This window comes from Trichoderma reesei (genome assembly GCF_000167675.1).
Source record: "Trichoderma reesei QM6a unplaced genomic scaffold TRIREscaffold_22, whole genome shotgun sequence".
NCBI lineage: Eukaryota > Fungi > Ascomycota > Sordariomycetes > Hypocreales > Hypocreaceae > Trichoderma > Trichoderma reesei.
The window spans coordinates 399716-454163 of NW_006711169.1; the positions used below are offsets into that span (position 1 = coordinate 399716).

The window sequence follows — 54448 nt, forward strand, 5'->3', positions numbered from 1 at the left end:
TGTGCCTTATCATGGCATTGGTTGATGCCTGGCTGTAAGCGGATGCCGAGTTCAGCCGCATTGGTGCCCTACGAGGCTCCCATCTCTTCTTCATCTATACCTTCTCTTTGTCGCAAACAACGCGTGGTCTTCACCGTGATTCTGCAATAAGACTATAGGAGAAGAAGATATTTTTCCATCTTTCTGTCGGTACGAGGAGTGGGCACCTTTTCTGCTCTCGTCCATAGGTCTGCTCCTCGAATCGCATTCCATCCTTGACAAACAATGGCATCAAAGAAGTCCTATGAAGACTACAGCGTGGGTTGGATTTGTGCTCTCCCAAAGGAGCAGACGGCTGCGACGGCCATGCTAGATGAGAGACATGCAGACCTGCCAAAGCTCACACGCGATGCCAACACTTACACTCTCGGCTCGATCGGTCCTCACAATGTCGTTATCGCCTGCCTGCCCAAGGGCCAGTACGGCACCAACTCGGCAGCCAACGTGGCAGCCTTTATGATCAGGACATTCCCTTCCATCAAGATCGGCCTCATGGTCGGTATTGGAGGTGGCGTCCCGCCGAAAGTGAGGCTTGGTGATGTTGTCATCAGCACTCCGACCGGCCAGTATCCTGGAGTCGTCCAATGGGATTTTGGTAAAGAGACCCAAGAAGAAGGCTTTGTAAGAACTGGGGCCCTGAGCAATCCACCCGGTGCTCTATTGACAGCTTTGGCCAAGTTGGAGACGAAACATGAGCTTACGGGGTCCAAGATCCCTGAGTTTCTTGAGGAGCTCAAGGCTAAGTTCCCGAGGTTGGCGAAGAAGTACTTGAAGTCTGACAAGCTTCAAGACTTTCTTTTCCAAACAGACTACGTTCACATTAAAGAACCATTCTCGAATATGAACTCTGAGGGCCCCACAGGTGGAATGGTGGAGGTATTTGTGGACGAGGAACTCGAAGAGGGATCGGATGAAGATGGTGATCCATGCCAGTTCTGTGATAAGTCCAAGATCATCAAAAGGAGGCGTCGATCATTCCGAGTTCACCACGGCCTCATCGCATCCGGCAACAAAGTCATCAAAGACGGTTTACTGCGAGAGAAGCTGAACAGCGCACTTGGAGGCGAAGTTCTCTGTTTTGAGACGGAAGCGGCCGGGCTGATGAACAACTTCCCCTGCCTGGTTATCCGGGGCATCTGCGACTACTGTGACTCGCATAAGAACGACGCTTGGCAGGAACATGCTGCTGCGGTGGCAGCGGCCTTTGCGAAAGAGCTTCTGGGTTGTGTTCAACCCAGCGATTTTGAGGGCGAACGGCTTCTTAGGGAAGTCATGAGCGAGGGTCAGTAATTTCCTCCAATGAGCAATCTAGGTATCTTCTCATTATAGCCGAGTGTCTAAAATATGCCCCGAGTACCTAGTGAAGCAAGGTGTACAGCGCCTTTACGACGTATCAGCGGAAACAAAGGAGCACCTGGACACCTTTCGCGATGGTATGGCTACGGTGTTTCCATACCCTTCAGAACAAACCATGCTGACGACGAACGTGTAAAGACAACGAGGCGAAGAAGCGAATCGAAGCTCTCAATTGGCTGAGTCCTTTGGATTTCCCGCTCATACAGCACGACTACTTTGCGAGATGCGAGCCTGATACGGGCCAGGAGTTTCTGCTGTCGGAGCAAGTGCAGAGCTGGATCTCGACAAGCAAAGAGACGATGTTCTGTGAAGGCGTTCCGGGAGCGGGCAAAACTTTCCAAATGGCCATCTTGGTCAACTATCTTACCGAAAAGTTCCGGTATGATGGAACAGTTGGCATGGCTTATATCTACTACAACTACAAAAGGCACCACGATCAAAAAGCTGAACATATGCTTGCGAGTCTCATCAAGCAACTGGCACAGAACTCGAGGACTTTTCCGGAAGCAGTGCACAAGCTGCATGATAGACATAGGCTTGGGAACACTCATCCCTTTTTCGTTGAGTTGTCGGACACTCTTGCCGTTCTTGTCCGGTCCTTCTCTAGAGTTTTCATCCTCATTGATGCTCTCGATGAAGCCGAGGACAATGAGCGTACAAAGCTTTTGGATCGTATAATCATGATGCAGGAGGAGAGTAGACTCAATCTTTTTGCGACATCAAGGGCAATCAACACCATTGCAGCCAAGTTCGAAGGATCTAGTTCCAGGGAAATCTCTCCCAGCCGCCACGACGTTTTCCAGGTTCTCAATGCTCGCATGTCTGAGCTTCCATCGTTTGTTAGAGAAGATGAGGACCTGCAGAACGAAATCAAAGCCTCTATCGAAGCAGCTATGGGTGGAATGTGAGTACTTCTAGACAAAGGGATGTTGAGTAGTTCCAATTCTAACCTCAAATCTTAGGTTCCTCCTTGCCCAACTCTATCTAAACTCCTTCGTGGGCTCAAGATCCCCGTCATCCCTCAAGAAATCACTCAAGTCTCTGCAAGAGGCCTCATTCTCATCTTCGTCTTCGTCTTCATCAGACAGGTCCAGAGTCTTGGACGAAGCATATGACAAGTCGATGGAACGAATACAGCAACTGAAAGGAGATTTGCCTCGCGACGCGGTACTGATAATCTCCTGGATTGTCAAGGCAAGGAGGCAAATGAAAGTAGCCGAGCTTCAAGAAGCTCTTGCTGTTGAAATCGGTGCATCTGAGCTTGACAGAGACAATATTCCAACTGTCGACCATATCATCCAAGCCTGTGCTTCGTTGGTCGTGGTTGAGGGAGACGGCATCGAACTGGTCCATTACACCGCGCAGGAATACTTTGAACGTCCCGACAACCAATGGATGCAGAAGGCGCACAGCTACATAACAAACGTTTGCCTGACATATTTGTCATTCTCCGATTTTCGAAATGAAGGTTGCATGTCATGGGAGGTTCGTGCGAAGAGGATCAAGAACCGTCCCTTCTACGGCTACTCGGACGAGAACTGGGCGTATCATACCAATGAGGCTTTGGAACAGGGCTTCGAAGTTTCGAAAGTGGTTGAGTTTCTTGACTTCGGTGTTCTGCGAGCGTCATGGTACCAAAACCTACTGTGCGGCCACACAGCTAAACCCTTCGATCTGAAACCGTTTCCCAATCAGGTGGCACCCCTGCATATCGCCGCATTCTTCGGTCTTCACGGAGTGGTGGCGAGCCTGCTTTTGCAGGGGGTAAGCCCAAACGGTGAAGATTCTGCCGCACCACTTCCCATAGTTTGGGCTGCATTGGGTGGGAATGCTCGAGTCGCAAAGCTACTTGTGGAGGTTACCAATGTGGACACGCCGGACAAGGATCAATACATGGGGTACAGCCCATTGTTGATAGCTGCTCATCTGGGACACGCGGCAGCTGTTGAAGCGTTGCTCGATAAATATCCCATAGAGTCGGTCGATGTGGAGGCAGCCTATTGGCCACGTTTTGTGGCTTGGCTCTTTAAGTATACACAGCTCAGCGAGTATTGCAAGACTGGTATGACGGCATTAAGTTTGGCAGCGAGGTTTGAGAGGAAAGCCGTTTTTGATCTGCTCGTCGAGAAAGGCGCCAACATCGAGGCCAGAGATAAAAAGTCAGGCCAAACACCGCTAGCTATGTGCGCAGAGACCGGACGCGCGACCGCTGTTCAGTGGCTTGTTGAGAAGGGAGCCGATATCGAAGCGAAGGACAACAGGAGTAGGACACCATTGATGCTGGCCACCTTGGGAAGCCACAAGGATATTATTCAATACCTCCTCGGAAAGGGAGCTGATATCGAAGCAAAGGACAACATGAGTAGGACGCCATTGATGCTGGCCACCTTAGGAAGCCACGAGGACATTGTTCAATATCTCCTCGGAAAAGGAGCCGACAACGAAGCAAAGGATATCAGCAATCTAACACCTTTGTTAGTAACCATGATAAGGAAGGACGACAACCTGGACCAGAACTTCATCAAGACGAGAGGGAATATCAGCGTTGCTGACAACGTCAACCAAGCCCTATTCAAGATGGTGCTTGAAGAGAAACTCAATAGTGCCACCGATTTCTTTCTCAGAAATGGCTTCGACCTGAATATGGCTATGGAGGACAAATATACACCATTGACTCGGGCCATTGTCAATGGCGCTGATGATGTTATCGAATGGCTTATCAAGAAAGGAGCCGACTTGAACAAGGAAGATGGACATGGCAAGACTCCGCTGCTAAAGGCCATAGAAAAGGGGAACAAGGACGTTGTTTATCTCTTGATCAGAAAGGGCGCTCGGTTGGAGTATAGAGTGCCAGGAAAATACTCCTCTGGCCCTACACCATTGGTCTTTGCCGCTAGAGAGGGGAAGAAAGATATCGTGGAATTGCTACTCGATAGTGGAGCTGATTTGGAGGCTCGAGCAGATTTTGGTGATGGCACCGCGGTAATATGCGCCTCTTGGACAGGGCATACACATGTTATCCAACTACTTTTACAGAAGGGTGCCAACATTGAAGCCAGAGACAGCGGTGGCGCCACGGCTCTGATCGCGGCCAGCGCATTCGGGCGAAACTATGCTATCAAATTACTTCTCATCAACAATGCCAATATAGAAGCCAAAGATTGGTTTGGCCGTACGGCGCTCGGCAGAGCTGTTTGGATGAACAAGCCAGACGCCGTTCGAATACTCCTCGACAACGGCGCAAATATGGACTCAACGTACAATGTTGGATATCCTCCAATTGTTCTTGCCGTCCGAGAGGGCAATGCTTCGATAGTAAAGATGCTCCTCGACAGCGGCGCCAAAACAGACTATCGAGGTACTTCTGGACAGACATTGATGCATATCGCAGCTGGGCAGGACAAACTCGAGTGTGTCCGTGTGTTACTTGAACACGGGACAGTCGAAGTTGACGTGAAGGATAACAAGGGGCGTACACCATTATCACATGTGGCGCAACGCGGAGATGTATCTGTTTTGAAGGCATTACTCGAGTCTGAGCAGGTGGATGCCAATACGAATGATGTTCAAGGCCACACACCTCTGCGATATGCAATGGAGCGCCCGGATGAAGATCAGATTCTCAACATTTTGCTGAACTCTGAGAAGGTGGACGTCAACGCAAAGGACGACCAGGGACGCACACCCCTGCACTATGCGATAGAATGCGCAGAAGAGTCACTTCTCAGAATGCTGCTCGACTGCGAGAAAGTGAACGCCAACGAAAAGAATGATCAAGGTCTCACGCCGCTTCGGTTTGCCATAGACCACAAAGGTCAAGATGCTTCGATCCTAAAGGCAATCCTGAGCTCCCGAAGAGTCGACGTCAATGCAACGGATGATCTGGGATGTACGCCGCTATTCTATGCCATAGACAGACGAGACGAATTAGCGATCGACACATTGCTCGAGTCTAATCAGATTGACTTCAACGCAATGGACAATCAGAGGCGCAGACCGCTGTTCTTCGCGATATTACAAGAAAGTCTAATTCAAGTGATGTGGTCTGTGGTCTTTGGAGAGACCAACGTCAACACCAGATCTGAGTCTAGCGTCAAGCTTTGCGCGGAAGCTTTTATTGAGAGACAAGCACCTATACTCAGGAAGTTACTCAAGAGCGGAAAAGTCGACCTCAACGCGAAAGATGACGAAAACCGCACGCCGCTACACTATGCGACTTCCTCCAGGTGTAATCATGTGGTTGAAGTACTGCTCGAGCATGCAAATGCGGAGGAAGCGAACGCAAAAGACGGTCATGGACGTTCGCCTTTGCAACATGCGATCGAACTGGGTGAAATGCCTATTATCAAAACGTTCCTCCATTGTGGCAAAGTAGACGCCAATGCGAAAGACGACCAGGGACGCACGCCGCTACGATACGCCGTTGAACACAGACAAGAATCTATCATTAGGGATTTACTTGACTTTACAGATTTCGGAACAAGCATCTGCGATGATGATAGACTTGATCATGACGTTCTTCAACATTTCCACGAGCGTACGTGTCAGATTGCCAAAGTGGACGCCAACGCACGAGATGAACAAGGACGTACGCCGCTGTTATATGCAATACAATCAGTGGACAGACCCACCGTACAGCTACTGCTTGAGTCTGGAAAAGTTGACGTGAACATGGGCGACAACCAAGCCCGCACGCCGCTGTCCTATGCGGTAGAACTCATGGACAAATATACCGTTAGGTCCATACTCGAGTACGACATCGAAGTTGACACCAAGGATGGCGAAGGTCGGACTCCGCTATCCTATGCTGCCTCGCACGAGGTCGCCAGGGCGCTACTCAAGACTAGCAAAGTTGACGTGAACTCGAAAGATAACCAGGGGAGAACGCCGTTGTGGTATGCCATGAGAGCTGGGAATCAGGAGCTCGAAAGATTGCTACGGAGACGTGGCGCACAGGATGCATCCGAGACAAAAAGCAAACGCACATCATCGCGAAGATTGCAGGGAAAAGGGTCAACGTCTAGGAGAATGGAAAGGTGATTTTGTAGAGGTGAGATATTCGGCGCTGTGAGAGTACTTTCTGTTCTACTAGGACAAGGCTATGTTGTTATCGGTGGATCAGGAACGCAACGACATGTTCACTTTGAGCTTGATATTCTGTTCTATTTCTCTAATCGGCCCTCAGTTGGCTATTTCGTTGAATCATCCTCCGGCGGCACCCTCGTCCGTATCTGCACGCCATGCCACTGCTTGACGAGATCTCCCAGCGCAGCATTCACAAGACGCTGCTGCTTCAACATATTGAGCCCCTTAAAAGCCGGCGAGGTGATGTCAATCGCATACATGCTCCCACAGCCACCCGATATATCCTGCACAAGAAGAGACGTAGGCTGGAGCTTCGAAGCCAGGATCGCCGCGATTGATGCTTCCGCCTCGGTCATGTCTGACGCTGCGTATGCATCCTGCTCGTTTCGTTGTTCATTGGAGGAAGACGGCGTTGAAAAGAGCTTGGCAGATGACGAGGAGAATTGGCGAGGAGTAGTCGAAGAGAGGAAGCTGATGCGCTGAGGAGCGGCTTGGGTTGTGTTGCTCTTGAGGGAGTTTGCGATGGGCGCAATTGCCGTGCTGGAGGGACGCGGAAGGGCTGTGAAGAGGCGCAGACGGAGCGCAGAGCGGCAGGAGGAGCAGATCATTGTTGCTCGTATCGCGATAATCTTTCGGTAGAGAGCTGGCAAGCAAGCAATATTGAGGGTGGATGATGGAGAGAAGTTGAAGCAATTAGAAACTGAGAATTATTCAGCGGCATGGAAGATGCCGATGGCGATGGGCCGAGCCGGAGCTTTGCCGGAGGCCGGCTTTTGCCGTGTTTCCAAGTTGCCGAATTTGGCAACTTTCGGGCTTCACACATTGGTGGAGATGAATTTGTATGAGCGACTGCGCATATGAGAATAGTAACTATATCTGTTGAAATGTTCATGAGTATTAGTTATTTTGGAGTATTTGGTGCTATGCCGCTCAACGCTCAAAAAATGACGAACCGCTAGATAACCAACATTCACAGCACTAATACGCGATACAAGCCATTCAACCATCACCTTACAATCCACATCCCCCCATTCCCATATGCCTTGTCCTGCAAAACCCCAACCTCGCTCCTCATGCCCGCCCAATGCAGCGGAATCTTATCCACCTGCGCCACCACCTTGCCCGTCGTGTCATCAAGCCTCTCCCCGAGACTGCGACTACTCTTGACGCTCTTCATCATGGCCACTGTGTCGTGTGGGCCCCATGCTGCGCGGCCGAGACTGGCGAGCGTGTTCATCACGTCTTGGGAGTGTTCGGCTGCGAGATGGTCTGGCGGAGTGTGGGGAGGGGAGGCCGGGTGCAGGAAGCCCATGAGGAGGACCTTGAGTTTGGCATCGATGAAGTGCGTTTCTTCAAAGTCGTGGATGATGTGAACCGAGACGCTGTTCTTCATGGCGACAGAGGGTGGAGCATGTCGAGAGGGAGCGATGGTGACGACGGCTTCGAGCCAGTCTGTCGGCAGCATGTCGTCCATTACTGCGATTGACTCGCCGTTGCTGTTCCTGGGCATCTGTATGCATGCCCAAGCCGCAAATACGCCTCCCATCCGCAACTTGACCTGATCCGACACACCACTCAGGTTCGCCGTCGGAATTCCCAGCTCTGCAGTTGACCTCCCTGTCCCTTGGACGACTTTACCATCGAACTTGACTGGAAATGGTGCCTCAGGGCCGCTTTCCGAACCAAGCATGTAAATCACCGGCGCATTCACCATCAGCGGGTCGTATCTCTCCTGCTGGCCCCTTTGCCGCTGCCAGCTCTCCTGGACGGCATCTCCCACGCCGGACACCTGGTAGCTCCGGACTGCCACGGTGCTGACCTTTTTGACGGTGGAGTTCGCCACGATGTTGCCGACCTGACTGTTGACCACTGCGCTCGCCACGCCAATGTACTTGTTCGCCATGGCCTGGCCTATGGTGCTGGCGACTTTGACGCCCATCTCCAGGGGCATGGTACTCAGGCTTGCGCCCCTGACGACACTGACGTCCGCAGACGTACTTGCGACCCTGAAGACAGGACTTCCGCAGAGCACTTTTTTGCCCGCCTCGCTCCCTCCACATAACACGAGGCGAAAGTACCCATCTGATGCAGTAGCCGGGATGCGAACAATGTGCGTCTCGCGGGGAACATGATTCCTTTGCCGTCCCGAAGCCTTCTTCGCGAAACGCTTGAGATCGCGCTGGACGCTGCGCTCGTCTGCTTCAGAGGTGTCGTTGACGGTGGCGAGGCGCGCGGGCGTGACGTTGATCCAGGACGAGGTCGTGCCGGCGAGGGCCTTGAGCGCCATACCCATGTTGCCCGAGTAGCCCTTTTGCTGCATCCAGAGGGTCCGCTGGGAGGGCAGCGGCTCGTCGGAGAGGATGGTGATGGAGACGGAGGTGGAGGGGCCCGAGTACCAGATGAGGGCGCGGGTGTGTCTGATGATGGAGTAGTGGCGGGTGGATTCGGAGGGGTGGGAGATGAGGCCCGAGGCGAAGTATTGGGCTTCGCCAAGGGCGGACTTCCAGATGGAGTCTTGGGGTTTTGGCGGTTCTGCGGGGAGGGTTGCGGCTTGTTGGGGGTGTGGTGAGAAGAGCGGTGATGGGGGGCTTGATGAGGAGGTTGGGGGCCTTCCAGTGGAGAGTGCGGATGAGCTTTGAGCGCGGCGGAGGGGGTCCGGAGACGGAGGGACGGAGAGGCCCGGATATGGCGGCGGAGGAGGGAGGTTCTCAGGGTCCATCATGCCGATGGGAGGAGGAAAGGCCTGGGTGGTGATCTCCGGGGAGCGAGCCATGGGGGGATCTACGGGATGAGGAGCCGTGAGATTCTGTTTGAGATTGGCGGCTGATCTACTGCCGGGTCTCAGCTGTTGGGTATGCGTGTTTGTCGCTGCTGCTTGAGAAGAAAGTGATGAATTTCCTGGCGAGGGCGGCTCGTCGCTGTACAAGTCGTAGATGTCTTGTTGGTGGTCGTATCCTGGCGCTAGGACGGGCCGCCGCCGTACAGGAACGGGCTTACGCGTGTGTCCAAAGCCAGGAGATGCCATGATTAATGACCAAGTAGACAAGACTTGTAGCACCTCATGTGCAGGGGGGGAAAGGGGCAAAATCGATCAATCGTCCTTGGCTGTCATAAGAAGTCGTGCATTGCGTCTGATGAGTCGCGATTGGATTCAATGAATCGGGATAGGAATGTATAGGAATGTGTATAATGGCTCTCCCGGAAAATAGACCGTCAAAGGGGCGCTTCTTTGTCCGGCACCAATTGGGCTCTGCCGATGGACAGGGGCAACAAAAAGTTTGCACAGTGTGTTTTCAAGGCTGTGATGGATGGCGGACTCGTATTGGTACGCGTCAGCGAAATTCGCACACCTCCTTCAGCTTGGGGCAATCTCGTATACGCGAGTTAGTGTGCACAGAGCGAGATTGAAAACATCATTGGGTCATTTCTTTCAATTTTTTTTTTTGGTTCAAATTCTTTTTCTTAGATTGGGCGCTTGGGCTTGGTTTGCTTGCGTCGTCTAGCTAGCCGCCATGAGAGCCTCCAGCTCGCCCGGCTCCTTGATTGCCGTGGTGAGGTTTTCGTAGCCCGTCTCGGTGACGAGAACGTTGTCCTCGATGCTGTGTTCAAATCAGAAGCTGTCATCTCAGCGCATTGGGAGGAGGAGATTAGCTTACCGGACACCGCCAACGTCCCAGTACTTGGCGAGCACATCGGCATCAATGTACTTGCTGTGTTCAGGGTTTTCCAGGTAGGGGTCGATGATGAACTTGCAAAAGTAGACCTGCAGAAATGTGAGATATAAATGCAACCATCAATATTCATCATAGACTTACACCAGGCTCGACAGTTACAACACCGCCAGCGGGGACCTGGCCGCGCAGACGCAGGTTCTGGAAGATGACGTCGGGATCCTGGCGGTTGGGGTTGCCGCCCGTGTCGTGGGTGTCCATGCCCAGGTAGTGGCCCAGGCCATGGGGGAAGAAGGCCTGGCTGGTCCTGGCCTTGAAGATCTCGTCCTTGTCGCCCTTGAGGATGCCCAGGGCCAACAGACCGTCGATGGCAATCTTGTGGGCCAGGATGTGGGCATCTTCCCAGTACATGCCGGCCTTGATGACGGCAATGCACTCCTGCTGCATCTTGTAGACGATGTCGTAGATCTCGCGACCCTCCTTGGTGAACTTGCCATTGAGGGGGAATGTCCGCGTCTAGGGATCGAGCGAAGTGGTTAGTTACTCTTCTACTTGCACCGACAATCAACTCAAGGAGCGTAAAGGGCATCACTCACGATGTCGGCTGCATAGTTGTTCCACTCGGCGCCGGCATCAATCAGCAGGTTCTGCTTTCCCGCCAAGGGAGCATCGTTTGCGACGTAGTGAAGGGTCGCCGCAGCGGTGCCGCTGGCAACAATGGGGTGGTATGCCATGTTCTTTGCGCCCTTGGCAACGCAGCGCTCCAGAAAGACGGCCTCGAGCTCCATCTCGTTGGACGCCTGCTTCGCCTTCTCGACGACGGCCTTGTGCGCCAGGCTGGAGACGTGGTTGGCCTTGCGGATCATGGCCACCTCGAACTCATCCTTGACGACGCGAGAGACTTCAATGGCCTCCTTGAGCAGGGCAAAGTCCTTGTTCTCGAAGCCGATGAAGGTGATGTGGTCCGACACCTGGCCGTTGATGGCGTAGATGGTCGAGCTGGAGGTGGCATTGGCCAGGTGGGCGAGCGTCGCGTTGACCTCGGTCGTCAGCTTGACCTCGTCGACGTCGTACAGCCTGAGGGCGTCGTCGATGGTGGTCGGCAGGCCGGACCAGATGACGTCGTGGGGGTCGATCGGGGGGATGAAGAGCGTCGACTTGGCGGCCTGGATGTCGTAGGTGAAGTAGCAGTCGGCGAGGTTGCAGCCGGTCAGGTAGTAGAAGTAGCGGCGCTGGCTGCGAGAGGGAGCATGGCTCAGTTAGCGGACTCCAGCTTCCAGGTCATTGCAGCCATCTTGCACTGTAGAGCATCTCACGTACCGGAAGGGCTCGGGCGAGTCATTGTCCTCGAGCAGCTTGGTCATGCGGCCCTCGAGATAGAGCACGCCGTTGGCGTTGGGGTCCTTCTTGCGGATCAGGTCGACGACGCGGCTGGCGTGCGACTTGCCCGGGTACTTGCCCTTGAGCACGGCTTCGAAGTCCTGGGCGACCATGGCGGCAGAGTATCGATGCGACAAGTGGGAGAAGCAGCGATACGAGAGGCGAGAAGCAGACGATGAAGCTGAAGAGCTGGAGCTGGAGCTTCGGTGATGGCGGTTATTATTATGGTGGGGGACTCTTTCGAGCGCTGGGCTGACGCGGGGCTCTCGGGGTACGTGCCGAGCTGTGCGGAGCGATAGCAGAGCTGGCCGATGCAGGGCTCGCAGAGGCGCAGCAGCGGACATGGAGAGGCACACGCAGTGGACTGTGTGGTTCTACAGGTAACCCGAACCTACCTAGTAAATACCTATTGCACAGGCTATGTATCGACAATCCGCAGATTTCAGTGTCCGCCAGATGGGGACTGCAACATGGAAGAGTCCCATCCCGAGGCTGCGTCCAGTGATAGGTCCCTACCTCTTATCGGAGTGGAGGGCAGGTACTTTTTGGTGCGCTAGAGACGGGGTGCAGCGGCAGTGGCGCCACAGCGATTGCCTCTACATGTACCTTACCGGACGACTAGTATACCTCGGTATGATGAAGCAAGCCCATGAGCGTTGTCAGCAAGAGCACCATCAGCTTTGACAAGAGTAGTCTGATATCCGCATATCCCAAGGGAATGACTGAACAGAGGTAGAGCTCGGCGCTCCATCAAGCTCTGTTCCGGCAACCACAACATGTGGAAGCCCTGGAAAAGCCCCCACGAACCACTGACGGCTATCCACAGCGGCTGTCAGCGGCTCAAGGTTGGGTGGTCCTCGACAACCAGGATCCATGACACTTGCGGTCACGAATCTGTCGGTGCAACTGAGACACGGAGCACCTCAACAAGACGACTGCCTAGGACCTGACAAACATGCATCTGCGGGACTCTGTGTCAGATAGTCACTCCTCCTGCGCCAGCTACCGGGTACAACTCGAGGTTGAAGTTGCCAAAGGGAACTTGTCGACATCCGGAACGTCAGACATACATGCCTTCCATTCCAGCGAACATAGGTATGCCCAGTCCTACACACATTGATGTCTCGCCGAGTGCCGGATGCTTTCCTATCTACCTTAGGTAGGTACCCAGAGCATCACCTCACTCAAGGGCACTTTGACGCGGGGCCGCTCTTGACCGACTGCAACCCGTCGACTTGTTCATCCGGGCGCTCAAGCTGCAGTCCAAAGGACGCGATTGCTGCATCCCGTGTAGGTACCCTAAAAGCCTGGAATTCGACGTTCTTGCGCTCATCCCTTGCTTCAAGCATTACTTTGCGTGCATGGCGTGTGCTTTTACGTTATACAGGTACAGGTAGGCAAGGCCCAGCCTCTTCCAGCTGCTCGGAGCGGATGAACATGAACGGCAACGATAAGGTACGTACCAAACCGTAATACTGCAGCAACGTGGGAAGGCACTCGTTGAGCAACTTGACAAGGACGTGTCTTCAGCTCTTTTCGCTCACCATAACCATTGAAACACCTCATATTGAAGTCTTGACACACAGACGCCATCCCCAGCAGTGAGGGATTCATTTCCCAAGGATATTTTCAGCAGCATCAGCTGACACCTCTCCCACTCCGCCAGGTACCTGCTCTCGCGAGAAGCGGTGCTGAAAATGCTGCCAGACCTCACCAAGTCCTCAACCCGCCAGGACTGAGACATATTCGACGCACACTCTGGTGCTGGCCAAAACGCCAGCCACTTGACCTCTCGCTATGACTTGCTCGCAGGGCAGTAGCCCAGGGCTGCCACCTCTCAATGATCACCTTCATCCAAGCCATCTCCTCCGCCATGGCGCGTGTCTGCTTCACCCTCCTACCCCTGCCACGGCTCTTAGTGAGCTGTCCGGCCTCAAATCACTTCAATAGGCCAAAGCAAGTCCTCCTTTACCGTGCCAAGCTATCGTCTTTTTGTCCGGATCTCATTGCTCATGGTGGGGATGAGTCGAGAGCACCCCATCACTTTGACCCCCGTGGCTCTAGTTCTTCTCCGAGGCTGCTTCAAGGAGGGTGTGTGCCAACATCGCACTTCAACAAGATGAAAGACACTGATCAATAGCGCCAAATCTGAGATACCCTATCATATCCGAAACAGCGATTACCACCATCCTCACCGTGGCTGCTCCGGACGCCGTCGTCTGCCGTAACGCCAGCGAGGTCCGCGCCATCTTGATGCCAGAAAATCGCTCAAGACAGAGGGAGCCACACGCGTCATGACACCTTTGACATGCCTCGGTGTGCCCATATCGCATGCACAGGACACGCACTCACATGTCGTGTTTCAGAGCACTGTGCAGGGAGACACTCCCTTACTTGGGACGACAGGACGCGTGCCTTAGCCCATGGCCCAGATTCTACGTCTCATTAAACACACATGGGCAGCAAAGGCGCATGTGACAAGGCACTTTCGAGACCAGGACGACATCTGCCACACCTGACGACCCGCGGGCACCATGCTCAATGTATCGACTAAGCCACCTCCCCCTGGGCCGATCCGCACTGGCATTCCGGGTACGTGGGACTTAGCGCAGGGGAACCCGGCGATGTGCGTCCTAGACAGATCAGCTAGGGCTCTGCCGAGATCGAAGAAGTGGGCATCCGGATGTGCGATCCAACAGACGCGCCAAAATGCCGGGCCCTCGTTCTGTGTAAACGACAAGGTTGAGATCATCGTCTGTTGCTTTCCATCTCGCTGTTCAACCATCGTTTTGACACCTCAACAGCCCGTGAATCCATTGGATACCGAAAAATGCTGCAAACCGATCTGGTACACCGCACCCCAGTATCTCACGGGACACCTGATCTGTTCAGGTTGCACCACTTGTTACACAACTCCCTTGCTGCCTCGTCATGCCAATAACATTAGCCCTGTGTGAAAATGGTTATGGATTATATACGAGGAGGCAAGAGAGAGGTAGGCAATAGGGGGAACCCAAGGACTGTGCGAGAGCAAGCTCTTGACCTCCGGGTTCATTTCGAAAGTCTTACGTGTATGTGCCAGACCCCGGGGAACGATCCGTCCACTGGTTCTGGGAGGTTCTCATCTGCCTGGGGTGACTCCCCAAGCCCTCCTCCCCAGTCATCAGCGGATCTTACTGTACCTACTCACAGCATGTCAGCACCTGAGGGATAGAATTCTATATCCGGATTGCCTAGGTACCCGTCATGGAGAGCCAATCAACAGGCCAGAAGCCATCATGGCTGCCACACAAGACAGTGTCTCGCAGCTGCCATGCCACGTTGTTCCAGGATTTCTTGCATATTCCTATATAGGCCATTTTCAACGTCGATCTCGCCAATAGCCAATCATCACGATCATAGACACGGCTGGATGGCCTCTACTATCCACTCAGCGAGACATGGCTGAGCGCCGCGCCTGGACAGGCTGAGACATAGCTTATTCACCACTCACTATTCAAAGCGCCATGCCCTCTGGAGAGAATCCTCCAGTCGATCGAGCGAGCCGACTTACTCTGAAGACATTGGTCTAGTGTCCCCTTTTGATCGTCAAGCGCGAGTGAGAGGTAGTCGTACGCTGCCTCAGCATCGGAATTACTCGTCCACTCAAGGCTGCGGCTTCTCTAGGCATCGTGCCAAGCAAAACAAATGAACGAGAACGAAGAGCATCAAAACTCGAGAACTCCCTTGCCTTTTCTAACCACGAACCGCAACTATCATCTCAGGTGCATTCACAATGCTGATACACCATGCACTTGTGTACCAGCGGCGAGGGGAAGACACGAGACTTCAAACGGAGCACGCCCTAGCACTCGACAAGGGTAATGGTCTCCCGTTTACTCTCACTTGTTATCACCGACTTCCACCAAGTACCGTCCGCATAGTGTCGCCGTCTTCTTTCTGATTGGGTGTGTGCGGGTGCGGTCTGTGGCTTGTGGTAGCGGTGCTGGTCCATAAACAAAGCGTGTGCGCACAGATCAACATTGGGCGCAGTTCGACGGCTGCCAGCGGGAACCGCAAGTCTTCTTTTCCCATTACTTCTCCCGCTTAGCCCCCAATTTGGCCGCTTCGCCCTTAGGATCTAGGTACCATAGGGCCGAGCGAGGGGGTGCGCAAGAGGGGTCGTTCAGATTAAGATGCCGCACGGAGGGCTCATTGTCCACACACCCCGGATCGAGAGCTGAACATGGTCAAGTCACTGAGCCGCCACAATCGAGACGGGACACACGACGCTATGAATTTTATGCAAAGTTGCCCAGCCCAAGGCACACACACCCATGGATTGATCATCTCCGTGCTTAGACTCGCCATGCTGCGTTATGCTATGTTGTGCCTTGCACGCCCCCTCCCTTGTACCAAGAACCGGGAACTAAGTTGGCTCCTCAGCCTCAATTCTCCAGGCACGGCTCAGCTCTTTAGCAGGGAAGCAATCTTCATTATCTTGACTTGTTAGGGCCGGACCGGCCCATTAGCCGTTGCAGGGACGGGCGGAGAAGATGGCTCGCTATAAACCATCACTATCCACCTTCGAGACTTGGACAGCAGACCAGAGGCCACACATAAAACAGGCACACAGGCGGGCAGGTGGATAACCTGTCGAACTGAAATCGCGCCCCGGAGTAAGGGGGTCTGGTAGTCGCCAGGGGAGTTGGAGGATGTGGAGAAGCACCGCCCACCACCATTCTTGATGCCTGTCAACTCTGTCATATGGACCGCAGTTGCTTGCTACGCCTGCTGCCTCCTGTCGAGAGGCAGCCGTCCGAGTCTTCCCAAGCTCCATCTGATTCGTTTATCTGTGTCTCTAGCGTCCGCCGCGGTCTGCAAGCCGACATCCAGATTGACCCCCGGTCGTTCGTCCTGTGGTCTGCAAACGCTGTGAGTTGATGGTCAGCCACGACCGCAAGACACCTCAGTACCCTGGCCTCAACAAATGGCTGATGTCACTTGTGCTCGGAATAGAAGTTGTGTATTACCTGGGAGATGCTCGCGGCCTGCCTTTGCCATGGCGAGGAGGTCAACTTCTTGTTTGTCGGCACAAACCTGGCTCAAATTAGGACGACCTTTTGTCTCTCATTCATTTGCAAACTTTTGAAGCTGTCAAGCCACAGCGGAAGCCATGATGGGAGAGTGGCCCAGAGGGAGAGCTCGTACTGCTTTCTCTGGAATATATAATGAGGTCCTTTCTCGCTCATCTGGTCGAGTAGCCATCACTCAGCACCTCAGACATCTTGCCATTACCACTCCTCTCAAAGACTCTTTGCTCATTTGATCCCCTCATCAAGTACCCGCCTTGCAGCACTCCCTCTCTCAACACTCCATCAAAGCAACAATGGCCAACATTCAGATCTTGACCCAGCCTGCTCAGGCCAACGCCAACCGAACCTTGTCCCCAGCCATCGAGCTTCATCAGCAGGTTGCCACAGAGCCAAACCTGTACTTTGCACACGCGGCGCTATATGACGCTGCAGGAACGGCCGTCTCGGGCGTTCTCCAGGGCGACGTGAGTGCCACCGGCACGCCGACGGACGGGGGCCTCAACTACTCCTTTGCCAATCTGAAGATCACGGCTCCTGGACAATACTATGTCCTGGTGAATATCTTTGAGCAAAGCAATGGCGCAAACTACCTGGGCGAGGCCAGGTCGAATCTCATCACCGTCGTTTAACTCCAGCAACAAGTAGGTTAAAGCTCTCTCCCACCTTCGACCCTTTTCTTCTCCCAAGTGAGGGGGGTACCGACGAGAATGCTGACATCTTTGCTCCAACAGTCACCGTCTCTGTCGGCGTTGCAGAGCTAGAGTGGGAGTCCGGTTAAAACTTCTTGTGTCGAGTACTATTCGGTACCCAAGGAAATAGATGGATTTGCATTTGCACCGCACGTCAGCTTTCAGAAAGTACCCGAGAGGGCCCGTTTCCTCTACCAGCGGAGTGTGGGCTCTAGGGGAAACAACACTGGTAAAATCTGGATTGAGTTATGCAAATAGGGACATGGGCTAGATTGAACACATGGCAACGGTAGCTTAATATTCTAGAAAGCATTGGCAACAGACTTGTTCTACGCTGATAAAACAAAACGTGTGCAATTGACATGTGATTTGCATCCCACGAACCTGGTAACTGGGCGGCATTTGACACATGCGTACTACCTCAGTAGTAGCAGATCAGATGCTGACTTCGATCGGGAAATGTGAGTGCCATTTCGTCGATCGGGAATCGCTTCTCCAGGCAGCCACTGACGCTCGCCACTTTGCCTCTTCTGATGATGAGAAGCGAGTCCAAGCAGGGTCTGTGGACAAGAAAAAGGTGCATGCCCTCTCGTCCATCAGGAATCAAGGCTCGGATCGCCGACTTCCCGTGCGCCTCCAGATGGATGCAACCTTGGAAGACAGGGGCAGGAGATGCAGGCAGACAGAAGTGTGGCTTGTATGGGAAGATGTTGAGACCGGGGTGGGTTCTGGGATGAAGGTGGTACAAACTTCTTTTTCTGTCTCTTTACGAGCGTCTGCCTTACGTATAGGTGGATAGGCTGTTTGAACCTTGCAAAGATGGCAGAAGCTGAGGGCTGAGATGGACATGGGATGATCAAGGCAGAATTGTTTAATAATGAATAAGGTATGTATGGTGGTCGCAAGAATAAACAGATTAGGTTACTCGTACGCGCCTGGTAGAGAGAGCTAGGCCGTTTAGATGCAGTAATTGGATGAATAGGGTATAACTGGATATTTATTTGTTTGCCTGTCTACCTTGGATATGTGATGCTGGCGGAGGCTTGGAAAGAGAGATGAGAAGGCAATCAAGTCGTCTAAGATGGCTGAATGTTTCTTGGGGAGATTCGTGAGATTTCGGGCAAGGGTCTTTGGTGGAGGCTGTGAGCGATCGTAGGAAGATACGAAGGGGGTTGCGCGAGTTGGCATTGGCAGATCGGAGAGATATGCGCGTGGGTACTGTAAGCGGATGTGGAGGACGTTCACGGGGAGGCTTCCGGAAGTGGATGAAGAGTGGCTAGATCGGACGAGATGGCCCGGAAGGAAAGATGGGGGGGGGGACCGGGTGATGCACGAGCTCGAGTTAGGTATGGAGGAGTGGTGATGTAAGTGGGAGGGAGGGGTGCGGATGTCAGCCAGGATACTCACTCATAGAAACACAGGTAGAGATGGACACGGAGAGACGGAATCAGACACGCAGAAAGTAGGGCATGATACGAAGATGTACATGGTGTAAGTGTAAGTAGGAAGAGGGGTGAGCATGATAGACAGGGTAGATAAAGAGTTGGAGCCCAAGGGATGGAACAACACTTGGCAGAACGAGCCAAAAATGGCACCTGGTACCCGACTCGTCGAGAAAGTACAGATTATCGCAAGGATCCAAGGAAGTGCAAGCAGAAAAAGCAAAAGAGGGTGGCAGGTTTGTCTTAGATGAGGTTCCAAGTCGACGGTGGTGATGCGGATCCAAGGCGTAGAGGAGGTCCGAAATATTTCGGCTTTGGCTGTGGTTGGCTGGATAGGGGATGATTCAGCACATGTTGACCTTGAACCAATATTCTGGTATCTTTTTTTGGGGGGGTTGTTGGACGTGCGACGAGAACGAGACGGGACGAGGCGGCATGAGATGAGATGAAAGAGGAGGGGTCTATTTCGAGTTGACTTAAGATGAAGGATTGCTTTCTATCTATTTTCAACGGTGTCATTGACGGTCTATAGCTTTGTTTGCTCGGCTTTTTGCTACATGAGGTGTACGATAGCGCTGAGATGCTATGGCCAGTGGTTTGGGCGGGCAGCGGGTAGCCGTCCGATTTGAGGGACCTATTCTGGGCTTCCCCGCCAGTGCTGAGAGTTTGCCGTTACACAAAGGGAAGAACAAGAGATCAATGATGAGATGAGATGGAAAGGGAGCAGAGAAAGAGGGGTAGTGAGTGTATGCAGCAGCAGAATATACGCACAAAAAAGGGGGACAAAACACTGTATGAGGGACGATGGCAGACAGAGAGAGAGGCCAGAAACGAGGCCATCGTGATCCGGCGGACTGTGTCTGTTCGCACTGTCCATCCTCTCAAACCGCAGGTCAGAAGAGGAAATGTGGGGTCACGTGTCTCAGTGTTCGCAGGGCCCGCTTTCTGCTCTGTCTCTCTTTTTCTGTGGCGGTTCATGTGCTTGATTTACTGGGCGAGAACAGCAAAAGACAGGGAGCTTCGGATGACGACGAGCTGCTTCTGTGGCGCTGAGCAGTGCTGAGCGAGAGCCGCAAGTCTGAGATTACCGAGAGACAGGAAAGTACTGCGATAGCAGGAAGCAAGGGAGAGAAGAAGAAGAGAGGGGTGAGAGACAGAGAAGATGGTGTACTACTTCACCTCGAACGTCGTGGAGCCGGCGGGCTTCATCTACGTCGGCAAGGACAAGTACGAGAGTGAGTGTCTCTGTTTCTTTGTCCGCGGAGATGCTCTTTTTGTCTTTTGTTACCTGGATCAACAACGTGACGATGTGAATCATTGGGCTATATGAGTTTCTGTTTCTAATTTCTCACGATGGATGTTGTTTAGATGAGGATCTGATCAAGTATGGCTGGGAGGAAGATGTTTGGTATGAGGCCCTCCTCCCTCCGTCTCTTTACTGTTCTCTTCTCGTCTCTCTTTCTATTCATTCCACCTACTAACCTTGTCCTTCTTTTGCCTTTTCTTTTCTAGGGTATGATGACTCCCCCCTCAGCAATCTCTCACAGCCGCCTCTTCCTCAGATGAGATTCCCCAGACGAAGACATGACCTGACATGAGACCAACTTCCGACCAGTTCCACGTCGACAAACTCTCCAGCGCACACATCTACCTGCGCATGCAGCCCGGCCAGACATGGGACAACCTGCCTGAGCAGCTCGTCATGGACCTGGCGCAGCTCACAAAGGCAAACTCTATAGAGGGTTCGTTCTCCTACTCAGCATCGTCCCTTCAGCCCTCACTATTAGTGGCTGCTTGCTGATGGCGCTGTTGACTAATGTTGCTAATGTTGTTCTTCTTACTTTGTGTCCAGGGAATAAAAAGGACAACGTCACCATCATCTACACGCCCTGGTCGAACCTCAAAAAGGACGGCAGCATGGATGTCGGACAAGTCAGCTTTCACGATCCGCGCAAGGCAAGCCCCCCCCCTACACACTTCTTATCCTCACCCTGGCTTTGCGAGACATCTTCCCCCTCGTGAGATTGCGCTGTAATGGCTGACCCAAGAATGTGCCGCGAACCAGGTCAAGCGCGTGCTCGTCCCTCATCGCGAAAACCCCATCGTCAACCGCCTCAACAAGACAAAAGTCGAAAGGAAGCCCGACCTCAAGGCCGAGAGGGACGATATGCTCAAGGAGCTCCGCAAGAAGGAGCAGGCTGCGCAGCTGATCAAGGTACGCCATGCAATCCATCAAATTGTCCGTTGGCCGTCCGGATGGGGCGGCTTTCTGTCTGGCTACGTTCGACGTCATACTACCCTTTTCCCCCTTCTCATCTAGGATCGGACTCGGTCAAACATGCCTTTTTCCTCATGCTAAATCAGATTTGATCAAGCAATCCCCTTTGCCTCGTATCACTTTCGATCGTGCACACACTCTTATGGCTGACTATTTGCGTCTCAGAAAAAAGAAGAACAGCGACAGGCCCAAGAGTGGAAGGAGAAGAAGTGGCAGAAGGACCATGCTTACGATGACCTTTTCACCGACGAGAACATGGCTGCCGCGAGCAACCAGGATCGAGCCGAGGACTGGGAAGACGACTTCATGTAGATGCGTCAAGAATGACAACTGTTGCATTGATATAACAAGCATATTCCACATCATAGCTTACTGCGTGATCTTCTGCCAAAAAGTAGGGTATACAAGAAGTGAAAAGAGAAAACATAACACTGCCGAATCGTCATGAACCCAAGACGCAAATCATCCCAATCTTTTACCCATTCACATCAATCCTACGCGTCCCGACCTTCATGCTCTCCATCTTCCTCGTCAGCCCCGGCATCTCCGCGACGTCCAGTATAATCGGACTGGAAGACGTGGCCGGCGTTGGAATCCTCTTCGGGCTCGACGGCTCGCCCACAAGCACCGGCGGCATGTCGTATTCCTCCTCCTCCTCCTCGCCCTCCTCTTCTTCCCCTTCCTCTTCTAAGGCGTCATCTTCTTCCACCCGTCTTGTGCTGTCAAGCTCTTCGGTATTGAGCATCACGACAGGCTCACCGCCGGGCAGCCGCACCTCAGTTGCTTCCAAAGTCTGCGCAATGTCGAGCAGCAAAACATCCATCGGGCACATGTACGCCACGTGCTTGCGCTGACTCCAGGCCAGTACATGTCCGCAGAGCTGCCCCTGGTATCGATCGACAATCCAGGCGCCGCTGTCTCCGGGGATACCGAGCGGGATGGAGGCCTTCGCCGCAGGTCCCGTTGCTGAAGGCGGGGTGCTGGCGATCTGATACGTATGACTTGGTGACTGGCGCCCGTAAATCTTGACACTTGTCAGGGCTGGTAGGATCTGCCCTGTCTGCGTGCCACTTGTCCGCGCGACACACTGCACCTCGAGGCCTGGAAGTGCCGCCCATGGTGCCACCGTGGTTGGGCGGAGTGGCGGCTGACTGTTCTTGCTCCTCTTGCGAGACTGCTGGTCCCCATCATCGAAAATCCTGGGGATGCAGTTGTCGTCTGGCAGGCGTCCATCGGCAAATTCGAACAGAGCCCAGTCGACTTCGTGGAGCAGGCCATTGGCTTGCTTGCGGCGGATACCACTCGAAGCATACACTTCGCCCAGGCTGAACGTGTCAAGATGGTCTTCGTCTTCCGTCTCGGCACATGGATAAAATCCCTCTTCGACGTCGTCGAGCGCAGGCTGGGTGACGATATAGCCGTCACCACACCCCGGCTCGATGCCTGGGATATCGCCCGGCTCATTGTACTCCTCGTCTTCCTCCTCATCTTCATCCTCAAAATCGCTGGTCAGGTCCGTCTCTGAGTAAGGCTCCGATTCGGTGTCAGAGAGTTCATAGGAAAAATCCTCGCTGTCGAAGCTGCCAAAGGCCGACTCGGGGAGCCACTCGCGGCCAGGAATGGCGCTGCTGCGCATTGTGTCCGGGAACCCGAAGTCTCGATCCGGGTCATCGAGCATGTGGTGCACAGTCATACCATAGGTCTTGTCGTCCACAATGACCAGGCCGCCAAAGCTGACGGGCGGCAGATGGCGATCACCTATCCACGCTCCAATGCTTGCGCCATTGTGTGGCCTCTCCTGATACTCTGGGTTCACGGCTTCGACATGGTCATCGTCGCTGTCATTGCCTGCATTGCCACCCGACCTGCTCCCCCGCGCCATGGATCTCTTGATGGCCCCTGCCTGTCTGCGTGACCGAATGACGCTTCCACGGCAGACCTTGAGGCCGAAGCCTGTAGAGTCGTCGAAGAGCTCACTGAGCTTCTTCTTCAGAATGGCCCGGACTTTGCCAACGGATGTGCAGACAACCAGGACGGTAGGTCTAGTCTGGTGAGGGCTTGGGCCCACAGACTCGAGCGATATCTCGACGGACTCTGGGTGCTTCCGATAGAATGACTTGAGAGCAATGTTGATCTGGGGCATGAGGATGGCATTCCACTTCTCCACCACATCGGGGGGTAGGGGTACGTGAGGGTATAGCCGGACCTTGGCTTCGGACTTGCTCTCCTTCGTTTCGGGCTCTGTGTCGCCTGGTTAGCCACTTCTTGTGTTTTTAGTTCGTTTTTGGGAGAACAAACCATTTGTCTCAGTGGTAGGTGCTGGAATATGAGTCGGGGCGGGTGGTGGAAGCGGCTTTTTGGCGGGTGCAGCAGGGGCAGCAGGCCCTGGCAATGTCTTTTTTGCTTTGCCGTCCTTCGAAGGCCCCGCTGTAGACAACGGGGCGGGTTCGATAGGTGACGACTCTTGGCCCAGTCTCTCCTCGAATCCGCTGACGCCATCCAGAATGCAGCAGGCTTCCAGGAAGCGAGTGACGCGCATCTGCACGGCGGAAAGCAACGACTCGCCCTTGAAATTTCCAGAAAGTTCGTCGTCGACAACCTTCCAACAGGCTTGGACTGCCTTCATGTACAGCGTACCACATCTGATGGCCAGCGTGTCCAGTATGCTCTCAGGAACGGTCGTGGGCGCTGCGGTGGGAGCGAGACTCTCCAGCTTTGTCCACAGGCCAATGGAGAGCAGCACCATGGCCAAGGAGTAGACCTCCAAGACTCGCTCGTCTGTCGACTTTGGGAGAGGCGATGTCTGGGCAGCACGAGGATCAAGAGGATGTCGCCATATTGAGGATTCGGGCGACTCTTCTTCCGTAAAGACATCGAACGATGACAACACAGGTCGACGAACGTCCACCTGGGCATTCTTATCGCCAGGATCTGCCGCAGCAGTTTTGCTGAAGGAAATATTGGCATCGCAGAGGTTGCCATGAGTGATTCCCCTGGCGTGCAGATCGAACACTGTGTTTGTCAGGTTGTAGGCAAATCGAAACTTTGCCTCGAGCGGAGGCTCAGAGCCACCTCGTGCAAGAAGATCGCTCAGCGTGGGCAAGCTATACTGGGGATTCTGGCTCACCCTGGTGGTAGCCAGGGTGTTGAACGAAGGAGGAAAGAGATATACCAGGCCCAGCCGGGAGTTCTCAAGGTCTTCAAAGTAACCGAGCAGACGAGGGAGACCCGTCCACGCACCAGGGGCTCTCTGGGGATCCTGCTGGAGGGCGGCCGACAGCTTCTCGAAACGAGCCATCGGGGGCATGATGCCTGTGGTCGAGTAGATGGGATCGAAGTTTGCGTACTCCAGCAGCAGAGGAGCCCATGGTTGACGAGTAGCCCCTTGCGTTGTGAGCTCAGAGTAGGCAGTCTTGCTCATGTAGACAACGTGTCGGCAAGACGCCGATATAGCACTCAGTCCATCTTGCAGCGGCTGCAGGTGCGTCAGACTTTTGGGGTCGATCTGCTGGGGAGTCTGCATGCGCGTCGACTCGAATGGTCTAAAATCTCCCTCGGAGGCGGCCGACTTGATAGCCAGCTTGGTCACTTGGCGAGTCGAGACCTCGGTTGAGCGCATTCGCGACAAGTCGTAGAGGGTGTCGATGGAAGCAGTGAGATCGCGAATGAGGTCTTCGAACCGCGTCTTATCCCACTGGACCAAGGGCGCCTTGCGATCTGGCGATGGTCGAACTCCCTCAACGACTCGCTTGTAGCTCATCCACAGGGGCTCGGCTTCAGCAAGGATGTCTTTGATAGTAGACATGATACTGCCGACAACCTCACTCAAGCCAGCCTTGGAAAGAGACTCATCGATCTCGGTAGACTGGTTGGGATCTGACCACTCCAGCCCCCAGCTGACAAAGCGGTCCTTTTGGATGCGCAGCTTGCGATAGAGCGCCTTGATCTCGGGGTCGTCCTCATGCTGGGCAGGCTCTTTGACGAAGTCGCCCGACTTTTTGGTGTCATTGTAGAGACGGCTCAGCCGGCGCTGAAACGGCAGCTGAAAGCCGCCCATTGGCAGAATGGAGTCCATCTTGCGCTGGGTGAGAAACGGGGAAAGGCTGAACTGCCGGTGCTCCCCTATCGTACTGCCTATATACAATGGCGATTTGCTGTTGCCTGAAGGAGGGCCCCTGTTTGGCAACTCGGAGCACTTGCTGTTATCAGGCGCCGGGACGGCACCTGGTTGGATCGGGGATATTCCGCAATACCCAAAGCGGATCTAATCTGGAATTTCGCCTGGCCGCGGTGCAGCTGCAGGGCGGATAAGAGACGGCAACGGTGATGATTCAAGCGCGACGCATCGCAGCGCCTGGCAGCGTCACCGATGGTCTTCTCGGGGCGGGTGAGGCGAGCTGTCCGATACTACTGACCGGCCTTAGATGCAGGCAACAACCCCAACTCGATACACCCTCGACGAGGGGGCAGAGTTGCAGTTTTGAGGAGCGCAAAAATGTGACAGCTCCTCAGCAGAATATATGGCCGGAGGAAGCCTCGGAAAATTCAAGCCAGGGAGAAAGAATTGCGAGCGATCATCAAGGCCCGCCGTGTGCCCTCGGGAGCTCAGAAACAGCCTGGCTGGGATGGAGATGACAGGCCAATGCGCGATGCCCCAGAGCTGGCGGTCGTTATCGAGGCGAAACTCGCTGCCTTGCGGTGGCACGGGCTCGATTCGAGACAGTGTCAGCCAGCCAGTGTCAAGTTTGTCAGTCCAGCATCAAGCCGAGCCTTTCAACCCTCGTCTCTGTCTCCCTCACACAGTCCCCGCAAGATCGGTGGGGGTGCTCAGGTAACCCCAGCAGCTGAACCGGCGAATCCCATCGTGCGAGAATCCTGCTGCCTGGCGCTGTTGGTGGCGCCGCCGGGAGCTGATTGGAGGGCTAGTGAGACCAGGGCTGATCTTGAAGGCTCGGTCTGGCGATGGATTTTGGAGACGGTTGGGTTTGAAGCTGGGAATTGGAAGCACGTGACTGAGATACTGGACTGCAATCAGGGCATCACATGACATTCACACGATCTTCCTGCAATGAGCAGCTCAAGCTCTTACAAAGAATCATCAACTCGATTCGCCATTAGATGTTTTATACCTGCTTACATACAGAGAACATTTTGCAACTATGATCTGAATATTACCCCTCAAGAAACCCTCTTACATCTACCCTACGCATACTTGATGGTGAAGGCAGGAGATTCGCTCACATCCCAGTCCTCCTTCTTCTTCTCGTTGCCGAAAATACGCAGAGCATGGAACACGGCCTTGTACGTTCCAGGGGGAGCAAACTTGTTGTCAGACAGCTCGCCGGTCCAAGCAATAGGGTTGGCGCCACGGCTGATCCAGAGGAGCGGTGATCCGGCAGGCTGGCCGATGGAGGTGGTGTCGAGGAACTTGACCGTCTTGAGCTTGGTGCCATGAGGAGGCGCGGACAGGAGGACGAGATCAACGCGGACATAACGAGAGCCAAGGGCAGGGCTGACGACGAGCGATGGGAGCTTGTCATCGGGGCCAGCGTTGCCCGGCGCGGGAATGGTGAAGACGGTGCCGTTCTCAACAGGGGCCAGGCTTTCATCGGTGGAATCGGCGATCCAGGAGTCCTCCGGATAGAGCACCTTCTGCTTGTGCAGGGAGCCGGTGAGGCCCTGGTACGGGACAGACAGACTGGTGCCATCCGTGCCGTTGACCGTGATGTAGCCCGACCAAAGCGCCAGGCGCTTGGCGTCGACGTCCCTGGGGGGAGTAGGGAAGACGTCGACAGTGATGGACCTGCCGGCGGGCAGGGTCACTTGCTGCAGATTAAACTTGAGATTGGCGTGAGCGGCAACGGCGTCGTTAGGAAAGGGAGCTGGATAGCCGTTACCGGGTGCCAGAGTGTAAAAGGTGTTGGTGGGGACGTGGTTGAGCTTGTAGGTGACCCTCTGCTTGCTGGTGTTCTTGAGGGTGATCTGCTTCTTCTTGATGAAGTGGTCAGTGTCGTTGAACGACAGGCTGGACGGTGACAGGAGAGTGGTCGCAAAGGCGGCATCGTAGGCCTGGATGAGGCCACCGCCCTGTTGGGGAACGGGGGCGAGGAAGTCGTAGAACTTCTCGCCGTCGTTGAACAGCTGGGGGTTCGCAGTCGTTGCCAACAAGTTGTCGATCAAGGCAGGGTCAAAGGTGCCACGAGCTTGTCCAATCAGAGCAACAGCAGCCGCCGTCAGGGGGCAGGCCATGGAGGTACCGGACAGGGTGGCATATCCTCCGAGAGCCACGGGGTACGTGGAGAGAATGTTGCCGCCGGGAGAGCTGATCTGAGGCTTGACGTCCAGCTCCCAGGTAGGGCCCCAGGTTGTGTAGCCGCTCAGAGCACCGCCAGTTGTCGGGTTGTCGCTGAACTGAATTTGCTTCTCGCTCTCGATCGGGTCAGTCAGTGTCAGGGTGACGGTCTTTCCATCCTTGAGGGCGGCAATCCAGGTAGCACCCGTCTTGTCATCGACCATGCCGACAGCCTCAATCTCGGGGACGGCGCTGACATCGACGGCCAGCGCACCGGGAATGTTGTTATAATAGAGCAGGTACTTGGCGCCCTTTGCAGCGACATTTTGGGCTTTCTGGACAAAGGTGCAGGTGCCACGGCGGACAAGGACAATGTAGTCAGAGAGGTCGGGAGTGCTGTCAGGGAGAGGCGAGCAGCCATCGTCGGGAATAGTAGTGTCGAACGACACAGCATACAGGGGCTTGCTCACGCCGTCCCACGCCTTGGAGGAGGAGACGTAGCCAAAGTCCTGGGCAGCGCCGCTGTCAATTTTGTAAGAGGCCACGGACAGCACTGAAGGGATGTTCTCGTTGTCGACGGAGGCGACAGCAATGACTTTCTTGCCATTGGCTGCCGTGCTGGCAAAGAAGAGACCAGAGTCGCCCTCGTTGCCGGCAGAGACCGTGCAGGGAACACCTGCCTCAACGATGCGGGTGACGGCAACGGCCCACGGCTCCTCAGCCCAGCCAGAGGGACCGCCAATGGAGGCAGTGATGATCTGGGCACCGTCCTCAAAGGCCTGGTTGTAAGCGGAAATCAGGACATCGTTACCGGCCTGGCCGTCGCAGCCAAAGACTCGATAAGCGCCGAGGGTGACATCGGGAGCGCCGCCAGTGAAGCCGTACGGATTCTCCTGCGCAGCAATGATACCAGCAACGTGAGAACCGTGGCCGGCGCAGTCGACGGGGTCATCATCGGGGACAGGCGTGTTAAAGCCGGTGTAGTCGTCACCGACCAAATCGGTGCCAAAGGAGACCAGACAGCCCCTACCAAAGCAGCCGCCGAGAGCAGGGTGGGTGTAGTCAATCTGGCCGTATGTGAGCGTCTACACGACTTGCTTGGGACAGTGGGCTTGTACTCACGCCTGTATCAATGACGGCAACCCTGACGCCCTTGCCCGTGTAGCCCTTGGCTCGCAGCTTGTCGATTTGGGTCATCTGGTGCGTGGGGAAGTCGCTCGAGTCGTTCGGGATCGGTGGCTTCTTGATCGCCCTGCTCTCCAGAGTAGGCGCCGTGCTGCCGGCAACCCACTCGACCTTGGGGTTGGGGGCGTCGATGAGGGTGACGGGCCACACGTTCTTGACAGCAGGCAGCTGGGCCATCTGCTGGGCCTTTGCCTCATGGTTGTCTAGGTCCTTGAGCTGGACGGAGACGCCCTTGAACAGCTTGTAGTCGAACTTCAGGCGCGTTGAGCCCTCGCCGTTGAGCTTCTTGTAGAAATCGGCCGTGTCCTGGATGGAGTCCCGTCAGCATTGCCACAGCTGGAGGCATGTCATCCGGTGCCAACGGCCGAGCGAGACTCACCTGTGAATCCTCGAATTCGAAGATGTACGCGCCGGGAACGATCTTTGACCCATGCCCGGAGACACGGGCAATGACTCCGGAGAAGGTCGCGAGCAGCGACACGAATAGGGCGGAGCGCACCATGGCTCACACTCTATCCCGCTTGTCTGACTGTGGGAGGGCTGTATGGACAGTGACACACAATGCTTTGCGCAACGACAAGACGAGATCAGACGAAACCAGACGAGACAATGACTGGCGCGCCAGACCGAAGCGCTGCTGCTGTTCTGCCAGGAATGTGTTCCAGCTGGTATCCAGGGCGGCGGGAGGCTGCCCAGTTTATGTACTTCCATCCCCCGAAGTCGGGGCGGTGGCCCTGCAGCTCAAGCTGCCAAGCCATTGATGGCTTATACAGAAGAGGGGAGTACCATCTTCGCTGCAACGATGTTGGAAGAGCCCTCTAGGGTGCGCTCCCATGCACCGCAGCGAACCGCATCGGGCAAGCCAAGGGATCTCAAAGCTCGCCGGTGGCCCTGCCGCTGTGGCGCCAGGGGTTCATCCTTCAAGGCCACTTTCGACCCATGTCTAGCTCCATGACAGCGGTAGTATGTACTTCATAGTGCTGTGCCACTGCAACTCTGCTTCCCGCCAAAAGCGTCCCATCTCCTCTCTCGCCTGGGCAGCTCCGAGAGTCAGGAAATTGAAGCACGCGATGTCTCTTCAATGCGGGGTCTGCACTCCCACACTGCTCTGTTAGCAATCCTCAAGCAATGTATCTTATGTACAGGCGGCAGAGGAGAGATCTCAATCGCCGCTTCATTTTCACCTCCCTCTTTAGGACTGTCGGCCGCGGACGACCCAACCTCTGGGTGCTCCTCGAGGCTTGAGCTGCCACGGCGATGAGGCGGAACAAAAGGGCACCGGCCGATGCGGAACGTTTGTGATGATATGTCCCGATCCTTCCATGTGTGAAGAATACCATTCCGTACCAGCCCAGTTATTCGTATTACTATCCATTTTTTGTGAAGCCATCGGAGCGTTGCGCTGCGAAACATATCAGACGCGGTGTTACGGAAAAGTCAAGCATACTTATGCCACGAGACCGCGCCATGAGACACGAGACAAGTGCACAGCATTTACGGGAGGCCACAGCCTCAGCATGATTCGCTTACCTGCATGCTATGTTCAGAGCCAGTGGGTGTTTGTCGCCTCATCATTCAGGTATTCGAGGCACTGTAAATGACCGCTTCGGCTTTCTGTCGCGCCCTTCTTGTGTCAATTGCACAACAAAGAATTGGCCAAAGGAAGCATCACTCCGAGATAGCAGCATCTGGCCTCGGCATGCTCCGTGAGGTTCTTGGCCAAGTGGGGAAAGCCATGGGCTGGTCTCCTGACGCTATCGTCCATCCTCCTCCTCGACGGAGCCTTTCCACCGGGCTTCGGCGAGCAAGTGTTGACGCGACGCTGCTGAGCGTTTGCATTGTTCGTTGCTCTGTTTGTCTGCACCACGGACGGGGATACTTACACAAGAGGAAGCTTTAGCAAACGATGCATGAAGCCGCGGGCAAAGCGCACTCCAGCTCAGGCTAGTTTCGAAGAGGCTGTCGGCTGATATGCAAGTCAAGGCTGTGTGCCTGGATAAGCTTGATTATTAGCTATCCATTGCCGGGAGGGCCGCTTCATACTCAGTAATACCTAATGAGCATCGCATCTCACGGCTCTGTTGCACCACCGTCCCTGCAACCGGCGCAAATCACTTGGCCAGCGTACCGCGAATACAACGCTCCCCTCAAGTGGTGTCACTCCAGGAATTGTGCCATTGAAGCTCCTCTATACAGGGCGGTGCTCAGTCCGTGAAAGCGGTTGCATGGAAGTGAGCAGCAGTGGTTCTTACATGGCTCATATTTCCAATGAACTGATCAGAATTGCAGGCTATAAGTCGGATCATAGCTAGTATTCTTGAATACAATAACAAACACTACCTAGGTCTCTAATATCTGTCAGCACACGTCAGTCATTACCTTACGATAGCGCAAGGATTGAACCTGAACCTCCCCAGCCTGTCTTGGCGAGATTCTGAGCTGTCTCTTCGCACAAATGATCCCTGCCAGGACCAAAGTTCCCTCATTAACAACCCGATACTCTACTCGTGGCTTGCTCGAGCAATCACCGGCTGACCGTTTTGCCATCGGGGAGGACTTTTGTATCCGGTCTTGGCTCATTTGGTAAGGTAGAAGGACGGAAGCAAAACGTGTGGCTTGCACTTTTGGGTCTTATTTTAACCTTGCCGCTGCGCCAAGATAGTGCCGTCTTAATATTATGGGGCAAAGGATCGCTGCTTCTGGGGCCTCAGCTTCCTTTCCTCCTTTTCCTCGAGGGAGATTGCATGAGTTGTAAGTAAATAGGATCACTGTGAAGTCATAGGTCCGCTTGTGTACTTTGATTAAGTACAGCATTTTTGGAAATGGCTACGAACAACGGTGAATGACAAATGTTGCGGTATCGATCAGGAGGGCGCAAGGAGTGACATGGGTAGAATTTGCAGATCACTTAAATCGTAAGGTAAGTGGCCAGGGATGCCGACTATCACTACCTACTGCTACCTAAGGGCTCGAATCCTCCTCATCCGCCTCGGTGAGGTTCATTGGCTCACATTGACAAGCGGACAAATGGACAAGCGGACAATACATTCCAGGCATCATCAGGTGTCACCCTCACTCCGGCTCTCTATCCAAGAACAGCACTTGAAGCACGGGCGTCCCATGGCAAAACCAAAGACATACTAAATACATCTACAGACTTCTCGCACACCTTGAGAATTGAGACAGGGAGATAAACCAACATCTGGACCTTCTCTGATGCTTGCGCAAGCAATTAATACTGTATCGCCGATATTGACACTGCCCCGGATTCGGCATTCAGAAAAAAGTCCCCTGCCCCCCCCTGGCTTGTTTATCTTAGCTTGTCCGATGGAGCAGAAGTCCCACAGCCCACAGATTGGAGTGCCAAGACGAGCGACAAAGATTCCTTGCTGGTTGTATTGGCGATGAACGACGATGGACTGATGAACGCTTGAAATGGCGAATGCTCTTGGCTTGTTGGTGAGCTTTGATTCGCTCTGAGTGAGACGGCTTGTTCGTGGCGGACTCAGTGTAACTAACATCTCCTCTTGAATAGCAGACAATTGTATCCCACCCAAGCGGTCTCTTCGCCTTTCGCCTTGAGTTGCGATATACACACCCGGCATTCATTTGTCGAGCCCATAGAACGATGTTGAGGGATATTATTTACTGTGTTATCCCCCCGTGTTCTTTCTATATATCAAGGCCTATCAATTTTTGCTTTGTGCATCCCAGACGCTGAGTTCAGTTAGATTAGTTGCGGCTGTGTGGTTTAAGAGGAGGATATGTCGACTTAAGGGTAGGCTCATGCGCCCGCCTCGTCAGTTTATGGCAGACGGAGGTCTTTTTGTATTAAACGTGTAGATTGTGAGGTCTCATGATGATCAATTTCCAAGTGTTTTGTACGCCGACAGTTTGTTGCCAATCCGTCCTTCTCAACTTCAGTCCCTGGGTTAGCTCCAATCCCTTTGCATGTCAGCCTTTTCATACCAGACTTCAGCCAGCATTTCACTAGACCCAACGTCATAAAAGTATATAGTCATTGCGTTGCAAGCTGAGTATCCAAGTGATATTCATGAACAGGTCTACATTTTCTTCCCCCTTAATTAGGACCCTGCCTTGTAGGATTCGGATGGTGGAGCTACCCAGACAATCAGAGAGACTCATGCAGGGCCACTGCAAGATATACGAGGGAAGGATCAAAACCATCGGGCGACTTTTGGGGCCTCCGGAGCATGGATACGAAGCTTTAGCGTTATAGAAAGGGGCCGAGCCAGCGAGCATGCCACGAGGGATCTATTCTGCTCCGGACATGTAGGGTAGACTCAAGGCGACGGTTTGCAGAATGACACAACTAGAGCTCATGTACCAGCAATACACACCATCATCTTTGGGTGTTTGAGAACCATATCAGTTACACTGATTTGACTGCCTTGAGACATTTGTGATGTTTCTGCAACGAACCATCCGTGTCCCTCTGCTAGGAACCCAAGCAAGAATAGCATGTGTTTTGACTTCGTGCTGTTACATAGCAGCCATGTCGATTCGATAATAACTGATAGAGACGACCTATGCCTCGGGATATGGAGCTTATACCGCTGGCCTACATTCACTCCTGATCAGTCTTGTCCCTCCATTCTCTACCACCAGAAGAACTTGCCATGCTCAAGCTCTTTGGTACATGACTCACGTGGTGTAGTTAGACAAGTAAACAGCCAATCCCGACGCACGAGAGCTTAGATCAACGGCCGAGAGAGTCTGTCCCAGTTGTGATTACGTCTATAATATTAACTACGGCATTCGTTCGAACATGTCTGTTGGACTTTCTGAGCAACTCTACAGGCTCTGGATCCCATTGCGGCTCACAGTGACTTCGGCGAGGATCCTGTTGACACCGTGATGCTTGCTTTTGGAACATATTGTATTAGGGAACTATCTCCTGCACAGCATTATGTGCGACTGCAGGGTCACAGTAGGTCACAGTAAATCTGACTAGAGTGCCGTCCATACATTGACAGTTGCGTCGGTCCCAAACAGCATATTGCACCTCTACCAGTGCTTCTCGGAAATGTCCACGGTATTTACATCAACTCCGTCCTTGAACCATCTCTCGTCATCACTGATCTTCACGTCGTTAGCACTCATCTGCCGCTTCCTCATCAACCCGTTCTCAGCAAAAGTCCAGTCCTCAAGCCCGTAGGTACGCCACCACTGTCCCGACTCGTCATACCACTCATACCAGAACTGCACCGCGATTTTGTGGTCGGTAAAGGCAAAGAGCTCCTTCCGCAGCCGGTAGCCATTCTCCCTACGCCATTTATCGGTGAGGAACTGCTTGATCTCGTCGCGGCCTGTCAGAAAGGTGCCGCGGTTCCGCCAGATTGAGTCTGGCGTGTATGCCATCTTGACTCCGTCAGGGTTTCTTTCGCGGGAATTGTCAGTAAACGCAGTGATTCTCAATAGTACGTTTCCAACGAACCTAGTGTTCCACGCATCCTGTGCAGCCTTTACTTTGATCTGAGCTGTCTCGGCCGTGAATGGCGGATATGGAGCTCGTCCCTCTTGCGCGGCCATTGTGAGATAGTATCCGTTGAAAAGGATGTTGACGAGAAAGATGGAGATGAGGTGCTCCTTCAAGACACCGCATATCTGTTACTCTCATCCATTTATACTGAACCAGCATGCTATTGAACGACTATATGGAACTAATTACCGACTATTCTTCTCGCTGAAATTTACCGTTTCCGTCCATCACGACTTACATCATAATCACTTTATTTGTGTCAGCGGCCGCGAAGCGGCACGGCGGTCGGCATGGCTGTCGGCACTTATACACAAAACTGCGCCATTTCCGCGGTATCCGCACAATGGCCTCACCCAGTGGCGTCTCAAGACAATTCCAACTGGAATCGAAAAGTCTAATCGACTGAGAGGTGATTGGATGCGATTCACGGAATTTATGCGTCATATATGGTGGATTCGAGGACTTTGGCAACTCGCAGCAATACTGAGTCCGGGCAACTTGGCTTTTTTAGGGATGCTTACGAGGTGGGAATGCCTGGGGTGCTGTTTGAGGCTGCCAGTCTGCATTCGGACTTTGTCATGCATAACCGTTGCCCGACTACATAGCAATTTGGTGATCAACCAATGAGAGATTTATCGAAGCAACAGCAATATCACAAGTAGTGGCGAGAAGGCATCAAAGCTCTAAAACCAACGTGTCGACCGAAACTAGCTCATGTCCACTATATAACAAATATGCGTTACAATGTCTCGAGGCCACGCACGATTGGTTTCATTCACCTCCCCCGGTTGCTGCCACAAAATTGCCCTCCTCAAGCAGTCAAAGTGCCAGCTTCAATGTTGTTGCCAACAGGGTCGTGGAAGAAAGTGGCGTAGTACTTGGGGTGAATGCCAGCCCGAATACCGGGAGCTCCATTGTCTTTTGCGCCGTTTGCGAGGGCCGAAGAATGTATAGCATCAACAGCGCTGGTATCTACATCAAACAATTAGCACCTGTATTATGCGCAAACCTCTTCTGAGGATTTTGTCATCATATATAGTCCTATACTTACCGGCAGCTTGAAAGGCAACGTGAGCATTGGAGGTCTTTTCGCCAGAAAGAAGGACGAACTCGGGTCCTGCTGTGCCAAAGCCAACCATGCCTTCAGGGAAACCAGGAAGCTTTTGGAGTCCCAGAGTCTTGAGGACGGTGGTGTAGAACGCGACAGTAGGCGCAAAGTCGGCCTTGGCGACGTGGAGGAGAACGTGTCCGATAGGCATCTTGAGACGTGGATGAGTGTGACTTGGAAAAAAAAAAGGATGTTGTAGACTTTGCTGGTGTGGTCTGTTGTTGAGGCTTTTTGTTGTGTCTGTTGTGTGAATTGTATCTCAATTCTGAAGAGGATGGCTTCAGGTCTTATATACACGATATCGACATCTTTCGATTCCAGCAACTCGAGGCAAAACAAGGCATCTCCTTAGTCAATATCCAACGAAATGACAAATCCAGAGTCCGCCTGCATTGCATGACTAGACATCTATTCAATGCCGACTCTTGTTCACTTCTGTTCGATGGCATCACCGGCTGCTAGTCGCCGGGCGTTGGAGGATCAAGAGCTGCGAAGGAGGAAGCGAGAAGGCCACCGACGCTAAGCCCTGCGTGGAAAGCAGTACCCTTGTCAGCTTCGGGAGAGACAAGCGGTTCTTGTTCTGCGGAACAAAGGCGGCATCGAGTTGCGGGCGCTAGACTTGTTGAGGGGATCAGTACCCCGGCAGAGGCTTGATGTCAGGTTGGAATAGAGTTGAGCTGCCTGACGATGAGGGAGTTTACACATGCCACTTGAGGAGATATTCATAAGCAGAGTCATGGAGATAGCCTATTCGTTGCGACTACAATGAGAAAAAGTGATAGGCGTGCCATTGATCGACGTTCCCTGCTAAGTACACGGTTCCAAAGCTTCACTTTGTCACAACTGGTCGAGGGGTCTTCCAACCCATTCTCTGGCACCAGTCCATGAACACCACACTCGGCAACATATGTGATCCAGTTGAAGGTCCATATTGTGTGCTTTCCATGAACCAATTCCGCCATCGCGCTGCTGTGGCAAGAGTCGTCCGCGCAACGCCGAGCTTGATTGCCATGAAAAGTTCTGCCTGGGATACAGTCGACAGCCCTTCCTTTTCAATGAGCTGTATCTTGGAAGCATAGTCCTCCGCCGTCTCCTCACAAGAGGCATTTCCTACCGGATCCAAGCTGAAGAGCAAACGGTTCAGAATGATGGACACTGCGTAACTGAAACCGAGCGCTTCGTGCTGTCTGTCTTTGTTTATACGCATGCTGGCGCAGTCCGCTGTCCCTGACCCAAAGTACTTCTCATGCCAAAGCAGAATGGACTGAAGCAGTTGATGCAGTCTGTTTTTGACATGCTCAACCACACAGTCTGAGGTGTCGCCTCTGGTGATGCAGACGATTTGAGAAATCTTCTGGAAATATTCGGGAATGCGGCATACGTTTGTCAAAAGAGAGACAATTGGCTCACTCCGATCGGAGAAGAGGCTGTCGGTTGTAGGTATGGAGAGCAATGCTGCCTGCCAAGCGTCTTCGCCCAAGAAGCAGTTCTGATTGGAGTTGATGGCTTCGTGGAACTAGATGTGTCTTGAGCAATCATATACCCCAAAGGTATTGTTAAGAAACAAGGCTTACTATTTGGCCGACGTGTGATAGCAGCAATGCTTTCTCAAAGTCGCTTTCACAACGGCCTGGGCCGCGGAGCTTTATCAATGCACTTGCTCCCACGGAATGATAGTTCCAGGAAACTTCAGTCGACATCCTCAACAACTGGAAATCTAATGAGCCGACGTAGCGAAGTGAAATGCTACAAAGTAAAGTTCTCACCTCATATACCCCAAGTAATGCCGTAGCACACAGCACATCAGGTCGGAGGCAGGCTTGTGAACTCTGTAGCTCAGCCTGAAGAGCCTTCAGGGCACTCGAATAAAGCTTGAGAATGCCGTACGACACCGGTTCAGAAGGAGAAGCAAGCCATTGCTGAACTCTAGCGGCCACACATGCGGCAGCCTTGTCCAAAGCGCTGTTATGGCCAAGTCGGCTCGGCAGATAGTTCAAATACGACCAATGCCGGTTGCCCAAGACCTCGGTCAGCATAGTGGGTTTGCTTGCCAGGCGGCTCGCTGTCGCGTAGTTGATGTGGAAGGATGTCAATTGAGACAAGTCGAGAAGATCAAAGTTGTATCGCATCCTCATCTTCTCGTAAGGACAGCTCGCGAGACTCGCCGGAATGACAGTCTTGACAGATACTCGGGCGGTCTTTCTTGCCGTACCACTACCTCTGCTGTCCTCATCTTGCAGCAGGTCAATGGGATACTGTATCAGGTTGTGTTGCCCATATCCGCCTCGCTTTCGCCTGTCATGGGCACATCTGCTCATGGCCTGTTTCCGGATCTGCTTGCGGGCATGCTTGTCATCGGGGACAAGCCGATTGGTCGCCGTTATGAAGACAAGTGAAAGAGGATTCGTCATGGTGTGTATGCGAGTGCCCTTGCTGAGAAAAGACAATCAATGGGGAGGTATTTTGTGCATTGTGATCCCACGGGTAGCCGTCAGACCTGAAGGAAATACTCGAGACGGCACTTCATCGTGATGCCTCGCCTGAAAGTGAGCTTGGCCTGTCCGACAACGGATGGCTTAGCGCATCACTCCATACGTGGTATGCGGCCAAAGTAGTCAACAGTGCATGAGTACCGACCAGGGTGCTCTGACAGGGGTGCTCAAGTCTTCTCACAGAGGCTCTCACGCCTCCCGCGCTCAATGCTGAAGCTTCGATACATGAATATCTGCTCCACAAGCCCTCGAGTGCCCCAGCCAGTACCCGTATGCTGTTGGCTACATACCCCGTCGACCATTGTATGTATAGTATGTAAGAGCTTGGAGAAAACCCGGGGAATTCGGTGGCGCTGATTGTGGGGTGATGGCCACAAGACGACAAGGGTACTGTTTCCCATATCAGGAAAGGCTGCTGAGGCTCTTGAACATGATGTAAGAGCTGAATGAAACGCCGATCTCCCAGCCCCGAGAATGCTTCCTTAGGGAAGTCGGATACGACGTTCAAACATCTGAGAAGTTGAAGTGAAGTACGCGTTACCAGTCTACCTCTATCCATTTCTATGTGATATGCGGTGCTCACCCATTTAGCAATACAGGATTACATATTTTCCTTCACTACCCAGTAGTTCCTTCATATATGTAGCTCACGGTTCCATGACATAATCCTCACTGTCAAGATCGATGTAGCTAGCCAGTATTGCAGCCATCGGCCTGTGATGTTAATTACGGATTGTGCACCAACTATACAGCACAGACGACACATTCTAGTCAGTCACTTTGATATAGTATATCCCCCCTCTCCCCTTTACATAACTCACTCTCACCCTGTCACCAAGCCTCTCAAAGATCCTCTTCTCGCAATTCATCCTGTAATCCAGCTTCGAGAGCAAAGGCTGCAATGCCGCCGCGAGACTGACACAGCTGTGGTCTCTCACCGTCACACTGGTCGCCACAACCGCCGCGATCACCGCTAGGAGCAGCTGCAATCCCACCGTCAAGCCCAATATCAAGTGCACAAAGACCCAGTGGCTAATATCTACTTTGATTCCCTTCAACGGAAGCATCCCCGGAGCATTGACATTGGTGTTCACCTGCGCTGTGATGGCTACAACGCCAACCGCAAACGCTGCCGTCAGCTGGCCCATACCAGTCGTGTTCCCCCCTTGAGTCGCTCCATAGTAGGACTCTGCTGGATAGCTCTGAAACTGAAAGTGTCTCGTGCTGTTTGTGCTGACTCCAATGGCCGAAGCGCCGTAGCCTTGGAGAGCAATTGCAGAGGCGGCAAGCGAGGTGACGTTGGTTCCGACCTCTTGTACCGGATCCTGGACATTGGTCACTGGCCCCACGGTGATGTTACAGCTGTAGAACCACGGATCCGTCTCCGATGCCTCAAACGCCAGGACATGTCCCCACGACGGCCCAGTGTCTCGATCGGGATTGACCATAAAAGTCGTCTGATCTGCCCCATTGAGAGCGGGAATCGTAAACTCGGTTCGATTCGTGTCCCCAATGATGATGGTGTGCTGATTTCCGTCACCCCCTTCCAGTACTCTCCACGCTTTGCACGTCCCTTTAGTCGATATAGATCGATTCGTGGCAACATTTTGGTAATAAGGCAGGTCGTCCGGCGTTGCCTCGTAGAATATGTACTGGCACGAGTTCTGATGGCAGTACATAAGATTGGCGTCTGTGTCCATGAGCTTGCCGGGCCTGGGGATTTCGTTTAATCCACCGTATCCGTAAGCGAGGGCAACGAGGCCGTAGCTGTACAGTTGAGTCAGTCACTGGTCTCATTTCTGCTCGTCTCTTCGTGTCTCGAGACGCACTTGTTCGCCGTATATCGCAGAGCACTTATCGCCTGGGAATTGGACGACAGCACCTTGTTCGTCTGAATGTGGCTCATATCTGGCACTGCCACCGTTCCGGGCTTTGTCACAGTCATATTGTCTGCCGGATTGATGTTATACGTGAGTCCAAGAGTCGCGACAGCTATTTGCGAGGCCTAAACATTTCTTTCACCGTCAGATATAGCCTCCGAGGAAATGAGCAAGGAAGAGAAACGAACCACATTGACCAAGACCCAGAACAATACATATAATCTCACCAAGTGCCGACGTGTCACGTAGCCCAGCTGAAATAGACTGCTAAAGTTTTCGCTCTGTAGGATACAGTCGGCCTATTGCCATTGAGCTCGTATCAGCATCACTGTTCCCTTATGCGCAGAACTGGGCGTAGTTCAGCTTCACTCACTTCTTTCGGCGTCCACTCATACCAGCTCAACATCCACCACCTCAACTCTCTCACCATGTGCTTCATCGAGCTCGCGATATTCAGTCCCAGCGCAATCGAAATCGCGATAATCAGAGTATTGAACTCCTTCTTCTTCTTGCTCACCATGGCCTCCTTCAGCGAATACTGCCACAGCACAAGATACGCGCCAACAACCAGCACCGCCGTCACAGCCCATCGTAGCACGCACGCGAGAAACAGACGCTTGAACTGGTTCCATCGCTTGAAATGCTCGCTCGAGAAGCTTTCGTTGCGCTGGACGTCGCTGGGCAAACTGTCGCTTCGCTGGCTCTGGAGCGTAGGGTGGTGCTTTGACGCTGGACCAGCTGTGCGCATCTTCCGATATGGGTTTCCTCGAACCGGAGCGTTCGCGACTCGTTGGCGGGAATCAGTTACATGTTCGTTTCGACGGGACTCGAGGAACTTGACGCTGTGAATGCGTATGCGTGACTATGGATCTTGAGCGGTTCACGACCTTCCGAATATTGCTGGGAGCATTTCGCTTCTAGTCGCAAGGCAAAGTAGTCGGGAAAATTCTCGAAACAACGAACCGCCCGATCAGAGCTGAAGCGTTAGAGTTCAAGTGGCACTTTTGCAGGTCGGAACTAGTCCCCGGTGGCAGCTGTCTAAAATATAAAGAGAGAGAAGAAGTCCAATATAGTGGCCGAGATTTCCCGTCATTCTGGTCATCTAAGGTAGGTAGGTAGTGGATGCCCTTGCTCCAGCTGCATCCTCAACTGAGACATGCGGACTATCTTCATCTCGTTTGGCAGTTCTCGTCACGCATGTGGAAAGAGGGCAACCTCGTGACAGTGTTTGTTGGAGCTCATGCTATATACCCAGATAAGCCTCATTCCGATCGCGATAGTTGTATGACTAGCTCAAAACCCTGAAAGGGGTAGAAGCGGCCTATTTCCGCGTCGATGAAGAGGGTCTCTCGACTCCTTTCCCAAACGCGATAGAAGCCGCACTGTCACGAGATAGATACGGGTGCCTCAACAGCTTTCAAATCAAGAGCCCCCAGTGCTAGCTGGCTGTCTTGGACATCTACAGTGGTAGTTGGCATCATTTGCTTCCTTCAATTACTACTGGAAAAAGACATGACCTAAACAGATCACACCTGCAAACTCGGTGAATATCCCTTCAGTTGGAGTTCGCACGGACCAGCAAGCCATCAGTTGAGCAACTCGGCAACTCCGTTATCATAGTTGCGTACACGGCATTTGGTACAACTTGCCTGACAGATGTGGCAGCCTCCATCAATCTTGACTTTAGTAAGGCATACATTTACGGAATGCATCTTCTTTGACTCACTCTTGGATCATAAGCTGTATTTGTCCAGATTGAACGTCAAAAATCCTCCAACGCTCTTCACCCGGGATAGCATTCGGACTTCAGACAGTTGTGGCATGACAAGCACAACATCAACAGGTTTGCAGAAAACAACTCAACTGCGCCCAGCATAACTATAATTTGATCTCATCTTCGCTCTAGTTAGTGCTACAAGATGGAAACCTCAATACGTGTCCCTTCAAAAACCCAAGCATGTCTGCAACGCCCCATCGACAACCCCCTGCCCGGATTCCAAGGGCACTTACAACTCAACCCACATGAAACATCGAGCCCAACCGTTGCGAAGGCAGGAATCAAGTACTTTGACCAGAAAGAAAGACACCTCCGGCTCACAGCAAAGCAGAACCCCGGGGGATTCTAACCATCCCCAGGACTTGGAACTCGCAGCTTGTTGAGACTGACATGCAGCGTCCTCGGGCCGCGGAGTAACTGAGGTGTATTTTTCCTCTTCTGCATCCTTCAAGCTGCATTCTTGGGCAGTTCACACAATGTGATGGACATCTCGCATATGCATTAGCACCCAGATATTGCACCCTGAAGACTTTTTCGTACCTCGTATACGGAAAGCAGAAAGCAGCTCGTCGTACTGTCCCGCCTCTGGAGACAGTCTGCAATGTCACCACGTCAAAGGAAGCCTGAATGGTATAAGTCAAATGTAGGTATCAACTCCGTAGACTTTACACGTAGCCCAGTAACTGCCTTAGCCTTGGCCATGGAAAGACTTCGGATCCCTGTTGACGATGCACGACTCTCAATCGAGAACTTATCGTCTCCACAACGCCATGGGTCCCTCCGTCTCTGCTCTCCACCATAGCTGCGTTTTCCCTTCTCCATCTCCATGCAGCTTGAGGAGGGCACGGAGCACGGGAAGAGCACAGACACGGGCCTGGCTCCGGTGCACCAGACCGGATAGCAGACAGCAGAGAGAGACACCCCGGCTGCGTCATCGCCACCACAAAAGCCCTCATCGCTTAGTTCTAGTCAAGTCAATGTCAATTCGTCTGCCGCCGTATACTAGCTCTTGCGCTTGTATCAGCACACTCTGACTTCCATCATGCCCTTCAAAATCCTCCACCTCCATTATCATCCCTCAATTCACACACGCCCCCCTGCTTCCACGACCCCATACGTCTAGTATACAACTCTCTCTACCGTTTCCTCCATCCACCCGCATCCCACGATGCACCTTGCAACACCCACCGTCCCCATTTCCATCCAGACCACACTCCCCTAGCTAAAACTACAACCAAGCTCAAATGCAACCTAATACCCCGTCCTCCGCACCGCAAAATAACATGACAATACCTAGTAGAACACCAAACGGTAAACCCCCCCCCCCCCCCCCCTTTCTCTATACCAGAAGCAAAAACCCCCCCTGGTCGTCAGGCACCAAGACATAAGCAAGCCTATAAAAACAACCACTCCCCTCTCAACACATGTTCCCTCTTTTCCCCGTTTTCTCATGCACATCCGCCCAAACAGATGCCACCAACGAATGCACGTTGCTTGCCATCGTTTTTTTTTTTTTTTTTTTTTTTTTTTTCTTCTCTTTCCATTTTTCCCCTTCTTCTCACCCTGCCCTCGCTTCTCATACGATTACGAGATAAAAGAACCGTCTCCATAGCACAATTTTCCCTCTCCCGTACAGTAGCGTAGAACGTGCCTTGCTCACGCAGCCGAGCGGATGCACATCGACGTGGACAAGGGAAATTGATACGCCCCTCCCCCCGCTGTGATGGTGATGGCGATGCTGCAAACCCGCGGCCGCATACTTCTGACATACAGCACGAGCACAAGCACAAGCATGGCAACACGAAACACAAAAAAGAACGCACGACGAGCATGGCAGCCCAATGACACTCATCCCTTTGTTATACTTTGTTCAACATGCTCCGTGATTATGCACGCACTTCGCCCCCCTCTCCACAAAGTCTTGCCGAGTTCTTCGCCGCCACAAGGTCAATTGGTCCCCTCAAACCGCTCGCCTGCTTGCGTGCTGGCTGACTGGCTGGCTGGCTATCGCTTTGCTGTATGATCATCTGTGCCTTCTGGATCCTTCGTCTTGCATTCTGAATAGCCAATGCCGGTTATACGGTCTTCCATTACGCATACGATGATGCTGTGGCTTCACCGTTTACCAATCTACATTCCATGGGTACCTTAGTGCTTCCAAAAGACCTAGAACGAAGGATTCTCTGTCCACGCCCAATCCTGTAGATGTACCTAGATCCAGCCTATCAATTGCTCCCCAAAGCCACCTTCGATTGCTTCTCTTAATCAATTGAGACACACCGTGACGACCGGGCTGTGCCATCGACGATAGACGAAACGGCTGCATCTGTCATGGCATTGACAGGCAACCACATGCAGTCATATGCAAACACCACAAGTCGCAGCACATTGCACACAAAGAACAGCAAGCGAGAAATCTAGGCATAACGTCTGTAATCTAGGCAATTTCATTTATGTCTGATCTCTTGCGTGTAGTAAGTTGTAGCAGCAGTTACTCTGGCAGTACCAGAGTGCCTGCAAGACCCAAATCGGAACAATCAATACCATTATCAACCCGACTTTTTCCTTTCCATTCTCCGCCTGCTCGTAAACAAGTAGCCCAATGCACCCTGGACCGAAAACCCCAACCCTTCGGCCGCTTTTCGGTCCATTCCCTGAAAAATACACAAATGAGAGCGTTGAAAAGTCGTGATCAATCCGCCCGGTCTTCTTGTTCATGACGGTCTGGAGCCGTGAGAGACGTATAGAAGAGCGTGACAAGAAGGAAACCCCGTGAGAGATGTAACACAGGAGATGAACCGTAGTGGTAGAGTGACTCCATCGCGAGACCTGTCATGAACCGAATCCAGCGCGCAGTATAAAGGAAACAGAGACAACCAAAACAGGAAAACAACATAGAAAGGCAAAAGACCAAACTTCCCATATGCCCTTGTGAGCGCCAAGCGAAACAAAGACAAACCCCGTCGTGTGTGGCCAAACTCCAAGAGATAATACTGACAAGAACCAGAAAAGCACCAGACATGAAGGACGAAGGAAAGACAACATGGACTAATACAACTCCCGCTCTTGCCTGTTGCTGCGAGCAACAAAGGAGAATCGACGGCTGCAAAGCGAACCCCAATATGTTTCAGGGCCCGTTGAATGAGAAAGTGTGACAAGACACATCATGTAAGAGCCTCGTAGTGTTAAACAGAGGACACCCGTGGTGGTGGGGGTTTGCTGGCCAAACCCAAAACAAGTGCATTTTTTTGTCGTGATCAAAAAATCGTCAGTGTTGATAAAAAAGAGAGGAAACAGGAAAACACAGTTAACCAAGAAAGATCCTGTATATAGCCGATGACCTCATCCGATAAACGCTTCCGTAGACGATCTAGCCCCGGATGGCAGTAGCGGTATGAGGCTCTCCGTGCCAGCGAAATCGTTGTTGAATCATCTGCTGTGCGAAGAAGGGGGCATCAGTTGGTGATGAAGAAAAGGACGGCGATGGCGATCTCATGTGCGTCATGGACTTGGGAGTAGACGTCTGCTCTCTGCTGATGAGGACAGAGGACATAGAGTCGAGAGGGGATGAGGGCGATGCCGCGAGATAGTCAGCGGTCAGAGGGCGGTCGAGCTTCATATCAATAGGTTGGTGTAGGCTGTGATGAGCCGCAGGACCAGTGTGGTGAAGGGGATGAACCGCCATGGTATCTGACGCAGGGCTGCCGCCCTCGTTCTCTTCGCTCTTGGTGGCTCCGTTCGTGGCCGCCGTGGAGGATTGCTTCGAACCAAACTGTGAAGAGGGAAAAGGCCAAATGTCAGCTACACTATACCACCCAATTTTTTTTTTCATCATGTTTTGCTCATTGTCCCCCGTTCCCCCCCTAGCCTTTCTCCTTCAAATCCTGTTGTGACGGCGGCAAATTCCTCGTACCAACAACTAGACTGCGGCGGGCGGCTGGGGCGGCTGGGGGACGCTGAAGTGATCTCCAGGGGTACGTACAAAGCAGTATTTACTGACGAGCTCTTCGTAGGAAGAGCTGGAAAGGCCGAGCCCAAGACCAACGTTGGGTGAGGGAGCAGCAGCGGCAGCGGCAGCGGCGGCCGAAGCAGCAGGTGCGACGGCAGGCTTGCTGGGCTCCGGAGCAGGCGGAGCGCTCGTCAGGGGCGGGCCAAAGGACATGGGCGTCGGGCTGTTGCGGACGTTCCTCTTCATATAGAGGGCGTCCTTGTCCTTAGCCGCGGAGTCCTTGGCCGCTTGCACGGCTGCGCTCAACGACGCTCCAAAGTCGTAGCGGTTAGCAAAAGCCAATCCGCTGGGGGCAGTCAGGCCCAGGCCCCTGCTGATGTTGTCACTGGCCAGGTTGCTGGCCGACTTGGTCTTGAGGCGGAGGCCGGGAGTGTTGGACTCGCCCAAGTAGTCGTTGATGTGCTGGTCGTCAAACTTAAACTTTGGTTTCTTATCAAAATCGTCAAACGAGAAAGGCATCTGTCCGGACCGGCCGGAACCCGCGGGCGTCTGCTTGCGGTTGCTGCGCGGCAAGTTGTTGCTGGCGGACCGTGACACAGCGCCCTGGAAGCTGTTCTTACCGTTCTGAGGCTTGAACTGCTTGCGGAAGTCGACCTGGAAGTTGGCCGAGTTGTTGCTGTCCCAGTACTCCTGGCCGTTGACGTTGTAGCGGATGCAGAAGTACAGCGTCTTCATCTCCAGGTTGATTGTGTCCGACAGCTTGATGGAGAAGGTGAAGCGGTCCTGGGGGACACGAGTGACCTGAGGGCGAATCTCATGGGTGAACTCGGCTGCCACTTCCGAAGTCGTCTTCCAATAGTCGAGCGTGAAACGGCAGACAACCGACTTCTGGTACGACAGGTTGGATACGGCCACCGAGCCCAACATCGACTTCTGGTCGGCGGATAGCCAGACCCTTTCCAGACGGACGGGTTGCTCGCGTCGCTGCGGCGAGTCCTGTGGGAAGTTGTTGGTGATGAGCTGCCACTCAAAAGGTGGCGATCGCGCCACGGTCCGCTTCTCGCCGCCAGGGAACGGATACTCTGCCTCGCTGTCGTAGTTTTCGACGGGAGACGAACCGGCGCTGACGGCAAGAGGTCGGTCGACCTGCAGGAAGTGGCGGATGTGCTCCAGGTGCGAGTCAAAGTGCACAGCCTTGGTGAACATGGGAGTGCCGGGCACACTTGAGGGCCGCTTGTGCCCTCGCAAAGCTGGCCTCACCAGCTCGCCCGACTTCTTTCGCACCATGGGCGGCTTCGGCCTCATGTCGTCTTCCGAGTCCTCCGAGACGGTCTGAGAGTTCTCGGCAGAGGTCATGATAGCGGAGACGTTGGGATCCGTAGCTGACCGGACGTGGCCCCGTCGCCCAGTCGCCTTGGGCAGATCGCTCAGGCTCATGGCGCTGAAGCTGGTGTGCACGATGCTTCGAGGAGTCTCATCGTCGGGGATGAGTCTCGACTCTTTGCTCGGCGGCGACGGCGTTCGGGGCTGGGGGATCTGGCTGACGGCGTCCCTGAGCTTCCCCAGTTTGCGCCCCCGGATCTCCGGACGGCTGTCATCTTCGCTATCCGACGATGCCGAGTCGGGCGGCGAGATGATGGCTGCATTAGGAATCCCGCGGTCGTCCGTCACCGGCGGCGGCGACTTGCGCAGGCTAGCACTCACGGCAGGGGCCGCACCGGCATTCTTGACCTCGTCGGAGGAGCCATAGGGCGGAGACGGCGTCGAGTGAGCCTCCGTGGACGGGGGTGCAGACGGTGTTCGGCGGTTCTTGCTGAGATACGAGGCAGACCGAGGCAGCGACGGCTTCGGGCCGGATGTGATTGATGAACGCCGACTCACATCGGGAGAGACGGTCGCTGAGGAGGCGGGAGATCGGTGGGAGGGAGGCGTGTAAGGCATTCCCAGAGACTTTGCTGGGGTACTGCTCAAGTAAGAGAGATGAATAAAGATAACGTGATCTCGGTAGCAAGATGAGAGATGCTGCAAATGATTCTTCGACGGCTTAGACAGAGGAAAAATTGGGCCGTTGCTAAGAGCTGATGATTCGCACTCTTTTTTTCTCGTTTATATCATAGGACGGGTAAACAGGGGCCAGGGGTGGTTGTCGGGCCTCAAGGTGACCGACGAGATGGAAACAAGAGTGGCGACAGGGAAGCTAGTATCTAGGTGGGATGATCTGGAAGCCGGGAAAGTACGCTGTCAGCACGTGTTGGTCGAGAGCACAGATTTGGAGTCGGTGTTTTTGAGGTGGTAGACAGGGGGTTGCGATGCAGTGGAGGGGGGACAACGCATGACTTTCAGGCGACCAGAGTGTTATCCATAAGCAAGGACGTGGAGCGGCGATTGTTTATGAGGCAGAGGGTTCATCTAGGCACTGGCGGAAATGAAGAGACGGTGTGTGGAAGAGTGGTGAGATGGAGCTTGTCGAGATGGAAAACACAAGAGACACGAAAACAAGGTTTGCATGTCCAATCCTTCCACTGCCATGGCTGGGGCAATGCTGGAAAGTAAAGTCAATGGCGCCACTTACAGCAAGTAAAAGTCTCCGAAGTGCACAGGAAGCAACGACACGGTCTCAGACTCGGGCAATATTCCAGCAAACCGAGCAGAGGACTGTGAGGTGCAAATCTGTGGAAGCTCAAGAGCTCGGGATGCGGAGAGTCGAGTGGTTCAGAATCGCCAGACGGGGGTTGAGCCTGACGAGTTGATATGGGCCGGCTCGGTTTCCAACGGTGTCAGAGTCGGACGGAGAAGGATGAGAGACACGGAGCGAAAACAATCCTTGCACGATGACGCAGCAAAGACGTGGTTGAAGCTCGAGGCGGGTTGTGCAGTGGCTCGAGAAGAAGGGAGAAGAAAATTGACGATGCACGGCAAAAACGGCGATGATGGCGGAGGAGAAATCGACGACGGCACGGAAATGACGGAGAGGAGGTCTGTTGTCTGGTCTGGTCCTCTGAGCTCTGATTCCACTGACTGGAGGCGGGCAGGACGTCGTGGACTAGGCTGGTAAGGCGAGGATGGGAGTTGAGAAACCCTTTGGCAGGAGATGGGAGAAAGGAGGAAGGAGAAGGAAGAGAGGAAGAGGCGGCTCAGTTGGTGATGCCGATGAAGATGAGGAGAATGGGAGGAGATAGGGAAGTCGAAGACGGAGGAGGTGGGGAGAGGCTGTTTTTGGCTGCGTGAGACGGGCGATACGTACCGCTTGAGCTGCGCTCTGAGGTCGTACCAAGGCAACGCAAGCGCAGCAAGTACCGGCGCCCAAATGGGGACCCAGAGGCGAATAATGGCGTAAAAAAGGAAAAGGAAAAATTCAACAGGCTAGAGCAGCGCCATCGTACAGGTACCTGCTAGTGGAAGGCTCGGGTCCGGATCCAGGTTGCTGTACTTGGGTCTTGGGTGTATTGCAGGCCAGTCCGCTGCACTGAGACCTTGTCGACCTGCCCTGCTCTAGGCTGCATGAGGATGGGGGATTGCAAAACTTGGCTGGTTGAAACTAGCGGCAGAAGAGACAGGGGGTGAGAGAGGGTGCAAAGTCGAGTTGAGTCTCCATCTCGAATTCTTGTCATCTCGCCGCCGTCCTTGGCCGGCTGTACGAAGCAAATGGGCGGGTATAAACCAAACCCTTGTCCCGCCCCAGCACCGCCTTACTGACAATCACAATTCCCATGGAGAACACCTCTAGACGAGTACATACATGCTAAGGCACCGCAGTTCCGTCCTCCGTCTCGTTCAAAGACGCACTACTGCCTCCCCAACCAGCCGGCCAAGCCAGCCAGAGGAGAATGAGTCTCCAGAGGGCTGCTGCCACACTGGTTCGATGGCTTGAGATGGTGGGCCGCCGTCGATCGGCTTGGAGGGGGGGCCTGTCCTTAGCCCCAGCAACTTTCATCCCTGAGAGAGGGGCCTAGAGATAGGCGGCCAACAGGGGAGGGGAGTGGACGAGGACGACAAATGGGCGAGCCGAAGCAACAGCTCAACCGCCTACCTGAACCCCGGCAAGCAAAGACGACCACCAACAAACACTCAGCAGCCCCATCGCGGTGCCTAGTGTTGGTGCAGAAAAAAAAGTTTTGTGTGTGTGTGTGTGTGTGTGTGTGTGTGTGTGTGTGTGCCTGTAGATGGATGTACAGTAGCATCCAGCGGCCCAAGGTCGAGGTCAGGAAGCCATGCGTCGTCTTGTCTCGAGTCTAGCACAGCTCGTGCAATCTTGTAGGTACATTGAACGGATGGGTCTGAAGGGGGAGGTTCCTTTGGATCTCCAAGCTGCACGGGTCTCCTGTACTAGCTCCATCTCTCCCATCTCGACTGGCAATGGAGCAACTCGCACTTGTTGTGCTGTGGTTTCCATTATTGCAGGACATGTATGATATGAAGACGCCCCCCCTTTTTCCCCATGCCGCCCCTCACTCTCGAGCGAATCCGATATCAACATGCATCAAATAATATCTTGTAACAGGGCGGCAAATGGATGGCAGATAATGGACGACGAAGCAGCTGAGCCACTGGAAGAGGCGAAAAAAGAAGAAAACGAGACAGATGGAAAAGAAAGAGAAAGAAAAAAAGAAAAGAGAAAAGAGAGCCCAGAATGCACGCACACATGCACCACACGCACTGACAAAACAGACGAGCTCCGTTATCCTCGTACACAGGCGAGCAAAGGCGTGCGCCAAAGTCTCACAGTGCGGTGCAGCGTTGCATCCTTTTCCCCTCCCGCAGCCGGGTGCCGGAGAGAGAGGGGGAGTTGGGATTTTGGGCTTGTAAAGATGACAGATGAGGTCGTCCGGCAGCCAGCGAAAAAGAGCTCAGCAGAAGCAATGCAGCCTGATGCAACAACAAGGTGGAAACAACACTCCTACTTCTACCTCATCATTGATTTTCGTGCCAGTAGAGTCTGCTGCTGCGGCGTCGAGGTCGCGCGTCTCTGGATGCCCGCCCATGTTTGCGGAGTAGGCCGGCAGCCCGCGTCCAAAGCGCCGTTCTGCAGCTGCTGCTAGCCACCCAAACTTGACATACGCGCCGCTCTACACGGGCACCTTTTTGGCTTGCCCTGCAGTGTCTGATATCCTCGCTCATGTGTCGTCTCGTCTCAATGCACATCTACAGGCCATGTATGTACTCCATACAAGGCCAGTGCAATGTGTGTACATGGTAGCGGGCACGCCTCTGTACCGGTACAAGCACGAGAAAGCGTTAGCAGCAGCATTTCAATCCGCCTGTGCTAATGCAGACAACCTGCGCACCCCGTGCCATCGCCATCCTGCCCAAGACAAGGTGAGGAGGCTAGCAATATGGACATGCCATGGCCAGTTCGAGCAGACATGGATTACATGTAATAATCAATGGAGGAACTCCGTCCCTTCGGACACGGAGCAACCGGTATGTATGCGGTTGGGAAAGCCCTCTGTCGGGGCTGCAGGCTTCACAGTATTACACCAGAAGGGTGAGAAAGCCGCCCCCAAGATAGATTGACAGAACTCCTGTTGATGAATCACACGGCGGCAAGAGGCGAATGATAACGAATGCAGTGTTACATACCTGTGCCAAAGAGATGATGGCGGAGATGGAGGACAATGGGGAGAGAGTACGGAAGAGGACGAACTACTCATTCGTCAAAGCGCCGGTGGGGGATCCAGCCAGCGGCATCTACGGGCGTTTGCGAGTTACCGGAGAGGGCAGCACTTTGTTTTCGATCTTGTCCCGTCTGGTCATATTAGGTCTACTCTACCATAAGCACGAGAACCGCGATTGACAATTGCAAAGGCTGGTGTGTCATCAACATGGCTGGTAAAAAGACACCGTCACCTTTTTTTAGAACAACTTTTTTTCGATGTCTCTCGTCTCTGTGTCTGCCCCTCCGCTCAGATAAGCGGCCGCCGAGACACTCAGGTAAGGGAAGAGAGAAAAAGGGCGAAGAAAAAGAGGCGTCAAACCCAAAGTGGAAGTGCCGCTTGTGGCGTCGCCTGATAACAATGCACCCTTGATTAGTAGGGTCATGAATAGTACGAGGACGTGATTGTGGCCTTCTTTTGAATCACGTCTTTTATCGTCGGGCTGCGTGCCGATTGTGCAAGTCCCGTGGGCTGATATCGATGTCACATGGATCGAGCGTCGTCCACGATATGATGCACGCCCACAGCACCAAAGCAATAGCGCAGTTTACTGGCAGCAATCTCAGCATCTCATCTCATCTGCCATCGTCCTCGCTTGATCTTGGATTGCGTCAGCCACGAACGCATATCCGTCTTTTCTTTTTCGCTTCGCACAAGAAGCAGCAAGAAGTCTGAGTATGACAAGAGGCCGGTAGTAGTCATACAGTAAGGTTGTGATTCAACTCGCCTACTTTTCTGTCCAGCGCCTGACCTGATTGCACAAAAAGGTACACCTTACTCAATTCAGTAGGGATTTGCAGCATAAACGCAGTCAAGATACCTCACCAAGCCACGCCCGCGCGCGACCCCCTGCACTCAATGTACCGTACTAGCCGGGGTCAGGAGCTTGCCCTCTGTAGGCATGGTTGCCAAGGAATTGGATGAAAATCGAGCAAATCAGCCTGACAGACTGTACAGGAAAAATATGTCTATATAGCTTGTCAGGCGCAGTACAGATTATCAGCCTACTTTCTAAGAGATGTTAAATGCAATCTCTATTACCTGCTAAAGCATGCAATTCCTCTGCTGCCTCTAAGATACTAATGTATACCCTGATCCTACCCTTAAAAGCATGCTCTTGCTCTTTAGCTTGCTGAATTGCTATTTATAATAATATAGGGTACTAGAAGTCTGTGTATATATTATAGGTGAAGCCTGGGTCCAGCCAGGTTGCAGGGATCCGGAAAGATACATAGTCCCTTGGCCCACAGGAAGATGTACCCCAAGTAGGCGACTGACTGGAAAAGTAGGCGAGTTGAATCACAACCTAAGGTAATCATTAGTCAGTCATACGAGGACTCGGGTCAGTTCATACGCCCCAGCTAGGAACATTAGCTTCCTAGCTTCTTAGCTACTTCTCCCAATCTCCAGTCTCCCTCCTAGCCACGCGGATAGCCGGTCAAGCCGGATATGGCCATGGAGACGACGACTCGAGGCTGTCGGTTCACCTTAGTGGGTGATTCGTTCTTGCGAGCATGTCACCAGTACTGAGAAGAATTACGAGCTGCCTCGGGCGAGACGCTGCCCTGTTAGGGCTCCCAGGCCTCCAGGCCGTGCTTACAGCCGGGGGACGATGCTGTGACTCGTCTGCAATGTACAACTACGTGCAGAGTCCGAGGACCATTACGCCCATCGCTCGGATTGTTCAATGCTTGTCGAGTAGCTCGAGCTTATTAGGGGTTCTCGCTTGTTACCGTAGCAGCATATTGTGTGTACAGTATGTTGGAAAGGCATGTGCGGGTATCGTGTTATATGCCCATGCGGGTGATTTCCGTGCAGAGGCGTGTCTAATTTTCGTACTTCGTACTCGCATGGAGAAGCACCAAGGCGGGCTTTGACTCAGGTACCTAACAAGCATCAATAGAGCCTACACGACAGATGTAGTATGTGCAAATTTTATGGCAGACTCGAGCCCTTGTTGGCTCACAGGCCTGCCAAATAGCATTGAAGGGGGCGACTGGGGGAGCAAGAGGCGTTCAAGGTATTTTTCTTGCTTGCAGCCTTGCACTGCAGGCTCCGTGCATCGCTCGTCACTTCGCACAAGTATTGCTACCTCCGCTCCTGGCAGCTTGTACTTGTAGCTGTCCTCGAATAGGTACCTCACGCTTCATCTCCTAGGCCCTCTTTTTCTCCCAATTGATTCCCTGCCCTGTGCTGCGAAGCGCTGCCGCAGAACGGCGAAGCAAAGAGAGAGGGTAACCAGAGCGAAAATTAAACCAAAAAAATACCCGTTGCTGTGAAGCCTTGACGGATTCTGCGAGTCTGCCCATCCAGCTTCCAAGAACTCAAGACCTTGCAAAGGAGAATTTTTGTCTTTTGGCGCCAAGGGGGTGGGCTTCGGTTGAGTGACATGGGCTGGACTGGCAGGCATGGATGGCATGGTATGGTATGGCATGGCATGGCACGGGCTGAGAATACTTGCTGCAGCAAGCAACGAGCAGCAACGAGCAGCAACGAGCAGCAACGAGCAGCAACGAGCAGCGAGCATGCGGACACGGATGGATGGAGTGGACTCTCCGGCATCAGACCCGGTCCTGGTGTGGCGCCCGACGCTGTGGTCCGTTGAATATCGTACCCCTGCTCCCTCGCCAGAGCAGGTCCATGCCGACGATTCTCAGCCGCTCATTGGCTGTCGCCAGGCTTGGGTTAGCTACAGTACTAGTTGATGTCGAGATAATGACGTTTGCTGAGGCTCGCCCAGAGAGCGCCATCCAATCAGACCATGACGAGACAACGCCGCAATGCATTCCGCAGCGTGGCCTTCCTGTCTCACCTTGGCTCTTTTTGTCTCTCTTTGTCTCTTTTGCGACCTGTGGTTCGTCTGGAGCGTCCGGTGTACTAGTATCGTGTGATGTCTGGGTGTCTCTTGTCTTTCTCGACCTATGGCTTTCTGCTCTCTGATCCCTCCCACAGAAAAGAGAAGGAAAGAAAAAGTGGGAGGCACCGGAACGGACGCTGGTTGCTGCGGAGTAGATCGAGCGAACTAGCATCTTCCCTAACACGCCGAAGTGGTGAGCCCGTCTGCTCGGGTGTCCGCCCCGGATCCGGGATCCCCTCGTGAGCCAGCCCGTCAGTCCATCTGTCTGGCTCACATCTCACGAGGAACAGCTGACGGCTCTCCAGAACGATGCAGAGAAAGGGCCAGCTTCCCCTCCCCCAGAGCCCAACTCGCATCTTCCCCACGACGGACCGAAAGGCCTTCCCCGGGCTGTCGAACTCGGGCTCGTCATGCCTCCCGATGCAGAGAATGCAGCTCCTTTAGCGAATGCATGTCTGCTCTGCGCTGCAATGCCTGCGCGCCCAAGCATGGAGCTGGCTCGGGCTCGATTGGGGTTCAATTGCTGTCGAGGCATCGCCGGCTTGGGCTCGCCGCGCATGCGAGCCGTGTCCAGAGCTATCCGATAGTAGGCACCTCTCCGTTATAGTAGTAGTAGTAGTAGTAGCTGCAGCTGCCTCTCGTCAGTCAGTCAATCAGTCTGTCTGCCTGCCTGCCCGCCCGCCCGCAACGCAGCAAAGCAGCAGCAGCGGCACGGCACGGCTGTGTGATGATGGCT

General features: G+C 53.5%; 13 protein-coding genes across 13 annotated transcripts; 3 read left to right on the forward strand and 10 right to left on the reverse strand.

Annotated features, from left to right (window-relative positions):
- Positions 1–264: 264 nt before the first annotated feature.
- On the forward strand, positions 265–6435 carry TRIREDRAFT_67795 (uncharacterized protein; the record flags this gene model as incomplete). The annotated part of the gene is made up of 7 exons (XM_006968267.1): positions 265–1266; positions 1659–2299; positions 2358–3135; positions 3454–3873; positions 4930–5173; positions 5981–6129; positions 6217–6435. 7 exons carry the CDS (start codon positions 265–267, stop codon positions 6433–6435), a joined length of 3453 nt encoding a protein of 1150 aa, XP_006968329.1.
- A 149-nt stretch (positions 6436–6584) lies between these two features.
- On the reverse strand, positions 6585–6836 carry TRIREDRAFT_67546 (uncharacterized protein; the record flags this gene model as incomplete). The annotated part of the gene is made up of 1 exon (XM_006968330.1): positions 6585–6836. One exon carries the CDS (start codon positions 6834–6836, stop codon positions 6585–6587), a length of 252 nt encoding a protein of 83 aa, XP_006968392.1.
- A 650-nt stretch (positions 6837–7486) lies between these two features.
- TRIREDRAFT_36530 (uncharacterized protein) lies at positions 7487–9031 on the reverse strand (the record flags this gene model as incomplete). The annotated part of the gene is made up of 1 exon (XM_006968220.2): positions 7487–9031. A coding segment is annotated over one exon (1545 nt), but the record flags the coding sequence as incomplete, so codon positions are not given.
- Positions 9032–9979: 948 nt separating this feature from the next.
- TRIREDRAFT_81115 (uncharacterized protein) lies at positions 9980–11644 on the reverse strand (the record flags this gene model as incomplete). The annotated part of the gene is made up of 5 exons (XM_006968331.1): positions 9980–10079; positions 10137–10243; positions 10296–10667; positions 10748–11387; positions 11472–11644. The coding sequence occupies 5 exons, from the start codon at positions 11642–11644 to the stop codon at positions 9980–9982; spliced, it is 1392 nt and encodes a 463-aa protein (XP_006968393.1).
- Positions 11645–16899: 5255 nt separating this feature from the next.
- TRIREDRAFT_110825 (uncharacterized protein) lies at positions 16900–17235 on the forward strand (the record flags this gene model as incomplete). The annotated part of the gene is made up of 1 exon (XM_006968268.1): positions 16900–17235. One exon carries the CDS (start codon positions 16900–16902, stop codon positions 17233–17235), a length of 336 nt encoding a protein of 111 aa, XP_006968330.1.
- A 2664-nt stretch (positions 17236–19899) lies between these two features.
- On the forward strand, positions 19900–21327 carry TRIREDRAFT_110826 (uncharacterized protein; the record flags this gene model as incomplete). The annotated part of the gene is made up of 6 exons (XM_006968269.1): positions 19900–19972; positions 20106–20140; positions 20353–20479; positions 20590–20669; positions 20803–20952; positions 21181–21327. 6 exons carry the CDS (start codon positions 19900–19902, stop codon positions 21325–21327), a joined length of 612 nt encoding a protein of 203 aa, XP_006968331.1.
- Positions 21328–21376: 49 nt separating this feature from the next.
- TRIREDRAFT_123499 (uncharacterized protein) lies at positions 21377–25090 on the reverse strand (the record flags this gene model as incomplete). The annotated part of the gene is made up of 2 exons (XM_006968332.1): positions 21377–23265; positions 23314–25090. The coding sequence occupies 2 exons, from the start codon at positions 25088–25090 to the stop codon at positions 21491–21493; spliced, it is 3552 nt and encodes a 1183-aa protein (XP_006968394.1). The 3' UTR covers positions 21377–21490.
- Positions 25091–26175: 1085 nt separating this feature from the next.
- TRIREDRAFT_51365 (uncharacterized protein) lies at positions 26176–29077 on the reverse strand. Its single transcript, XM_006968333.1, has 3 exons — positions 28872–29077; positions 28430–28798; positions 26176–28374 (listed from the first exon to the last, which is right to left on the reverse strand). The coding sequence occupies exons 1-3, from the start codon at positions 28992–28994 to the stop codon at positions 26218–26220; spliced, it is 2649 nt and encodes an 882-aa protein (XP_006968395.1). The 5' UTR covers positions 28995–29077; the 3' UTR covers positions 26176–26217.
- A 4443-nt stretch (positions 29078–33520) lies between these two features.
- TRIREDRAFT_5359 (uncharacterized protein) lies at positions 33521–34045 on the reverse strand (the record flags this gene model as incomplete). The annotated part of the gene is made up of 2 exons (XM_006968205.1): positions 33521–33893; positions 33951–34045. 2 exons carry the CDS (start codon positions 34043–34045, stop codon positions 33521–33523), a joined length of 468 nt encoding a protein of 155 aa, XP_006968267.1.
- A 761-nt stretch (positions 34046–34806) lies between these two features.
- Positions 34807–35254, reverse strand: TRIREDRAFT_110830 (uncharacterized protein; the record flags this gene model as incomplete). Its single annotated transcript, XM_006968334.1, has 2 exons — positions 34807–34967; positions 35047–35254. The coding sequence occupies 2 exons, from the start codon at positions 35252–35254 to the stop codon at positions 34807–34809; spliced, it is 369 nt and encodes a 122-aa protein (XP_006968396.1).
- Positions 35255–35932: 678 nt separating this feature from the next.
- Positions 35933–37514, reverse strand: TRIREDRAFT_110831 (uncharacterized protein; the record flags this gene model as incomplete). The annotated part of the gene is made up of 3 exons (XM_006968335.1): positions 35933–36619; positions 36678–36812; positions 36870–37514. The coding sequence occupies 3 exons, from the start codon at positions 37512–37514 to the stop codon at positions 35933–35935; spliced, it is 1467 nt and encodes a 488-aa protein (XP_006968397.1).
- Positions 37515–38362: 848 nt separating this feature from the next.
- TRIREDRAFT_81122 (uncharacterized protein) lies at positions 38363–40288 on the reverse strand (the record flags this gene model as incomplete). The annotated part of the gene is made up of 4 exons (XM_006968336.1): positions 39849–40288; positions 39664–39774; positions 39421–39600; positions 38363–39247 (listed from the first exon to the last, which is right to left on the reverse strand). Exons 1-4 carry the CDS (start codon positions 40221–40223, stop codon positions 38363–38365), a joined length of 1551 nt encoding a protein of 516 aa, XP_006968398.1. The 5' UTR covers positions 40224–40288.
- Positions 40289–43669: 3381 nt separating this feature from the next.
- On the reverse strand, positions 43670–48118 carry TRIREDRAFT_123502 (carbohydrate-binding module family 21). Its single transcript, XM_006968337.1, has 4 exons — positions 47774–48118; positions 46171–47419; positions 45235–46089; positions 43670–45024 (listed from the first exon to the last, which is right to left on the reverse strand). Exons 2-4 carry the CDS (start codon positions 47140–47142, stop codon positions 44623–44625), a joined length of 2229 nt encoding a protein of 742 aa, XP_006968399.1. The 5' UTR covers positions 47143–47419; positions 47774–48118; the 3' UTR covers positions 43670–44622.
- Between the last annotated feature and the right edge of the window lie 6330 nt (positions 48119–54448).

Coding starts and splice junctions, on each gene's coding strand:
- TRIREDRAFT_123502 (XM_006968337.1), bottom strand. CDS start 47,142: ATGCCTTACACGCCTCCCTCCCACCGATCTCCCGCCTCCTCAGCGACC. Junction 46,090..46,170: donor CGCAGCGACGCGAGCAACCC/GTCCGTCTGGAA, acceptor CTGTCGTACCAG/AAGTCGGTTGTCTGCCGTTT. Junction 45,025..45,234: donor TCGTCAGTAAATACTGCTTT/GTACGTACCCCT, acceptor CCCTCTTCACAG/TTTGGTTCGAAGCAATCCTC.
- TRIREDRAFT_51365 (XM_006968333.1), bottom strand. CDS start 28,994: ATGGTGCGCTCCGCCCTATTCGTGTCGCTGCTCGCGACCTTCTCCGGA. Junction 28,799..28,871: donor TCGAATTCGAGGATTCACAG/GTGAGTCTCGCT, acceptor GACTCCATCCAG/GACACGGCCGATTTCTACAA. Junction 28,375..28,429: donor TTGCCGTCATTGATACAGGC/GTGAGTACAAGC, acceptor ACATACGGCCAG/ATTGACTACACCCACCCTGC.